The sequence below is a fragment of the Papio anubis genome, chromosome 14, assembly GCF_008728515.1.
Source record: "Papio anubis isolate 15944 chromosome 14, Panubis1.0, whole genome shotgun sequence".
Classification (NCBI taxonomy): domain Eukaryota; kingdom Metazoa; phylum Chordata; class Mammalia; order Primates; family Cercopithecidae; genus Papio; species Papio anubis.
In genome coordinates, this window is record NC_044989.1 from 19,819,121 (window position 1) to 19,880,068 (window position 60,948).

General features: G+C 53.3%; 1 protein-coding gene and 1 pseudogene across 1 annotated transcript; both read right to left on the bottom strand.

The window, feature by feature from the left end:
* Positions 1 to 17,753: 17,753 nt before the first annotated feature.
* On the bottom strand, positions 17,754 to 42,426 carry SDC1 (syndecan 1). The gene is given in 6 exon segments (XM_031655496.1): positions 17,754 to 19,971; positions 20,123 to 20,258; positions 20,840 to 21,136; positions 21,138 to 21,199; positions 22,662 to 22,803; positions 42,060 to 42,426. Coding segments are annotated over 6 exon segments (873 nt in total). The 5' UTR covers positions 42,126 to 42,426; the 3' UTR covers positions 17,754 to 19,801.
* Positions 42,427 to 58,657: 16,231 nt separating this feature from the next.
* On the bottom strand, positions 58,658 to 60,551 carry LOC101025785 (annotated as a pseudogene).
* Between the last annotated feature and the right edge of the window lie 397 nt (positions 60,552 to 60,948).

The window sequence follows — 60,948 nt, forward strand, 5'->3', positions numbered from 1 at the left end:
CCATTCCTTCCCTTTCTCACCCACAGAATACCCTGTGGCCAGTCCCCAGAGGGCATGGGCCAGGTGCGGCCTTACAAGCTTATCTTATACTCATGCCTCTGAGGGGGTGGCAGTTTGCACAATGCGTCTGTCCATCTACCCATGGTGACTTACCATGACTCTCTCTCCTGAGAGGGCGATTTGCCTTTGAGCCACCCACTCCCACCACCTCTATCCCCAGTCCACGGGCCTGGTATTCATTAGTGTCTGTCGAGGCCTGATCCGGCCACGTTGCTTCACAGGCAGCCCCGCGGGCAGACAGCGAATGCTGTGGGCAGCCCAGGTCTGAGCAACTGGTTGGTTACATGAGATGTCATGCAGGTAACAGGGGCGGCTGAGTGGACGTTAACCTTGGTGGGCTGAGACAGTGTCAGGGCCCATGGAACAGTGCTCTGACCTGCCCCACTTTGCCAGGTCATGCTGAGACCTTGAAAAGCTCAAGAAGGCTTTTTTCCCAGGGAGCTTCTGGGCTCCGGCACTGGCCCGGGGTCCCTCTTCAGTGTCCCCGCAATCACTCCTGTTCCCTGTGCGCAGAGCACCTAGTGCAGGAGTGGCTGAGCGTGGCCATCTGGATCTTTCTTCTTGGGCACACTGGCAGCCGCCGAGGACTAGGGCCTCCCAGAGGATCATCAGGGGTTCAACCGTGGAACCCACAGCATGCTGGGCATGAAGAAATTGAAATACAATTCAAGGATTTCAGTTGTGTGAATCAGGATGAAAGGTGGAATTTAATGTTGCTACACAAGAAATTAGGGTAACTGTGCTTCTTCCAAAGCATTTTCTTCTCAGATTCCATGCAGGAAACAGGTCTCCCCATCACAGAATTCCCCATAAACACTGAGAGGGTCAATGATCCCCACAGACTGCACCCTCAGCGCTCAGATAAAAGCTAGGGGCCCGCATCTTGTATTGGAACGGCCAGGCTATCACAGCATTGGAGGGCTGCACAGTCTCCATAGACACCAACAGGTACAGACTTTCTTGAAGCAAGGCATGGACGGCCCAGCTCAGAGAAGATGGTGTTGAACAAGACTGCTCAGGGCAAGAATTGGCCAACCTGGTTTTGCAAAGGCCCCTGGTATGGACGGGGTGGGAGTAGAGAGTGGGCTGAGCCCACTGCCCATCCTTCAATGTAAGTAAGGTCAATGACAGCCATGGTCCTTACTAGAGAAGGGCCTTGCTCAGTCATTCTCAGGGAATCTTCCGAGGCCCCCAATAAACCCTGAGTAGGGGCCCAGGGCAGATTTACACACGAGAGGTTCAGGGCCCGAGGGCTCAGCACTGGGTTCCCAAGGCCCTTTTTAAGATCCAATTTCCCTAGTGCTTTGAGGAGGGTGGGGGACATCAGAAGACCCTCTTGCTGGGAAGATCCACTTCCCGTTGGCTCCTCCTTTGACGTCGTGAGCCACAGGCCACCAAGCAGGTTCTGCGGCAGCAACTCAGAAGAGCCCTCTGGAGTAGGAGAGCCGGATCCTGGTGCTCAGGGTGGGCACAGCCTGCAAGCAGCTCTGCTCGAAGTCCCGCTTCCTAGGACTCATTTCAACTGTGCACGTGACACTTTCGAGAGTAGGTCAAGAGCCCCAGGGGTCATTTGAACAGGAAGTTCACAGGTCACATCAAATGTTCCATGTTGCAAACCCTCCATGTAACCCCTTTTCAGGAAGTCATCAGTCTCACTGGCAGGTGGGGGGAGGGCCTGGCTGTGTAACTGTCATGAGTCCCGTCTGCAGTGTCCCTCTGTTCAGTGCATTTGGCTAAACCCCCAGCTGTATGCACTGGGCCCCCAGGGCTGCCTCCCCCCACATCCCCCACAGCAGCCCAGCATGGGGAGAAAACATCCTAAAATCACCAGGGGCTCCAGGGAAAAGCCAAGAGGGGGCACCTGGCTGGTATGAGAGTCAGGAATGCCCATGTGTTCAGGATGGTGGAGGCAATGAGGAAAGAGTGGCCCATTCTTCCCTCTGTCCCCTGCCTGTCCGTGTTATCCCCACTGGGTTCTAACCCCACCTAGCATGTTGAGAGGTAGCTTGCTGCACCTGGAGACCCCATCAGGCAGATAAACTTCTTTGTCCCACAGACAGAATCCCTCGACTTAGTCCTGCCTTCTTCCCTCTGCTGTCGTCCTCACCCCACTTCCAGCTGTGCCTGGAGAGAATCTGAGGGTCAGAATGGAGGGCGGGGAAGGAGAGGCCAAGCTCCCCATTGACAGCCTTCAGGACTGTCTCTGCACCAGGTTTCCTGACTCCTGGAAGCTTCTGGAGTCCTAGACAGGTCCTCCTGGCACTTTAGGAACCAGTTCCGGGCCTGCCTCTTTCTGGAAGTCGTTCCTGTGGGTGCGGATGGTCTTGGAATCAAAGCGCAGCTGCTGAGGAAGTAACTGGGAAAAGCAAAGGCCAGAACTACAGGATTGAGGAGGAGGAGGAGGAGAAAAAGGAGGAGGAGGAGGAGGAGGAGGAAGAGGAGGAGGAAGAGACGGTGAGGAGAAGCCCACAGTTCATCTCCGGGGCTCCTCCAGGTGGCTGGCTGAGCGGGTGAGTGACCCGAGGACTTCCTTTCCCAGAAGGCTGCCTCACAGACTTGGAGCTGTGGGGTGGGGTGGCAGGTGACAGGGCAGGCTCTCTCCTGGACAGCACAAAGGAAGCGTCCAGGGGGCCCAAGACAGCTGTCTCACTGTGCTGTCTGAGCACCCGCAGCCGGGCATGTGAGCAGAGCTGACTAACTCTTGCAGGAAGTGGCCTCAAGCTGGGAGGCAATGGTGGGAAGGCCGCCTGGGAAGTAGGGCTCAGAGGGTGCTCCCCAGCCTGGCCCCTGACTCATGAGAGCCCACTGTGCCCTTTGAGGGTGGCCTGCTCTAGCCGTCCCTGTGGGTGCTGCAGGGGAACAGGGAAACGGGGAACCAGCATCTGCCAGCAGCCTCCCTTCTCCCACAGAGGCAGGCTCCAGGCCTCAGCTCCCACCCTCCCACCAACTCACTTCCCTGCCTGACCTGGTTTTCCTATTTTTTCTGTTCTCCAGACTTTTCCCATGGGAAAATCCCACCCACCCTTCCAGGCCAGCCAGAAAGCCTCTCCCTGACCCCTGACCAAGCGTTCCCCGCTGGCGCACAGGTAGCCAAGCCCCCGAGGTCTGATAATGTGTCTTCCCGGCAGGATGCTGGGATCTCCAAGGGCGAGGTCCCTGGAGGGAGCTGGGGCTGTACAATGTTGGCGCTCAGCGGGGTCTCCAGGCAGGACTGTTTCCTCAGGACAGCCCGTGGTTCCTCCGCTCTGGCTCCCACTCTCCATCCCCCCTGGCTTCAGGGAGCTGACCAGGCCAGAGGCCCCTGAATTCCTGCCCGAGGGCTCACCCCTGCCCTAGGTTTCACAGACCACCTTTGTGTAGGTCGCTGTTGCTGAGCTCTTTCTAGCCCAGCAAAAACCTGGGGCCCGGTCTTAGTGACTGACCCACCAGAGAGCTCCCAGTAACTCCCAGTAACTTCTCTCTGCCAGGCTGCTGCTCCTGTCCCTTTGAGGAACTAACGACTGTTCTGTGAGTCAGTAACTAGGGGCAGAGGGAGGGGGGACAGACTCATTGCAGATATCAGGTGATCAGTGCAGATATCATGTGATTGCTGCAGCCATGGAGCCAGAGGCGTCCCTGTTTCTGCTTCCCCAAGAGAACATTCTCCTCCCGTGGGGAAGGCCCCCACTCACTATACATTTGTGACATCTAACCTAGATGGGCTGGAGAAAGTCACTCCGCACAGCAGAAAGAGCCCTGGCTGGGAGCAAGGGAGTCTGGGCTCCCCATGACTGGCAAGTGACTCCCCTTCTCTGAACCTCAACTTCAAGGGGGTGGCCCTCAGAAACCCGAAGAATGCTCACAGCTTTGTGACCTCTTGAAGTCCAAGTACGTGAAGCAACTGCAGGCTCAGCCACATCCGAAGGATCCCATGAGGGATGAGTCCTCGTTAGCCTCTGTCTGTTCTGGCTCCTAGAAGAACTTGTGATGCTGTGACGAAGCTTTGAAGTCAGGCAGTCCTGGGTTCAAGGACCAGCTCTGCCTCTTACCAGTATATTTTGTACCTTTCTGAACTTGATTTCCAGAGGAGGAGATCTGAGGCCCCAGGAGGGAAGGAAAGCACCCAAGATACCAGGCGGGACCCTGGGCCTGCTGATCTGCAGCTCTGCGCTGCTTCTCCAGAGGCTTGCCCTAGAGGGCCAGTGATCAGAAGAAGGGCCAGCGTGCTGGGAAGGCTGTTCTACTTTCAAGGGCTGAAATGAAGGTGGTTGTGTCTCACAGCCTGGCTGGCAAGGCCAGTTCCTCTACCCTGGAGCATCTGTAGATACACCACAGAAACAGTGAGGGGAGCAGACAGGCTGGGACCACCTGGCTCTGGAGGGAAGCCCTGGGAAGGCTGGCTGGGCTGCCTCCTGGGTTGCCTCCTGGGGCTGCAGCGGGTCCTGTGCCTTTCCTCTGCAGATACCCGGCCTCGCTCCCCACATGGTGCCCAGAAGGCCTGTGGGGGCTTCCCCTGCTGAGAGCAGCTGTCAGCAGGGGCCACGCCTCCCATAGTCCTTGAAGTGTGAACATTTCTGCTTTCATAGCACACCCACCCCAGGCCCCAGTCCCTCACGTCCCTTTAAGAAATGTCCATTACCTGAAGGATGGGGAATGGAGTGGCCCGTGGGTGGAGGAAGGGCAGATAGGGTGTAGAAGCAACAGTTGTGTTTGTACAAATGGAGCCCTCCCCGCCAGTCACTGGAGGATGAGCTCAAGGGTACAGGTGCGTCTGTGCAGATTGGTCACTGCACCTGTGCTTTGTCTGCTTGAAGCTGTGTCCTCTTTTCTAATTTCAGTAAAGGCCATGCCCACTCACCAAGCCAGGTGCCTGCCCAGAGGGGATCTTCCCCAAGGGAGTGCTGTTTCTAACATGCACAGAGGTGCTCCCTGTGCCCCTGCCTGCCCGTTGACTGTGCCTGGGCAGAATTTAGGTGGGGAGGAGGGCTCGGAAGGTGCACAACAGGTGGGAACTGAGTTCACAAATGAGCATCTCCCCAGGACAGAACATTCTTTTTCTAATGCCAACCCAGTTGTTTGATGACCGCTAGCACTTCCAGCCAGGAGCCTGAGTCCGATGCCAGCCAGCACAGCGCCCAGGAGCCCGTGACTGCCTCCAGGCCAGCCCTGAGCCATCTTGAGAAGCCAAAGAGCAATGCTGCCTGGCTAAGGCAGGTCCTGCCTCTTCAGTGCCTCCTTCCAGGGAAGGGTGGGGCAGAGGTCCTGGAGCCCAGCCCCCTCCCACAGCCATCCCAACTCTCCAGGCATCAAAGACTCACAGGTCATTTCTGACCCAGAGGCCAGCCTGGACTAGGCCAAGCCCCAGTGGGCTGTGGATCCGCCAACTCTCTTTTTTGGGATCTCACATGCTCCATCTGCAATATGTCTTGGGCAGGAAGGATGAAGGCTGAGTTCCACCACTCCAGCGGGTGGACCTCAGCCTCCACCCTTCCTATATTCTTACTAATCAACACCCCCCTCACTACAATCCTGTGTGTGTACTTGCACACACACATACACACAGAGAGAGAGAGACAGAGAGAGGATTCTGCGGGGAAGACATGGGAGACCCAGGACCTAGCCCAGTCGTGACTCTGATGCACGGTGATCTGTCCTGGAAGCTTCCATAGAGTAAGCATCAGTACATGAGGCAGGCACCGTGGCTCAGAGATCCCTCTGGCCCCTGTGCAGTGCTTCCATGGCTTCCTTAGCCCCTCTTTCTTCCGCTCTGCCTTCTCCCAGGGCCAGGCACAGGGAGCTGGGTGAAACAAGAGTTCATGAATGAACAAATGAATGGATGGAGCGGGGTCCCTCTCCACCCTCACTTCCGATCCCCTAATCCCCTTCCCATCCCCATCTCTAGGCCTGGCTCGGGGGCAGAGCCCCAGGTGTTCTTCATTAAGGGTTTTACTGGGATTCTCAGGCTCTAGCTGAGGAAGGCTGAAAGAGTCACCTAATCCTCTGCCCCACCCCCAGGCTGAGCCCGACACAGTGGGAGTCAGGTTACACAGCGGGAGGCAGGGGCCTATCCTCTCCCACTACCCAGACCCTTCTTGGGCAGCCTGTGGCCGTCTCCAGGAGGTCACCCAGGGCCCAGCTCCAGTCTCCAAGCCCATTCCCCTCCACCTGTTCTTTATACTGCAACAGTCAGGACACCCTTCTAAGGAACAAAGCTAATTATCCTATGCCCTTACTTTAGAATCCACCCAGGTTGTCCCCCCCGCCCTTTTTTTTAACAACTGGCTCTGATTTGTGGCACTTGCCAATGTCCATGGTATAAATATTTCCATCATGGCCAATTTCAAACTACCTTGTGAGGTCACTGAACTCATGAGCACAGTCAGCTCTCAAAAGCCAGTAGAGCCGGCTCCCTCACCATCAGCCACACCCCTGTGCCTTTGACCTAGAAAACCATCCCTCCTTTACTGGCTCCAGTTGTCCCTCCAGCCTCACTTCTCACTGCTTTTCCACCCCCAATACAGATACTGCACACTGGGGCGATCCTGTGGGTCCTTGGGTGCACCTAGCACTTTCCAAGAACACCTCTCTCCTCCTCTTTTGCCGGGCCAGCCCCTTTGACAAGACCCCATTCAGATGCCTCCTCTTCCAGGCAGTCTTCTCTAACTCCTCAAGCTGGATGGGGTGTCCTTCATCTGTTTCTACAGCCCTGCCCTTGGACATCTGTATTGTTTAATAAAGCGTGTGTATCCTTGCCACAAAACCGTGGGCTCTTCAAAGGCCAGGGCAGGGCTCCCGATATCTCTGGGTCCCCAGGCCCTGACCCGGAGGAGGCCTCAGTGACTGTGTTGAAGGAGTGAGACACACGTAGGGACGTGCTCAGGGCACAGGGCTCCAAGGGAAGAGCCACTTTGGGGGGCTGGAGCTATTCCCTTGGGCTTCCCCGGCAGAGGCCAGCGCCACCTATGTAGCCAGTTTCCTGGGAGACAGAGGGGCAGTGCCCATGCTCCTCCCACCATGGGAGAAGGGAGTTGCTCCCCAATTTCTGGATCTGACATATTCCAAGTGGCATCCCACCACCTGCCCACTGGTTCATAGGGACACAGAGCTGCCCCTGGGGCTGGGCAGAAATGAGCTGCCATCTGCCCCCTAGTTGTTTGTGTACTCATGACCATGGTTCCCTGCAGGGCACATCATTATTAACTGTGGTGCCAGCACCCAGGCGTGTCAGGGAGGCCACCCTTTCCCATGCCTGGGAACCGCTCTGGGGCTTGCTGGGGCAGCTCCAGCCTGGAAGAGCCTCTCCCATGCCTGTCCAGGTGTCCTCTGGGACAGAACAGATGAACAGGAAGCAGCCGCGGCACAGGAGCAGCACAGACCTGGGTCTGCACGTCCGCTTGGCCACTAAGGAGCTGCATGAAGAATCAGTTTGGATCTCAGTTTCCTCATTTGCAAAAAGAGGGTGGTGATTCCTGCCTGTGAGGGATTTTGTGACCATCAGAGTCATAGCCACTATTCATGCAATGCTTGCAAAGTGCCCACACCAAAATGCTAAAGAGTTTACTCCCATTACTTTATTTAATGCCCGTAGGAGATGAGTTCATTTCACAGATGAGAGAGCTGAGGTTCTAAGGAGTTTATGGTCACACAGCCCGTAAAGTAGGGTCTAACCCCAAAGCCCCTGCTCCTGCCACTATATTACTCTGTGTCCCTGATATTGGAGGGTAGGCATGGATAGAGCCTGGCACATTCTAAGCACGTTGGAAATGGTAGTCCTTATTCATAATTAACCAGAATCTTGGTGCCTGACATTTAGTGGCTGGCTGCGTTTTCTTAAATCTCTTTCCAAGTCTCATCTGCATCTGAAGGTGGGCACCGGCCCTCCTGCTTTCCCTATAAGGAAACGGAGGGGTAAGGAGATGCAACAACTTCACGCAGCCCCTCAGCCAGGGCGGGCAGAGCCTGCTGAGCGCCAGCTCTGGGCTCCCAGCCTGGCCTCTGGCTCCTGGGAGAAACTTCCTTTGTCTGGGGTGCAGGCAAGGAGGGAGTTGAACAGACAGGGCTGGGAAGAAGGGCTGCCTGTCAGGTTCGGACGCAGAGTGTCTGAGTAGCAAGACCAGCCTCCTCAAGCAGTCTCCACTCAGTCTCCACCACCAGGGTCCACAAAATCAAGTCCAGCAGGTCCCGAAGATCCAGGCCTGCCACCTTGAGCAAACCCTTATCCTCTCCAGACCTGTTTCCTCGCCTGCAAAACAAGAGTGGTAATAATGCCCGCACCACCACACAGCTCCAGAGTTTGTATGAGAATACGATGCGGGAAGGATGGTGATGACCCCGAGCACTGTGGGTGTGAGTGCTCTCTGGGGAGGGGCCGGCCCTGGCTGGTCAGCCTGTGTGGCACTGTACCGGAGAGGCACATCTCAGGGACAGCTAAGCTCACCCTGGGGAGCAGGGACTGTGCCCCGTTTCATGCACAAAGCATGCTTAAGTTCCCTCTGCGAGAAGCCCTGCTGTGCTTCTGGATTCTTAGGCCTGAAAGGCCTTACCTTTCACACTAAGCGACCAGTCTTTTCTAATGGGTGCAAGTGGTAGCACATCTGATGGGGCAAAACAGCTTCATTTAAAAAGGGAAAAATAAATAAAAATGTTTTATAGCCTTGAGAATAAGGCCAGACAGTCAGCCCAAGGTCCCTGGAGCAAGACATAGAGAAAAGGAGTTGGTAAAAGTCTTTCTTCTTCTGTGGACTCTGTCCAGGCAGCCACGAGCTGGAACTCAGCCCAGACCTCGTGCCGTGGGATCTTTTCCACCCTCAGGAGTAGCCAGGCTGGACCCAGAGGGGAGGCCAGGCTGCTCCTGCACTGGGGACGCAGGGGCCCAGTGTGGACCCTCGTCCCTGGTCGTCAGGCTGCAGGGAGCACCTCTCAGGAGGATGGGGCTGGGGTCTGCATCCTTGAGGCCCCCCAGCCTGGTTCTCACTAGACCTGGTCACCCTGGCCTGGCAGAATCCTGGGAAGTACGAGAAGTCATCTCACCTGGGGCCACATTTGATGGGTGAGGGGAAGATGAGAATCAGAAGGAGGCAGCCCTGGTTAAGGGATGTCACCCTGGGGCTCCACACTGTCTCAGTCTGTGGCCCTGTCACTGGTCCAACAACAATATCTATCAGGTGCTGAGAGGCTGCAGTAGCCCACGTGCGGCCACGTCATACTTCTCCCAGGCTTGCAACAGACACCCTGCGCACTAGTCACGAGGCTGGAAAATGGCAGGACCAGGATTTTGAGCCCAGGCATCTGGCTACAGTCTTTCTCTGAACCACCATGCCTTCCTGCCTCCTCCGTGAGTTCTGAAGGGGTGACCATGTCTCCTGCTCCCCAACAGCCACCTTCACTTTAAGGGCTAACATGGGGGTTAAAAACCCCACAGAGGGAAGCCGTTCGCCCTTAGATTAAGTATCCCAGCCGATTGCCTGGGCTCTGTCCTAGAAAGGGCTCTGCAGATTTGGGATTGAAGATGCTGCCCTGGGCTGGGGTCGGTTGCTCTCACCTATAATCCCTATTTGGGAGGCTAAGTCAGGACGATTGCTTGAGGCCAGGAGTTTGAGGCCAGCCTGGGCAACATAGACCCTGTCTCTAATTTAAAAAAGAAAGATGCTGCCCTGGAAAGGTCTTTCTGAGGTCCAAATTGCCCACAGGGGGCTCTGAGGCAGCCCAGGGGAACCCCAGCAGGCTTCCCCTGAGGCTCTGAGGGCAGCCAGCCCATCTGCTGCCTCCTGGGTCTGCAGGTCTCAGGACTTTTCAATCTTAAATCTAGTCCAAACTTAGACTATCCACGTGACAGCACAGGCTTTGCCGAGGCCAAGGAGCAAGTGGGGGACTGAAATCCTGCTGTCCAGGTGCAAGGCTCACGGGCCTGGAGGACAGAGTGACTTTCTCTTACTGGTCAGATGCACCATCTGCTAACTGAGCTGCACCCCACCCGAATGCGGATGCACAGAGTCACCATGTGGACTGGGGCTAGGCCTGCCCAAAAAAAGGCCAGACAGTCAGCCCAAGGTCCCTGGAGCAAGTGTCCTCCTGCCCTCTGGCCCTGGGCCTGTTCACCTCTGCGGTTTCTCCAAGGTTACTTCTCAGCCTCAGGCAAACAGACCATGCTTTCTGGATTCTAAATCAAGATTTGTAGATGGACAAAGGAAGTGTTTCGATATATAAATCTAGAAATAAGGAAATGCTCATAGTTGAAGAGCACTTGCATTTTTCTAGTTTTGAGTGGTTACAAAGTCATCATTTCCACACCATGGAACACTACTCAGCCATGAAAAGGACACACAGCTTGGATGGAGCTCAGATGCAGTCTCCTAAATGAAAGCAGCCAGACTCAAAAGGCTTCCTACTGGATGATTCCACTCATAGGACATCTGGAAAAGGCAACACTTACAGAGACAGAAAACAGATGACTGGCTGCCAGGAGCCAGGGGTGGGGAAGGGGTTGACTACAAAGGGCCAGGGAAGTTTTGGGGATGATTAAACTGTGCTAGATCCTAACTGTAGTGGTGGTTATACAATTGCATGCATTTGAAAAAACACTGTATAACAATAAGGGCAAATTTTACTGTGTGTAAAATATACCTTAGTTGTTTTTTTTTTTTTAAGAAAGGAAAAAATTACATTGCCTTTTTAACATTACATGCCCCCTTTTTTCCACTCATTTTGATCATAATATAAATTTGAATTATTAAAAAATTTCAGACCAGGCACAGTGGCTCACACCTATAATCCCAGTATGTTGGGAGGCCGAGGCAGGCGGATCACCTGAGATCAGGAGTTTGAGATCAGCCTAGCCAACATGGTGAAACCCCATCTCTACTGAAAATACAAAAAACTTAGCTGGGCATAGTGGCACATGCTTGTAATTCTAGCTACTCGGGAGGCTGAGGCAGGAGAATTGCTTGAACCCAGGAGGTGAAGGTTGCAGTGACCTGAGATTGTGCCATTGCACTCCAGCCTGAGCAAAAAGAGCAAAACTCCATCTCACACACACACACAAAAAAAAAAAAAAAAGAAAGAAAAGAAAAGTATTTCACCTAGTGGATATCTGTGAAGCACTCCCTGTAAATCTATGTGCTCTGCACGGAGCAGGGAGCTGGACCCAGAAAGTCCTCCTCACACCTCCTGACCCTGTGCACTCAGGCCCTGTATGCCCCTGTTTCCCTTCCCGGGGCATCTGTATGGCTTCTTGCCTAATGGTGACCCATGTGGCTCAGCCAGTTACTGTGTGCTAAAATACTGGAATTTCTGAGATGTTTCCATGGCTTGTGGGACCATAATATTTGAAGTGGGAACCTGGGAACCAGCCTCCTCCTTGTCACCCCACCCCTTCTCCAACAGGGAAGAGGAGAAGCAGGAGAGAAGCAGTGCAAGCTGTCAGGCCATGGTCCAGCGGGGACTGTGGCCCACTGTGTGACTTACCGAGAATCCTTTGTCAAGATATCTTAGCTGATGTGCCACTGCCGCGGAAGGGCCATTGGCAATGTTTCGCTTTATGTTTTCTTTCATTGAACCAAAGTGCTCTGGACTATTGTGCATAAAATCAACCCACTGGTTGTTCCTTTCAGTCTTCTTTCCTGAGTATCTTCAGAATCAGGTCATGGCTCCCTTCCTGCAGCCACCTCTTGTTCCAGGCCACAGCCCCTCTCACAGGGAGCCCTGCACAGGCCTCCCAGCTGACTTGCCCCCAGGCTCCTCCCACAGCAGCCAGTGGGATCATTTGGAGACCAAAGCCTGCTATGCTCCTCCCTCAAAGTCATGAGTACATGAGGAACCCACATCCATGAGCAAGAAAAAGAACAAAAACCCCTAAGGAAGAAGGGCCAGAAAACAGGACAATGCAATTCCTCTAAGAAAAAAGCAATACAAATGGCAAAACCATATGAAATGGGGTGATGCAGTGGCTCATGCCCGTCATCCCAACACTTTGGGAGGCTGAGGCAGGTGGATCACCTGACGTCAGGAGTTCGAGACCAGCTTGGCCAACATGGCAAAACCCCACCTCTACTAAAACTACAAAAACTAGCCGGGAATGGTGGTGTGCTCCTGTGGTCCCAGCTACTTAGGAGGCTGAGCACGAGTATTGCTTGAACCCATGAGGTGGAGGTTGCAGTGAGCTGAGATCGTGCCACTGCACTCCAGCCTGGGCAACAGAGCAAGACTCTGTCTCAAACCAAAACAAAATAAAACAAAAAAATATGAAATGATTCCTAATCTTATTTGCAATTAAATAAAAGAAAATCAGAACAACTGTGTGATATCATCTCTATCCCCCGCTCCAGTGGAAAAAAGGAAATGGAACCATTTGAAGGGGTGGTCTCTGGGACTCCCACCCGAAGTTTGGGCATGGTGACAGGTGTGGCCAATGGGGGAAGTTTTTGGAGGTCAATTGTAAAGAGCACTCCTTTCCATCCAGAGCCCACTGCTAGAAAAGCCTCTGAGGTGTTTGCTGATAATGGTTTACTAAAATATCCGCCCAAGACCTTCAGTTCTGCACTGTGTACAATAGCAGAAGCCTGGAAATAAGGTGCTCACCAACAGGGAAGAACTGGGTCAGTTACAGTCGGTCCGCACAACTGAATGTTCCGCAGTCCTTATACGAATGGGATAGAACTGTCTCCACGTGCCGAAATGAAACTGGGTCAGAAAAAGGAGCTGTCAGTCCCCGTGGATAGGCCCATCCCTTTGGTGTAACTTTTTAAAAGCATAGATTTATCCTCACAGGTATGTGCACGGAAAAAGTTTCTGGAAACAGCAACCCAAAACCTATTAAATGAAATTGCCTTTGGCAAGAGACAGGTGGGGAGAAGGAGGATTTCACTTTTCGTTTTGGACTTTTCTGTTCTGCTTGGATTTCTAATCATGTGCACATGCATATTTTAATTTTTTAAAGGTCATCGGGAAATATCTAGGTGGTGAGATTTGAGGTCAACTTAATTTTCATTTTGTACTTCTCTATTTAAAAAAGAATCAAAATCAATGTGTTTAAATGTTTCAAAACAAATAAAAACCTCCACTGCTCTGGGGATAAAGTCCACAGTCCTGAGCATTACACCCAGGAGGGAGGTTCTTCCGGCATAACCTCCAACCTCCTCGTGCTGAACTCCCGGCACCAACCCCAGCCAACCCCTTCAACTCTCTACACCACAAAGCTCTGTGCTGTCTTACCTCTGGGTCTTTGCCTATGCTGTTCCATCTGCCTGGAATGCTCCTTCCCCTCTGGGTCATCCCTTCATTTGACCTTACGTTTCCTTTGGCTTGACGCTAGGTGCCTGCCAAGTGCTTGGTGGTATCGGCCTGCCTGGTGGCTCCCCCTGGCCTCACCTCCATACCTTCAATGCTCCTGCTATGCTGCCAGCCTCCCTCACTACCTTGCAACAGCCTTGAAGGTAAGGATGGGGCCCGGGTCACTGACAATGTCCAGGGCCCAGCACTGTGCCTGGCACATAATAGGTTTCATAAACATTTGTGAACGGCACTGACAGATGACTGACTGAATGAATGAATAAATAGTGGCACCCCAGGCTTATCCCTAAGCAGGCCTGTTTGTGGGGTGGGGTTCCTGGCCAGGCCCCAGACGCCGGGCCTGGGCACCTGCAGAGGCAACCTGGAGGGGCAGACACAGCCGCCGGCAGCAGAGCCGCCCGCTCGACTCCAAGGTGGCTTTTATTTCCTCTTATTCGGGTGCCAAGTCCCTGAACAAATATTTTCCTGGAGTGGAAGAACAGCTTAGCTCCCAGCCCTAAGTGCTGGAAACACCGGCTGGGTAGGGCAGGTTCCAGGAACCAGAGGAAGCTGGGGTCTGGCTGGAGCTGGGGGAAGGGGTCCTGAGGGCCGCCCTCCAGGCAGTGCCCACCCTCCCGCTGTCTGGAGAGGGCCTGCCCCGCCTTCCCCATCAGGCTCAGGGAAGCCGCCACTTACTTGCTCTGCTCAGCACACAGCTGTGAGAGGCTTTTGCCCTGGGCCTCTCTGCCCATAAATCAGAATCCTCTGGGATTCTGAAGAAAACGTACACCATGTGGGCCTCCCTCGTTTTTGCTGAAAAAGCTGCAGTGAGATTTGAAGGAACTAATTAGAAACTCAGAAGCCCTTTTATAAGCATTTTTCTTCCCTTTAACTTTCTTATTGAGGAATAACATACACAGTGTGCACTCATCTAAGTGCATAGCTTGATGATTTATTTACATATATGTTCACCCTTCTAATCACCACCCACATCAATCCAGAGAACATTTCCACATCCCAGGTTTTTTGTGTCCATGCCTCGTCAATATCACACCCTCAGCCCGAGGAACCCACTGGCTTTCTATTATCGTCAATTAGTTTTGCCTGTTCCTGAACTTCCTACAAATGGAATCATGCAATGTTGGCTTCATCGTGTCTGGCTTCTTGTGCTTCATATATATGCCCATGATGTTCATCTCTGTTATACCTGTGTCCGTAGCTCGTCCTTTTTTGTTGCTGAGTAGTGTTTCACTGTGTGAATATACCACACCACAATTCATTTACCTATTCTCACGGCGAAGGACATTTGGGCAGTTTCTGTGTTTGAGCTCTGATGAATAAAGCTGTTACATGCATTCTTATACACACCATTCAGCAGATATATGCTCTCATTCTCCTTGGATCATAGCATAGGTATATGTTTAGTGTTAGTAGGTATTTCCAAGTAAGTTTCCAAAGAGCTCCTATCAATGCTCACTCCCTCCAACAGCCTAGGGACATCTCCCCACAACACGACGTTGCCCATCCCTAAATGCAGCCGTTCTGGTGGTGGGAGGTGTGTGTAGTGGTGACTTGCACTGTTAAAAATCTTCTAAATGTTGCTTGACTTCCAGAGCAGGGTAGCAGTACTAGCCAGCCTCAATGAGCACCCCAAAAGCAGAGTCCTCCTACTTGCAGTGAGCCCCTGAATGCCATGCCTCCTGCCAGACTGCACAAGGAAACATCTGCCCTCCAGGAGCACCCAGGGTGGCAGGAAGCCAGACAGATACCTGCTGTCATGTGGCAGGAGGTGCCCGAGAGGCATGACCTGAAGTTATGAGAACACAACGGACTCAAGTGCCTCCCTCAGCCTTGAAGGAGAGCAGGTGTGGGGCGGACCTGCCGAGGACCTGCACTGGGGCAAATCCATCCTTGCACATGTGCACGCCACGAGTGGGCGTGACTAATGTACTGGGGAGGCGCAGTGGTGTTGGGGGTGGGAGGAAGGGAGAAAGCCAGGTGAGGGCTGGTCCCATGGCCAGGCAGAGTCTGCAGAATGGGAGCCTCCAGCTCCAACAGCTTTAGGGCCTGTGGGCCCAAAGCCGTTTCTAAGCCCCTCTAGGCTCCTCACTCATTCAGCTCCAGGTGCCAGGGGCTCACCACCTCCTGAGGCAGCCCAGCCTCCTTTCTCTTCTGCCAGGCTGGAGAGAAGGGGCAGAGGATGAGGGTGATAGGGGTGAGGGAGAGGGCGCCTCAGCAGAGGGAGCATGGTCCTGGTCCCGGGGCTCCTCTGTGCGGTCGGTACCTGCAGACCCATTTAAAAAACCCTTTCTCCCAGATGCTGTAGGGCGCCCGTGCACCAGCAGTGCCTGACCTGGGAGGGAGCCTGAGATGGCCCACCTCAAGGCCCAACTCTGGGACTACTGTCCCTTCCGCCATAGATGGCCCACCCAGAGTACAGTCTCATCCCCAGGCTCCCCTGTAGGAGAGCAAGGTGAGGCAGGGGCATGCCGCCCAGGTGCTGCTAGTTCTGCCTCTTACCAGCCCCTCCTCCCCACCCATCCTACACAGTCATCAACCCTCACCTCTGCTCCGTGGTCAGGCCTCAGAACCCCAGCCCTCTGCATCTTCGTCTTTTCTGCAGTCCCTCAGAGGCACCCTCTCCCTTGTGGGCAGCCCTGCCGCTCCGCATTTCAGCCCCTCCCTCCTGCACCTGCTGGCACTTCACATCCTCCACTGACATCCCTTCCCCGCATGAGAGACTGACTTGAATTTGTCCTTCCAGACCCAGATCGACCACCCTCCGGCACCTCCATGACCCAGACACTGCGCAGCTTAGGTGCCGTGTTGCCGCACAGCCCACACAGTTCTCTGTCATTGATACCACTCTGTCATTTGTCTGCTCCCTCTGGCCACAACCTCCCTGAGAGCAGAGAGCAGAATAGAAGGCAGGGTCTTTATTCTGGCTATGAAAACATATCCCAAGCACAACCCCGAGGCAAGCGAGGCAAAAAATGCTATTTAAAACAGAAGCTGGCTGCACATTGAGAGTGCGGCACAATCTGAGAGAAGATGGCTCATACGTTTAGAAAATAACTTGGCAGAGGTCTTAGTAGGAGATGCAGTGAGTCGTGCATGCAATGTACACACACGCTCTCCCCACACCCAGGCCAGACCGTGGGCATGATGTAAAGGGGACGGAAAAAGGAAATAGTGCCCACTGCTCCCCTCCCAGGCAGGGCAAGTGGGAAAGTGAAGAAATGGATATAGGCTTTGCGACACAGGACAGCAGGCTGAGGCCCAAGGGGAGGTGGGCAGTCATTGCTTGAGGAAGGGGTGCCCAAAGACGACATTTAAACACCTCCACCTTTTTTACTGTTCTTCTCAAATATGCGGCGAAGTCTGTTTGATGGCACATCCCTGTCCTGGGGGTGCCCTGGGGTGGGGGACTCAGAATGGAAGCGCAGAATTGAGAGAGGGCATTAAGAACGAGCAGGGCCAAGAGGTGGGATGGGGTGCAGTTTAATTGATTTGGATATATGGGGACAGGCAGCCCAGGGAGCTGGGGTCTTGGAAACTTGCAGGTCCCATGTGGAGGGTTATTAATACATTATTAATAAAAGTATTACTATCTGATAGTCAGTTCTACAACTCGACCCTCCTATTCCAGTCCAGGAACTGGCAGGAAACAGGCACTGGTGTTTTCAGTGTTTGTTGAATGAATAAATGACCTAGGGAACTTTATCTCAGCCTCCAAACCCTTTGGAACACAATGTGTCAGGGAAGAATAGAATTCTCCATCCTGCAAAGCCACTTGGAGCCGGCGGTCTCTGCTCCATCAGCAGGTGCAGGGGCGGGGAAGAAATGGTCCCTCCCACTCTGCACGGCCCAGGCCCTGCCTGGAGTCTAGGGTCAGGGGCTGACCTGCACCAGGGACAGAATGGACCAGCAGCCTGGACAAGACTGGGAAGCCAACTATAATAGATGCTGTAGGACACTGAGGACCCCTGCAGTGCACTGTGCTGCCTCAACGTCCAGGTCTTTCACTGTCGTTTTTCCCTACTCTGCACATGATTTGTTCAGACCTCTGGCACTTAAGACTGTTGCTAGTAAGTGTACAGAAATCACAATGAGCAAACAATCAATAGCAAACTTTGAGAATCAGTAGGGAGCCCATCATGTCCTTGAGGAAGGAAATGATCCAGTTGGAGCCTTAAGGAACAAGGAGCGCTGGGCAGGAGGAGGACCGAGAGCCCCAGGAGAAGGAAGGCGAGATACTGAATGCCTGCACAGGGGTTTGGGGAAGGAGGGCAGAGATGGATTCTGTCTTCTGCGACAGGAGGGACCAGCATCAATTCTGCTGTTCTGTACCAAGCCAGAGCATTGCCCAGAACCAGGCTCCCACCCCTAGTAAGTGACACGGCAGGACATCGCCAGGCCAAGAGACTCAACCACCACCACAGCAGCTGTTGCCCGAAATGAGAAGTACCGTTTATTGCTGTTACACAAATGGACCCAGCCTCTGGCTTGGGCACCGTCCCACGGACCAGCAGATGAACATGATCAGCTGGCCCCTTTCCCCACCCCCGAGTCATGTGCAGTCATACACTCCAGGCAGAAAGTCGCAGTATCGAATACTGGGCACAGGTTCCCTTGGCTTGGCGGTGCATCTCTGATACACAGACTGGCCCACCTTTCAGAGTGGCCAACAGAGCCACTGAAATGTTGTCAAATAAGCAAGTGCAGGAGCCCTGGGCTGGGGGCCTCTGGCCTCTGCAACCAGGTGGGAGGCGGACGTCCTAGGTGTCTGCGGGGCAGGCCTCGGCTCCACATGTCCGCCGGGACCACAGCCTCAGGTCAAGCTGTGCTGGGGCCATCCACCTTCCTTTGCCATTTAGAAGATGGGGCTTGGAGCTTGGCAACACAGAAATTGACATCAGCCTTATAAAACCTTGGCTGAACCTACCGACCTCCAGAAGAATTTCAGCCAAAACAAAAAAGTAAATACACAGAGGGACCCTGGAACCAGAATCCCTCCCCATGGGAAAGACAAAGGCACAGAGATTTGAGCCAAGTTTCCCAACATGTTAGTATTTGCAGAAAAGTCCAGTCACGTCACACACAGCACAGAGGCAAGAAGCGAAGGCAGTGGCATTCACAGGTCTACTTTATATTAAAGTTTATTACATTTGGAAAATCTACTGTACAGGGAAAAACCCATTGGATTAAGTACAGTTTTGCCAAAAGCAAAAGACTATCACTCTTTGGAAAATATTCCTGATTCCAGCCCAGGGCCCAGGGCGGGGCCGCAGGAGCTAACGGAGAACCTGGCCTTGGATGGAGGCACTCAGAGCCAGCTCTGCCCAAGATGCCCCTTGTCAATTTCCAGGAGGAAGACGCCCCTTGTCAATTTCCAGGAGGATGCGCCCCTTGTCAATTTCCAGGAGGATGCCGCCCCTTGTCAATTTCCAGGAGGAAGCAGCTCCCAGAGACTGCGCCACAGGCGGGACAGGCCTGGTCTGCAGGAGGATCTCCAGGCCCCTGCCGCCCTCCCTACAGTCCTCTCTCAGTCTGAAGGCTGAGTCGCCAGCATTCACTTCTCACATGGGCTTCTCCAATGTGGCAGTGGCCCAGGCCTCAGCAAAGCCCTGAGCTCATGGACACAGGCACAACTGCTTGAAAGAGGCGGCGGCCCCACGGCAGCCTGGACTGGCCAGCCCGCCAACAGACCACCAGAAACGGGGCCACCAGACAGATAGTCCATACCCTGTTGCACACATGAGCGACAAACTCAGAGACAACACACAAACTAAGCCTACATTTTGGCTTCCAGATTTGGTTCTCCTAGTTTAAAAAAAAAAAAAAAAGGTCTTAACCCTGATGCTGTCTCCTGACCATAGATTAGGGAAGCAAGATGGGGAATACCGAATCAACTTACTTAACTTACCTCAGAAGTAACAAGGTCTACTGGGCTATGAACAAAGAACTAGAGGAAACATGTGCAAAAACAAGTCGATATCTAGATCAGACCTCCCCACGACACAAAGTGGACCCCTGTCCCCTGCCACTCAGTGGCCACGCCCCCAAGATGCTTGGTCCTACCAGTAAGTGCTATAGATGTGTGAGCCCCAAGCCCCACCCGCAGAATCTTCCAGCCACATGAGGCCACTTAGGTCCAAAGCAGTCAGATCCCCCCTCCCCTCCAGAGCTGGGCCTGGGGAGAGGCTGCTTCAGTTTGGAGAAACTGAGTCAGAATGGTGTGATGCCAGGTGCTGGCTGTGGTGGAAAGGTCCTATTCGAGAAAACCCTGGTGCCCCAAGTCTCCAGGCAGAAGTCAGAGAAGCAGAGTGGAGCTCCCAGCACGCCCCAGGACTCCGTGGGCAGGAGCGGCCAGAGGGGCTGGAGTGCTGGGGGAGGTGGCCTGGTGGCAGGGGAGGTCAGGGCCTGCAGTTCTTCAAGGAAGAGGCAAGTGGGGGCCTAGTGAGTGGCAGGGTGGAGGGGGTGCATGGCTCCCGCGTCAGGCGTAGAATTCCTCCTGTTTGGTGGGCTTCTGGTAGGCCCCTCCGTTGGCTTGTTTCGGCTCCTCCAAGGAGTAGCTGCCTTCGTCCTTCTTCTTCATACGGTACAGCATGAAACCCACCAGGCACACAGCAAAGATGAGCCCCACGAGGCCTCCAGCAATGATCCCTAGGGCAGGTAGACGGGGCCAGCTCAGTTCAGCGGCTCCCTGGGCTCCACTGCAGACCCTCCCCCAAGTGGTGGCCTTGGCTGTGGTCAGCCCCACCCCGACCCCACAGCAGCAGTTCACCCCGAACTACCCCCCTGAGAGAAAACTCACCTCCCAGCACCTCCTTCCTGTCCAGGAGACCCTGCGAGGCCCCTGTGGCCCCTGGATCCACTGGGGACTGGTTCCGGTGGTCAGGCTCTACAGCCACTATAGCTGTGTTCTCCCCAGAGGTTTCAAAGGTGAAGTCCTATGGGAGGGCAGGGGCAGATTGGGTTGGCTAGGTCACCGCCAGCAGCAGCAACCAGCTCCAGAAGCAGCTCCTGCCTCCCTGATCTTTGCCACCACCCACTCAGATGCACCCAAACCAGGATCGCAGGGGGCCCGAAAGCCAGGCCTTCTTGTCACATCAACTCTGGACCCTGGCTGGCCCATGGCATGGATATCACAAAAAGTGATACAACGCATACATTTCTGTATGGAAACAAGCAGGCTTATTTTAGTGTAAAGTGTAAAAATCCCACGAAGCTGCAAGATAAAAAATAGGAGGACTTGGTATAACGTTCACTCTTACAGCAGGGGCTTCAAGTTTGGATTGTAAGTTTGGGGAGCCCTCTCTTGGGTGATCTTTAAGGGCGCTTTTGCTCTGATCTCATAATTAGTCTGTCCTGCTCTGGGCGAGGCCCTGGGGGTAGGGGAAGGTGGGTCCCTGTGTCCTGTCCTCCTGGTGAGGAATACGAGACACCTGCAGGGTACAGGTGTAGGGCGTGCCGGGTGCCAGGCATTAGGGCTAACCCACCCAATGTCCCAAGGAATGCAGAGGCCACTCACCTGCTCCCCAGAGCCCTCTGCTGCTGGGAGCTGACTGGAGGCTCCATCCTCAGCAGCCCTCTCGGTGGCAGAAGGACCTCCATCCTCTGTGCGGGGAGTGTGAAGGTCAGCTTGGCCGGGTCCTGCAGGGGCCGAGGTCTCATGGTAGCCAGGCTGCATGTCCCTGTGGGGGTGGGAGGTGGCGGGCTCCTGGGCTGTGGTGGCTCTGGCCGTTGGGGCCTGATGAGTGGTTGGGAGCTGTGTGGTCTCCGTGGGTTGGGGGGTGGCCTCCTGCTCCTGGGCAGTGAGGTCAGGCTCCCACTTCTAACAGGACTACAGCCTCTCCCTCCTTGGGGCCCTCTCCAGCCGGCAAGTCGTCGGCTAAAATAATCGGTTCAAGAGAAACGTCCGGGAATGCTCAAATCAGGAACCAATGCTTAAGTCACGAGGTCAACAAAGTGAAACAAAGTGTATTATAATGGAAGGACAAAGCAAATTAGAGGTAAAGAGACAAAGCAGAAATGAAACACAAAGAGACAACTCATCTCGAAGTCGAAGGACAAAATCCGGGGTCGAGGATCGAAAAGTATAAAGTGGATCAACAAAAGGCTCAAAAGGAATCAAAATCGGGGAACCATCGAAATCAAAATTTCGGCGAAAAGTCGAAAGACACTTTCGAAAATCCGGAAAGTTTTCAAAAATCAAAAATCGAGATCTTTCCAGCGAATCAGCAAAGAGAAAGGATCATGGAATATCCGAGAGTCAAAGGGAAGGATCAACAAAGTATTAATAAATCCGGGCTCGGACAAAATCGAAACAAAGAACCGAAAATTAATAAAGTAAAGTCGCTTCAAAATAAAGACAAAGGAAATCATCGTCGATCGAAAACATCGGCGAAATCAAAGATCGCTTAATCGTTGAGGGGAGGACCTGAACCAGTGTGCTGGGTGGGTCAGGGAGGCCCCAGAGCACCTGGGCCGGTCAAGCTCAGGCTGAGGCTAATTGCCTGGGCAAGGCAACTGAGGCTAAGCTCCTTGGAAAATGGACAAGGAGAGCTGTCCCTTCTCATTGTGTGTGTCCAGGGCAGCCTGGTCTCTGGAGCCACAAGACAGGTGCCTAGGCCACCTTGGAAAGCTTTCCTGTGACCACAGGTGTGGGGTGGGCATCTCTTAGGGGTATAACTACTTCAGTTATCCTACCTATCCCAGGGTACACACCTCTCCGGCCCCACCCTCCCTGAAGGCCCCCGCTTCCAACAACAGATACTTCCAACTACAGATACCCTAGCTTGCAGCTCTCAGGCCTCTGCTGGGTCACTTCCCCAGGGATGACCTCAGCCTCCTTCCTTAGCTCTCACCCCTCTTCTGAGGTCCACTCAAGAGCCACCTCCTCTGAGAAGCCTCCCTGACCACCTCCAGCTCAGGGACTTCTCTCCCCCAGGGAAAGAGGAAGTAGGGAAGGGAGCTTGGATGGAAGAGCTACACCCCAGCAGGCTCTGTGCTGCCTTACAGCTCCACAAGCTTATCAGGTCAAGGTATTATTCCCATTTTACAGATGAGAAAACAGAGGCTCAGGGGTCAAATAACCTTCTGAAGGGGGTTCCAGAGGTTTCCTAGTGAGTAAAGGTATTCCCAGTGAATATGAGCCTATGTGCAGCAGGCAGCCCTGCGGCCCTCTGGAGCTCACAGCCTTCACCTCACCTCCGAGCATGAGCTCTCCTTAACCAGGCAGCTCATGGACCCCATTCCTCTGCTCAGCATTGCCCTTTGGAGGCAGCTGGGTGGAGATGGGGCGGGCAGGGTGCACTCAGTACATGCTCAATAAACACAGGAGACTGTCTGACCACTGCCCCCAGGCATGACCTGTTGCCGTCTTGGGTGGGGGGCCCCCATGACAACCTCACCTGCACCTGAGCCGGAGAAGTTGTCAGAGTCATCCCCAGAGCCATCTTGATCTTCAGGGGGCAAATTAGTAGCCACAATTTGCTGGAAAAGGATCAGAATATGGTATGAGTAGAGGCTTGGCCGGGGCTCTGCTGCTCCTGGGTCCTCTCCTAGACAGCTGAGTGGACTCGCCCTACCTACCCTGTGCTGCACAGGTACACAGGGAGACGCCTCTCATGTGGCTCCAGGCCCCTCAGCTCTGGGCAGCACTTTGGTTCCCCTGCCCCAACCCCTGATGCTACAACACAGCCTGGTGCCGGGCACAGGGCACAGGGCACAGGAGCACAAGAGAGTGGGCAGGGCCCTCACCCTGAGAAGCTCAGTCTGGTGAGGGAGCTCCAGACCTCTCAGAAGGGCAGACAGGGAGTTGCTATTGGGAATATAGGCTGTGGCCCCCATGGGACCCCATCAGCCCACCCTACCCTACTCTTGGGGGTCATCAGCCAGGGAGCTTTGGGGCCGAAGATTGCCGACCCAGCCCCACTGAGGGGCTTTCGAAAACCCCCAAGAACAATCTCAGGACAACCTGGATGCAGAGGCAGCCTCCAGGCATGCTGGCCCCCAGGTGTGCACACCGAGGGCGGCACAAGGGGCAGGGGCACCGCTGGGCACAGGAACTGTCTGTTCTGAGGCAGGTCTGCCCACGCAGGGCAACCCCAGGCCTGGCCCCGACACACCTTCCCACACTCGGCCCAGTTCCCATCTACAGTAAAGACTGGGTTCAGGCTCTCTGGTCAGAGTATCGTCCTCCTTGGGGAAGGAAGGACAGGGTGCCCATCGGGCTGGGGACATATAAGGCTAATCTGTTAGGGGCCCTGCACGGAGAAGGCTCCAGGAAGTGGGCTGTGGACCTGGGACGGGTCCTGCTGGCAAACAGCAGCCCCAGGAATGCTGCCCGCCTGCCCAGCTCCAAAAGGCAAAGGGGCCAGAGGGCAAACATATACACATCTCTGCAGTTCCTGAGGCCGGGGCTGACGGGCAGGACCGGGGGCGGGGGTGGGGAGGCAGGATCACACCACACACGGCAGGCCTGTGCAGAACCCTGGTCGGCAGCGAGGGCAGAAAGTCAGGACTGCCTTTGCCCTTCACACTGGCCCCAGGACCTCAGGTAAAGAACGGAGAACCCAGCAGCCAGGTGGCAAGAAGTGTGGCTTTGAGAACCCTATTCAGCTTCAAGGCTCAGACCCAAGGACCCCACTCACTACACAGTCTATCTTGAGAGGGCCCCAATGTCTGGGACCAGAACAAAGAATGAAAAAATATGCAGAACAGCACAGTCCAGTGCACTAGCTTTAGGAACTCCGGACCCTGCCGCTCACTAGATGCGTGGTCCTGGGATATCATTAAACCGCTTATGGCTTCAGTCTCTCCATCTGTAAAATGGGGAAATAATAACATCTACATTCCAGGACTGCTGCCAAAATTCAATGAAGCTATGCCTAACACAGCCTGGCACGCAGTAGGCACCCACAAACAGTGACCATTGTCTAACTAGGGGAGCCTCAAATGCCAGCAGGCCTGTCTAGAAAGAGGGTAAAAGGGAGGCAGATAAAGTTTCATGAGAAGAGGGGGACAGGAAGAAGTCAGTTCACCAGAAGCCTCTGCACTGACTTGTCACCCACCTGAGGCTGGGCTCCAAAGGGAAAGGGCCTCCTCAGCCCAAGAGGCCTTGTCAGGCCCTGGCCATAGGCCCATGGGTCTCACTCCTGGGAGTGCAAAGCAGAGAGGGACAGACACCTCCTGCCTCCTGAGGCAGCCCTGGGGCAGAGCCGGACCAGGTGGAGGCTCTACATCCAGGGGCCTGGGTTAGAGGAAAGCATCAGACACGTGTAGAAACCACAAGGTCAGAAATAACACTGAACTTCCTTTGAAAGGACAAAAGCAAAACTGTACCTTCCTTCCCCCAAGAGAAAGGTTTTGACCCTATAAGGGCCATCCATAGCCCATCTACAGTAAACAGCCACATTCCACCAAGGCTCACCTACAGTGAACAGTCACTGTCCACCATGGCCCATCTACAATCAACAGCCATTGGCTGGTGCAGTGGCTCACGCCTGTAATCCCAGCACTGTGGGAGGATCACTTGAGCTCAGGAGTTCGAGACCAGCCTGGCCAACATGGTGAAACCCCCATCTCTACTAAAAACACAAAAATTAGCCAGGCATGGTTGCGCACGCCTATAGTCCCAGCTACTTGGGAGGCTGAGGCAGGAGAATCCCTGGAATCCGGGAGGCAGAGGTTGCAGTGAGCCAAGATTGCACCACTGCACTCCAGCCTGGGTGACACAGCAAGACTCCGTCTCAAGCAATCAATAAAAACCAACAGTCATAGTTCATGCTCCCCCTGCCTCCACACAAGACCACATCTGATCTATACCATCTCTATGTGGTGCTTCAAACACCTGTGCTGCCTCCACAGCGCTCTGAAGCTGCCCTGGCCTCCCTCAAGCCTGTCCCCTTCACCAACAAAGAATACTGCCCACCGGGGGGAGGGCACAGAGTGGGCACCCCCACCCATACTCACTGAAATCATGGCTTCACTCTCACCCAAGGACTCTGCCCTGCCCTCTCCTGCTGCACCGCCTCCCTGAAGAGAAAGCTCGAGATGGGGCAAGGACAGAGCAAGGCATTGACACTTCGACCCCACAAGCCTCCACTGCATTGTAGAGTGCCCAACCGTTGAGCAGAAGCCAGAGCCATTAGATCCATGCTCCACTCAACAGATGAGGCCACCAAAGCCCACACGAAAGACACACACACTGGGGCCCATGTGTAGCCCGGGAGGCACCGCCCAGTGAGACCCAGGAACGCCAGGGAGGCCCCAGCAGGTTAGCAGTTTCCCAAGAGCAGGGCTTTCCTCCTGACTAGATAGGCATTTCAGTCTGCCCGGTCCCTAAAACAATTTGTTCCCTCAGCTCTGCTGGCTTATCCCTCTGCAATCTTGTTTACACAACAAGCTCTTAAGCAAATGTTTTCTCCACTGAAACCAGCTCCCTGCCCTCAGGGGCCTCTCCCCTCCCTGGGCCTAAGGGGATGGGCTAGAGAGACCTCCCAAATCTCCTCCAGCTTGAACCTTCTGTGACAGCCCCTCAAATGAGGAGAAGGTGAGATTTCAGCCTCCTGGGGAGGAAATTAGCAGAAACTGCTGAGTTTGAACTTGGATTACCAAGGTGCCGGCCGACTCCCAGAAAGGAGTTTCCGGTGAGACTTCCGATTTCCTTTAGCAGGCCTGCCGTGCTGACGTGCTGACGGCCTGCAGCACACTGCCTCTAGGCCTCCTGGGCAGCTCTCCTCAGCATCATCTCCAACCTGGGTGCTTCCGAGGCTGCTTGGCCACTGTTCAAGGTTGCTCAGGAACAGGTCGCCTCAGCTTGGAGCCCACCTCATGCCCTGCCCAGGAAGGCAACAGGCCAACCAGCCTTTAACCTCTGTAAGTCCCAGGAAAACCAACTGTTCATAGAACGAATCAACAACTTTGTGCTAGGTAAGATCTAGGCTTCCACTCATTCTGTTTGTTCAAAGCAAGGGATGCCTTGCCCCTTCCCCACCCACAGTGCAGACACTAGAAGCTCACTGAATAGAAAGCCCAGGGTTTGGCTCGCCTGGGGGCTGGGGGATCAAGAGGCAGCTGCCAGGAGTCTGGGGACAGGGAGTTAGGGAGTAATGGTCAGGTCAGCCCATCTCTGTCTCAGCCATGCTGGTCTCCTGGCCATACCCTGGGGACCCTGGAGAGAATCCTGGGGTCAGGGCTCTGACCCAGCAAGAAAGAAGGTGTGAAGGAGTGTGGCCTTCTCTAAGGCTGGAAACACTTTCCACCCATTCCTCTTTCACCCCTACAACTCCCCTGCAGATGAGGCAGCAGGGCTGAGAAGGATCTCTCTCCCTAGCAGATAAGGACTAGAGCCTCTAAAAGGCAAGGGACTTGCCCAGGGCTGCCCAGACACTACAACTTCCTGTGCAGCAGCACTGCTCTCCTCACCTGCCATCCCCTTCTCTCTCCCCAGCCCCACCAGCTGAGCCCATCAGTTTTAAGGAAAACCTGTCTAAGGCTCCTCAATGGGACAGAGTTTCACTGAGTTGGAATTGCTGAGCCTGCCCCAGCAGTGAAGCTACCCAGGGACCAGCCCACATTTGAGAGGTGGAGAGGAAACGGCATGGACCGGAAAGGGACCTGTGCCATGAGGGATGGGGAGTCATCATCACCCGCTGCCAGCCACTACAGAGCACATCTGAAGTCTGTGGGCAGAGAGCTGGCAGAGAAGCTTCCAGAAAGCAGCCTCAAGCCAACTGCCAGCTTTTGCTCCCACACCAGAGGTAAAGAGGGCCACTCTCCTTGGCAACCTCTGTCTCAGCAGAGCCCCTTGCCCTGGCCAGCCCTGGGGCTAAGGGGCAGCTGTGCTGCAGCTCCTCTACAAGACACCTCAAAAGTGCCTTGGCGGCCTCAGAAGCTAGGATGTCCAGTGGGCATCTCAGACAGGTTCGAGGGAGGGCGGCAGGCCCAGTCGCTAACCTGAGAGGTTGCCCATCTAACCCTACCCCATCAGCCTGAGGCCATCAGGTCAGAAGGCCTTTGGTTTCCAGCCCGCACCCTCAATCACTAACATTGGTCACTTGCTGCTTGAAGTGAGTGATGGGTAAAACACAAACCCCTTAAAAATCATTACTGACAGCCAGGCGCAGTGGCTCACGCCTGTAATCCCAGCGCTTTGGGAGGCCGAGGTAGGCGGATCACCTGAGGTCAGGAATTCAAAACCAGCCTGACCAACATGGTGAAACCCCGTCTCTACTAAAAATATAAAATTAGCTGGGCGTGGTGGTGTGCGCCTATAGTCCCAGCTACTTGGGAGGCTGAGGCAGGAGAACCACTTGAACCCAGGAGGTGGAGGTTGCAGTGAGCCAAGATCACGCCAGGAGCTTTGGAAGAAAAGAGGGAAGAAATAGTCTGGTCCTGGCCCGGCAGAGCTCCCAGCCCCCCAGAACGTATGGCCAGGTGTCCAGCTCCAGGGGGATTTAAAAACGGGGAGCTTCAGAGGCTGGAGTACAGAGGGCTGCCCTAAGGGGACTACTAGGGCCAGGCCTTGAAGCCCACAACCCAACCCAGGAGAGGATAAGACAATGCTCACCCCAGGCACTAACTTGGGTGGCGCAGGGGGCCTCTGATTCGCAGTCATCCATGGTGGAGCAGGAAAGGGAAGCTGATCTGTCAGCTGTACCTGCCCCGTGTGGCCACGAAATCCCCGGCTTCTGTGGGAGCCGAGTCACTAAATCAACAAGCCCCAACAAACCAGGGGGAAAGAGCCGCCTCTTATCAAAGGAGCTAGGTCATTGCCTTTCTCAAGCAGCCTGGACCAGGGGCCATGGTGCTGGTTCTGGGGCCAGTGGACAGGAGAGACCCAGACCTGTTCTAGGAGCCCAGGTTGCAAAGTCAAGAGGCAGGAGGGCCCATGGTCATGGCAGGCTGGACACCCACCCTCCCCATCCCGAGATTCCACACAATGGCAGATGTCCTCGGGAGGCTTGAAATAGGGTCACAGTTGTTTGGAAATCTTTTTTACCCCCTCGGTTTCTCAGTCAGATCTACAAATATAAGGAAAACAGGCTGACCCTCGCCTCCCCTAGACTTCAGGACTCCCGGGGGCTGAGGTCTCTGAACCGCAGAGCCCCAGCCTTTACCCCCACTTCTGCATCAAGACACCACACTGGCTGAGAGTGATATCCAAACCATCACCTGCATCCAGACTGGGGGCTCTCAGCTTCAGGGTCCCCAAGAATCACCAGGAGACCACTGCAAATGAAGTCTTCCGAGCTCCCCGTCCAGAGGCTGAGTCTGTCATTCACAAGCCCCAGGTCCTGTAGGGGGTCTTCAGACTGCACTTTGAAAACAATGAGAAGAGGAAAAGGCATCCCCCAGAGTGGCCCAGCCTGGAGGAGGCAAAAGCTCACTTCACTTGAGTCCAGTGTTCAAAGTCAAGGCACTGAGTAGCAACAGAGCCCTGTGAACAAGTTCTAGTGGCAAAGGGACCAGGGAAAGCTCAGCAATGTCCTATACCTTTGCGACACGTCCACTCGCACAGATAGCACACCATGGTGGCGGCCCAGCCTCCCTCCCCCAGGGGCTGAAGACTCACTGAACATCCAGAAGCACCTACATGACTGGGAAAGTGTCTACTTGAAGCTGGGCTGAGGCTCCTTCGTGCCTGGGGCTGAGCCCACTGGCTTCCTACCAGCCAGCTTGGCTGGACCCAGCAGGGATAAGCAGAAGACAGCTGCTGGAGCTGAGAGGCAGGTGGGCCCCAGGGACGAAGGCTGGGCCTGGAGGGCAGCACAGGCTGCAGGGCCTGGTCCTGCTCTTCCAGGAGTATCAGTGGGAGGGCGGGGGAGAAAAAGCTGCAACACCCTCTCCCAGTCCTACCGCCTTCCGAATGCCTCAGTGCCCTGCAGAGTGGATGTGCAGCTGCCTTCCCTCTGTGGGGAGCCCTGTGACCCTCTCCTTCAGCCTGGACTGAAATGGCCTAAGCACTGAGCAGGCAGGTCAGACCCGAGCACGCAGGAGCAAGGGTCTCTGGGAAAGGGTTGGAATCCACCACGCGGCTCCCATGCTGGGGACCTAGGCAGCTTTCAGCCTCTCTCTAGACCTGTTCCCCACCTAGACGCCAGAAGGGGCTTGGTGGATAATGCTAAAGTGCCTTATGGCTGACAGGCTGGCCCCGCTGACTTTAGCGCCTGGTGCTGCTCTGGGAACTAGACAGGGGTTCTGTCCCCTGAAACTCTCCAAATGCCCCCTCCTCAGGGACCCACAGCACTGACCACAAAAGGGTGGCCCAGGGAAAATGATCAGGTCCAACATGGGGACAGTCTGGTGATAGTCTGGCCTCTGTCCCTAAATTACTGGGTGGTGCTAGAAATATCGTACCTCAGGTTGCCCGTCTGTACAATGGGGGTTTGGCCAAAACGGTGGGACTCGTGGCAGTAGGCAGCAGGGCAGGGCCACAGGCCAGGAGACAGTGGGCTCCCCCAGCCTCAGGGTTGTGGAGGAAGTGCTAGACACATCACTCCTGTCCTAAGGCTGGTTTCCAAACTCAGGAGCCGGGAAAACACCGCCCGCCCGGGAGGCAGGCTGAGGCCGCAGATGGGGTCTGGGCCTCCAGACCCGAAATCTCCCCCACTGAAGCCATTCCCAGGAGGAGGGGCCTCACCGGTGCCTCAAGGCAGCATGAGCATTTCCGGTGACAGGCACAGTAATTTATCAGCTCACTGGCTCTCTACTGAGAACAAGGCAAGCCGGGGCCTGCTGAGGGTATGACAGGCAGGGAGTGATGGGCCCGGTCCAGGGCAGGAGGGAGACAGAAATGGGCAGGAAGAGGAGGCTGTCCCCAGCAGCACTTCCGAGGGGAGGAGCGCATTTCGGGGACACTCTGGACGGCACCCCCACACACAGCCCCACCCTGCCACTCGAGACGGACCCCTCATTGTCCTGGGGGCTTCAGGACAGGGCCAGGGTGGAGGGACGGCATTCACACTTGGCCTTCAAGACCACTTTCGGGTAATATTTTCCATTTAGTGTGAGGTCAGGGCTTTACAGATGGGAAGCCTGAGGTCAAGGTCACAGAGCCGAGCCTCCCAGCCCTGGGCCCTTTGCCCTGCACCGCATTGCATTGCCTGCTCACAGTACACCGGGGGCGTTTATTGAAAGAGGAGGGATCTTGGCAACCTCATGCCAGCTCCGATGCCCAAGCCAAGCCAGTGCTGCCCCCAGCACCCCCATACCTACCCTTTCACAGAGCTGGCGCCTGCCTCGGCAGCTCACATGCCAGGACTGGTCTCAGAACAGGCTCAGCTGACGGCTGGGTGTGGAGCCTCAGAGCTGGAAGACCAGTTCCTCTGCTTTTCCCCACCTGGCAAAACCCAGGCCAGGCCAGGCAGGGCAAGGTTTCACCCAGGCAGGCGTTGAGCAAAGCAGCCCAGCCCAGGCCCTGCAGCCTCAGTGCCTGGTACTGCTCTGGGAGCCAGACAGGGGATCTGTCTCCCAAGACTCACCAAACACCCCCCACTTAGGGACCCACAAGGACACTTGATCACACTGACTTGGTATCATCACCCTCAGCTTCCCAAGGGGAGTCATGGCTTAGGCAGGATGCCAGAGATATCCTAAATCAAGGTGACTGTGGGGCAACTGCCACCCTATGGGGACAGAGGGGGCAGCCAAGCCTCCAAAGCGCTGTCCCTCCCCCAGCCCTGACTGCCCTAAAGAGCCCACCAAGGCCAGAATCTCAGCCAAGATTTCCCCAGTCGGCCCCTACTGAGAAGCCCAGCCCTGTCAGTCCCGAGGGGGTCCCCTGGAACGGGTATCCACCAGACCTGGGGACCAGGGCACCTCTGCCATATGGACTTCTAGGAACATCCTCCCCTTGTACTTGCTAAATAAAGTATCCTCAAGTTTCACAGAGGCAGAAACTGTGCTTTTGACACACCTGCAGCCAGCCAGGGCTCCAGCTGTGTGTGAAGGTGGGGGAGGGGAACAAGCTCCAAGGTATTACCAAAATCTCTATCAGTGTCCCTGTCATTGCACAATATCCCCTTGAAAACAAGTCCTCTGGGAGGGCTAAAGGGTGCCAGCACTCACACTACAGCATAAATCACTTCCAGGTGGGGAGGGGCTAACTCCGGAACTAGGGCACTGAGGGTAGGTAGATGGGAGCTCTGGGAGACGGAACAGGATTACAAAAGAGCGGCTGGAAGATGTCAAGGGCAAATTTTTTAACCTTTCTCAAAATGTGCATGCCAGCAACGCCATACCCAGGAAAGGAGGAAGGAATTCTCTTTGCTCTTCCTGGAGTCACAGATGTACACGGTTTCTCCTCCTGTGTACAGAACAATGGGCTAGCCTGGGAACCTGCCTTTCAGATAAAGAACAATTCAGACTGAGTAGGCACTGAGGCTGCTGGGAAGCCCAGAGACACGGGAAGGCAAAGTGTCCTTGCAGGAGTCCCAGGAGAGGGTGGGGCTGGTACCTTCTGGTTTGGGTGATGGAAGACAGAATTTTCTGTGAAGGCTCTCTCTGAAGGGGCTAGGTGGATCCTCCAGATTACTGGTGGGTCCCCAGGTCCGGCAGCTTGCCCTCCCTCTGATGGGCTGGCAGATCTGCAAAGCCTCGAACCCCCAGCACAGAGCTCCTAGCCCTCGCAGCTTCTGCACACGGTTAGTGCTGAGATGGCTGAAAGGGAGGCTGTGAATACAGCTCCAGTTTGAAAAGCTCAGTGTGACCCTGGGAAAGGGAAGTAGCCATATATGCCTTGCCCAGAGCTCAGGGACCACCAGGGCGGTCGGGGGGCGGGGTGTGTGGTAGAAAAACAGTCTAAGCCTGTGACCTGGGCTAGAGATTACTTGAAGAATAGAAACAACTGAATTAGGCTCTGGGGAGAAAAAGTGATCACAGCTGTTTATTGAGCCCCCTGGGCCAGAGGAGCTGGCAATCAGTTTTTTTTAATCTGAATTAATTAATTGGATCTTCACAATCACCTTAGGTTCTAGTACCATGCACATTTTACAGATGAGAAAATTGAGGCAAAGGAGCTATGTCATCTGTCCCAAGGCACACAGCCACTGAAGCCAGCAGTCTTGCTCTGGTGGGCATGCCATGAACTGCCCATCACAGTGAAGCCCACTCTGTCACTCTCAGGAGGACAACAGCCCTCGTTTCCACTGGCGGCACCCTGCAATCTGGCCCAGCATTGTCAGCCTCCATAGAGAACCCAGCTCCCTCTCCAGGACAGCCACCAGTCTGAAGTTCTGGGGACAGGCCACTGTGCCCCACTGCTGGGGGCCCTGCCCAGCAGGCCTGAGCCCCTACGAGGGTGCCCCAATGTCTGGCTTTGCCTGGCCTCCTCTCCCACCTGCCAGCCCAGCCCGTACCTTCTCAGGTCAGGAGGCAGCCCCTGGCAGAGGCTCAGGTGGAAGAGAGCAAAGTCTGGCCTGCTAGTGAAGGCTCGTGTTTCTGAGAAGGGCAAAAGCCATGTTTGCAGGCCCTGTTAACGTCAGCAGCACTGGGGTCAGACCAGCAGGCCATTCACACAGAGTGACTCCAGGCTTAGGCTGGGTCAGACTGCACCCCTTCCCACAGGTCAGCCTCAGTGCTCCCCTAGACTTGCTTCTCTGTGCTCCAGACAAGGAAGGGGCCCCAATCACATCACATATGGTATTTCATGGAATCTCTGCAAAAGCCCTCTGGGACAGGATATGAGAAACTCCATTTCACAGACGGGGAAACTGAGGTGGGGGTAGGTGAAGAATCGTGCTCATGATGACACAGGGAGGAAGCGATGAAGTCCGGATGTGATCCAGGTGGGCTAAACTTGTGAGCTGTGCTCCTCCTGGCCTCCACAACACCTCTCCGCTCCAGCCCGAGCCGGGACTAACCAAGCCAGCTAGTTCTCGGTCTCACCTCGCCTGTCAAGCCCCAAGGTCTCAGGACTCAATATTGGGCCCCCCCAAAGGTAGGAAGGCCCAGGCCTTCAGGCTCAGGTGACTGCCTTACACACAGGGAAGACAGGCAGGCCAGAGTGCCCACTGCACACCCAGCCTCCACAAGATCTGTAAGAATGAACCTCATTCACCGGGGGTGGGGAGGAAGGCAGGGGGCTCTATGTCCTTCCTACAATTCCCTGAGCCCAAGACAACCAGTCACTGCTGCAGATTCACCCAAGGACACTCAGGGGTGAGCTTCCTGGACTTTCCAGGCCTGACCCCAGGGAAACTCATCCTGTGCTCTTTCCCCAGGCCCCAGGTCCCTTTCAGGGAGGGAGGTGGGGGGCAGGGCCTGAAGATCTCATGCAGCCCAAGCAGGGCACATGCTTCTAGCCTGGCCCTCAGCCCCGCAGGCCCTGGCCAGCCTTGAGGTCTGCTGCCCAGACCCTCCCCAACACCCCATCCTGGAAGAGATATGGTCACCACCACAGCAGCACTGCACCCTGTGGTTTTCTCTGGGAGAAGCTAGAGTGACATCAGCCTCTAGGAAAGTCTCAGAGGTTCCTGAAACGTCCCACAGCCTCGGGCCCTACAGGCCCAAACCTGACCACCATATTCGTCTGGAACACTCCAGAGAGATGGGCCCTCCAAGGCCTCAGACAGTTTCCTGGGCAGCAGGGATGACAGGAAGCTACAGGAGGCAGAGTCAATGCCACTCTGACACAATCAAGTCCCCAGCCAGGTAAGGCCTCTGGAGGATCAGCGGCCACCACTGGTATTGGTAGCATGGGAACAGCAGGGTCAGGGCCCAAGTCCTAAAGGGCTTTCTGGGACCCAGCTTGTGACAAATGCCATAGGTGGCCACGAGCTCCTCGGCCCTCCAGAAGTTCCTCCAACTTCCCCACATCCCACCCTGGCAGACATGCAATGCTCACAATACGCATCCCAGGCCAGGAGCCAGAGTTCTGTCTCCCAGCCTGCTGAGTAGCACAGAAGAACCACAGAGAGAGCCAGGCAGCCCCACGTGGAAATGACCATGAACTCAGGTTCACGCCACTGTGGGGAAGTTCCCTGAACACCTTTGGAGATCCATGGTGCACACGAGTGGTCCTGGAGGAGGGCTGACAGCCTCTGCAGCTCCCTCAGGGAGACCCCGTGCCCTGACACTACCCATGGCCAGAAGGCAGCCCCGCAGGTTTGGAGCTCCATAAAACATCCCACCTTGCCGCCCAGGCTCCTAGTTCGATACTGCTGTATCATGGGACTCTGGGACAAAACCCTTCCTGTGGGGAGACGTGACAGGTGCTGAATCGCGAACCCCGTTCATTGTCACTGCAGAGACCACCTCTCTCATCTGGTTCCAGTAGCAGCCACCCTCTCTTACAGGAATCCCCTGGACCAGATATGGAACTCTCAGCACTGCACCGGGCTACGCACACAGCAGGTGCCCAGACTCTGGGCTTTAGATCTGATCAAGCCAGATAGGGCTCATGAAGCCCTCAGAACTTGAGGCAGCAGAGCACGGGCAGGCCCCCAGATACCCACCAGTCACACGACACAGCCACAAGAGGCCACGCACACCCAAAAGCATTGCCTCACCTCTGCTTCTCAGCCCCTTCCCCCCATGTCACAGATGGGTTCACTGAGGCCAAGAGAGGCCTCTGGACACAGCCACTCGAGAGTAAGGAGGCAGGGCCAGGACAGAAAGCCAGGCCCCTGAGCTCCGGCCTGTGTCTTGCTGTACTCCCCGCCTCGTCCCGGCCCCCAGAGGGCTTGCAGTGGATCAAGGTTGGTTGGGTGAGTCTCAGGGGAGGACCCGTGGGCCTGGCACCATGACTCAGCTGATGAGTGGACTGATCAACATGCCCGCCTTCCCCACTGCCCCAACCTGCCCGCCATGGCTTTCATTCCTGCTGCTGAGCGGACCTCGGGCAGGTGCCAGGACTCTTGGGTGTGTGTGCAGAGCACATCATGCAGCCCCAGTCCCGGCCCAACCTCACCCAGACGCCTTTGTCCACTCCAGCTCCCACAAGGAGCTCGAATCCACCCCTCAAGCAGCCTGCTCTGCCCTCCACTGGCCCAGCCCATCCCACCATTGAACCCTTGGGCAACCAACTCTCCTTCGAGTTCCCAGAAGGAACACTGGCAGAGGAAGGTGAGCCCCCAACAAGTCCTTCAGTGTCACCTCCGCCCTTCCCAGGATAAGGTGTCTCTGTAACCATGTGGCTCTCAGAACTGAGGACGGGAAAAAGGACCCTTCGGCAGAGGAGGAAACTGGGGCCCAGAAGGGCAATGGCCTGCCACAGCCACATAGTCGGGGCTCAGCTGAACCAGAAAGGCCAGCTGACCTGACTGCCCGCCTCTGCAGGAATAACTTCCACAGACTTCCAAGGCCAAGGCCATGATGAATGTCAGAGCCACAGTGAAAAAGAGAAAAGGCCACTAGCAGAGGTGGGAGGCAGAAAGGAAGCTGGTGTCTGAAAAGGAAGCTGCAGCCAGGTAGTGACAGGGCCCCCAAAACTGAGACAGCAGCCTGACAGGGAAGGCAAGTGAAGAGTGCCCAGGCAAGGCCCACATGCAGTGGCAAGCTGTGCAGTAGGCACCCCCCCCACACACACGGACACACGTACACACACGAACACACACACACAGATACACATATACACGGACACAGACACACACAGACACATAAACACACAGACACACACAGAGACACACATACACACGGACACACACGGACAGACACAAACACACACGACGCACACAAACACACAGAGACAGACACACAGAGGGGCATACGCAGACACATGGACGTGGACAGAGACACACACAGACACACGGACACACACATGTACACATGGAGACACGCAGACACACATACACACACGGCATCTCACAGGGCTGCAACTCTCAGGTGAATCACTAGGCAGAGAGTTTTTCCCAGGGCTGATGGCCAGAGGAGGCACATCCTCTACATAGAATTAGGCAGCCACGAAGCCATAAAAGCCAGGAGGTCAGAGACCTTTGAGGGGCTCCCAGTGGGGAGCGGAACCGGTGGCAGCCTCGGGAAGCCTCAAGCACAGCAGGAGAGGTCACTCGGCAAGTCCAGCCACCGCCTGTTCTGCTCTCCTGACTCAATGGCCCCAAGACCCAAGATTTCCCATGACACGCCCCCCTTGCCCCATAAGCTTGCCCCCACCCTTACAGGCCCTGCCAAAAAGCAGGACACTTTCCAGGGGAGGCTCAGACCACCCCTCCCCGAGATCCCCACAGTTCTGACCACAGGCAAGCTGACCCAGTGCACCTGTCTCAGGAATGCCAGGGACCTTCTCATACTGTCTTTCCACCCAAATGAAAGCTTCCTGAGGGCGGGCAGAAGCAGTAACACCAACCTGCAGCTGGACATGACAGTTGCTGAAGTCGCCCCCAAACCCAGGGTCTCGCCTCTGTGGCCTCACCTCTACAACCTGCACCCTAAACATACCTCTTTGTGGTGAGGGGCATACACCTATCAGCCCTCCCGTGGAGCCTGTCGGGGTACTCATGTCCCACTCAGTGGAAGGTTCCAGAATGCATGCTCCCATCCAAAACTCAAACTCTGCTGGAATAGCTGAGAGAGAAGTGACAGGGTACAGGATCCCGGCACCAAAAGCCCTCTTTCCACAAACTCCCTGAATCCCATTCTTCTCTAGACACACTTAGGCAGGGCCGCAGGGCCCCTTTCAACCCAAAACTCCAAAACTGGTTGGTGAAAAGAAGGCAATCGGGCAAGAGTCGAAGCATAGCAATCACTTAATGACCATTTCCTCACCGGCTGTCCCCGCCCCCAGCGGGACCTGCTGTTGAAGGGGACCAGGAGGTGACTGACTGCGGCACCAGAGCTAGGAGTCCTGGGTTCTGGCCACCACCTGCGTCATGCTGCCCACCTCCCAGGCTTACAAAAGAACCTGCTAATTCCACGAATGTTTCCCCAGAGCCCAAGGTAAAAGATGGTGCAAGCTGGGTACCACCTGGGGTCCGGCCTGAGGGCATCATCCAAACAGGCCCCTCCACACCCAGTCCACATGGTTCCCACCCTGCTCTCTCAGGTCCCTGTTTACTTCCTGTGAGGAGCTCTCGCCTGTCCCTGAGCGGCTATCAGTTGAACCCAACACAACTCCTGAATGTTACCTGGTGCTCAGTTTGCCTGATGGCACTGTTCAGGCCAGCTCAGCCCGGCCTGGGCCCCTCCGCCCAAAACGCTCACACCCATGACTCTTCAGGACGGACCAGCAAATGCCCAGCAGAGCCTTGCAGGGTTCAGCCAGCCCCCAAATGCCAGGCTTCTCAGGGGAGACTTGACAGCCTTGCGATGTATTCACACCATATCCATACACATGCGCGCACACACACACTGCACACACACACACACACACACAAATCCTGGCTCAGCCATTGGAGGGGCCCGCCACCCTAGGTCTCAGCTTCCTCATCCACAAAATGGGGCAATGATATATATTGTAAAGGTTTGGGGTAAAGTTCAAATAAGAATGAAGGAAAAGTACTGAGCACTGAACAGCAGGCGCTCAAAAAAAAAGGTAACCTTAATTGTATCGACAGCTTACTTTCTTCACGCAGTTTCGTCACAGAGTACTTTCACATATCCATTATGAAATGAATACGCAAATGACAGAATGAGGACAGGGAGAACAGGTATCGTGATGTCCGCTTTACAGATAAGGACAACAAGACTTAGAAGGAAAGTGACTCACCCCAGATTACGGAGTAAATTAGTGGCAGAGCTGAGACTCAGTCCTGGGGCTCTACTTAATCCAAAGCCACTTCTGGTCTGTCACACAGTATGGATGCATATTATATAGAAACAGGAACTAAAATCCAAATCAAATGTGGTAAAGAGATGGGGGCATGACCAAGGCTGAGAGTAGCAGTCAAGGCTAAAGAATAATGGCCCTCAGCTGGTCAGTCCAGCTACCTGTGACCAGCAAGTCACTTACATGTAAAACCAGGTCGAGGAACTTGAAACATGGGGGTCAGCAAGCACTTCCCCCCAAGAGATGACTCATTTTTCTCCATTGAGAGAAGTCGCTAAAGACCTCACCTGGGCAGCACCTCTTTGTTACTCTAGGTGGGGTGCAGGGAGGTAGAAGGGAGACTGCAGCAGGTCCCAGCTGAAGTTCATAAATGGCACAAAATCCACGTATCACAGATCATTAGTCTCACTCACAGGCAAGGCCCTTACCCAGAGCCTAAAACTCTCAGCTTGGAAATAAGCCTAACCCATCTGATTAGTTTCTTAGTGCCACTGGAGAAAAGTAACAAATTAGAACTGATCAGAAAGGCTGCTGGCAACACTCAGGCACATAAATGTCACTTCTGGCTGTTCTCTGGAAAAAGAAGAAAGACCAGAATTCAAAACAGAGCAACCTGAGGCACCAGGCAGAGGGGCAAAGTGCTCTTCAGAGCACAGTAAATCCAGGAGACAATGTCCTAACCCAGCACAATGATGAGGACGACGACCCTGGCATGCAAAGATTAAATCATGCCTAGCATTTTTTGGTTGATAAAGGAAGGGAAATAAATATTTCAGAGAGTCCTGCCCAGAGTAAGAATACTTGAGGGTAACAGGGATTCTTAGCTTGATGAAAAAACACGAATACACAGGACACCTCATTCCCAAGGGATTTCAGGAATCCAAAATTCTGCTGCAGCAGAAAAGATTCCTCTAAAAAACTGTAGAAGTCAAGCTTTTCATTAATTCTTTCCAGGCTCTCTCCTTTCTTACTGTCTCCCTACCAATGTGTGTTAATGAGGTTTTACTGGAACCCATCAGGAGCCACAGGTAGAGACTTAAACAGGCTCCACCCTCCCTGTGGAGCTGAAGCCAGGGGTGACATCACTTCTAGAAGGCTCTGAGCCTGAGCGGAGGCAGCTAGTGCCTCCCCCCATACCCTCTCTGCCAGGCTGTGGGAAAGTGTCTCTGCTAGCCCCCGTAATTAGGGCAAAAGGGATTTCATGCCTTTCAAGAAAGAGAAGACAGAAAGAAAGAAAAACAGCAAATAACTATTCCAGAACAAGCCATTTTTTTTACACGGCAGAAACAAAAGACCACAGGAAACACACACACACAGAGGCAGAGAGAGAGAGAGAGACAGAGAGAGCGAGAAAGAAAGAGAGAGAGAAACCTTTTTAGACAAACCTGTTTTAGTCTCTTGGGAGTGGTTTTGAGCAACCTCCTCTCCTAGCAGCCTCCCCTCACCCATTCAGTCACTCCCTGCCTCCCTGGTCCCCAGGGCGTTTCTGACCTGCTTCCCACTGGGGCCACAGTTAACTTTCAGAGAGGGTCAGATCTCTGCCACTTGCGGATATCTTCTCCCATCTTAAGCAAATCCCAGCTGCCTGATTTATTTTAGCAAAGGGGTATCAGAGCTCTGGGAAGGCACCGCATGTCCCCACCTTTAACCTAACATGGACACTCACTGTAAGAGGGAGAGGGCAGAACTGGGAAAGAGAAAACAAACTAAACTTTGTAAGATCAGAAAAAGCAGAAAGAACACCTAAGCTTCAAGCCAGAGTCTGACCCCAAAGCGGGTGAAGCTCTCAGGCTCAGCTCAAGCACCTCCTCCAGGAAGCCTTCCTTCCCTATAGCTCCAGGGAGTCTCCCTCCTTTCCCCTTTTGAGACTCTCCTGCCTACTGGGCCCTATGTCCAAGTTTCTGGGCAAGAAATAATGTCTCACACTGCAGCATCTGCCCCAGCCCACAGAAAACTCCAGGAAAGGTAGTCCACAGGGAATCCCAAACTCCACCTGCCTCCCCAGCGTTAACGGGTGCGGTGGGATCCCAGGGTTCTGGAATGTCTGCTTTACCCCAGGCAGGCAAGGGAACCAGCAGCCCTCCTAAATCCAGCCGGAAATAGGTGGAGGCCCCATCATGTGCGAGAATGGGGCAGTGAGGTGATGCCCGGCGGTCCAGGGAGGTAAGCTACGCAGCTCCATTCTCTTCTCCAAAGTCGGAGCGAAGACTCCAAGCACAGTCTCAGCTCCACAGAAACCACCACCCTAGAGAGCACCTTCTTGGACCTGAAAGCCAGGAGTGCATGAGACCCAGCTCGGAAATCACGGCTCTCCTCGCGCTCCCAAATACCCCTCACAGTCCAGCCCATTCACAGTTCAATAGGCACAGGGACCTCTCCTGGACCGGAAAATGTTTGGAAGCACGAGTCACCTGGGAAGCAGGGAGGTCGCTTTACACATCAGCCTCAAAAACGACTGTCCCTACCTCATCTCCCATGAGACAGACTCTTAAAAAAAAAAAAACAAACAAAAACCAAAGCTCTCAATAACTGGCAGCTATTACAAGAGGAAACGCTTACAGAGGGTCAGCGCTGCTGAGACTTATCCAGATGTCACATTAGCAGGGGAGGACCCGAGTGCCCACCCCGCCCCCGCCCCTTGCCTGCCCACGTGCCTCCCTTTGCCAGAGCTGGGGAAGTCGAGCTGTCCAGATGTGGTGGTGAGAGACCGCCACTTCCGGAAGGGGAAGTGCCCCTGGCTCCGCACCTCCCCTCTGCAGCCCGGGGGATGGCCGAGCCGGCCCGCAGAAGGGACCCCGGGACGCCAGCACAGGGCCCGGGGGCTGGGGAGGCGGACTCGGGTGGCGGACTCGGGCACCGGGCGGCCCGCGCTGACACCTGGCTGCGGCCCAGGTCCCAGCCCCCGTCAAGGCCGGCGTTACGGGGCGGTTCCCAGGAAAGGGTTACAGGGGCCGAGAACAAAGCGCCCCCGTTGGGGAAGGCGGGCTGGCGGCCGGCGGCTGGGACGGGAGAGCCACTTTCTGGGGACCCTCAGGCTGCTCTTTGTCGGTCACGTCCCTCTTTGGTGGAGCCTCAGCCTCGCTGAAGGTGGATGCTGCATCCCACCCAAAGGCCTCTTCCAGCCTTGAGCTCCACATCTGCCCCTATTTTCCCCCAGCTGCACTGGGCGGGCCAAGGGACCCGCCTTCCCTCCGCGCGGCTTCAGCACAAAGCCGAGCCGGGAAGCGGGAGGCCATTCCCGGGTCCCCTCGCGTGGAAGGCGACCGCGCCTCGGCCGTGCCCCGCACGGGAACGCGCCCTCCGGGGCCAGCTCAACTTCAGCAGCCCAGAAGTTGGGCTCTTCCAGGTCTCCAGCGTTCCGAGGCCAACTTCCCGGAACCTCCCGCTGCCGGGCCGGCTCGACTCACCTCGAGCCGCCCACTGCAAGCCCGAGGGCCCGGCAGACGCTCGCCCGCGCCCCCCACGCAGCCCTGGCCCGGCTCCTCGGGCCAACGCGGCCGCCCGCCCGCCCGCTCCTGCGCCGGCTGCGCTGCGCCCAAACTTGCCCCGGCGCAAGGGGCCGGGCGCCCGGGCTCGGCGGCGCTGGGGCGCAAGCCCGCGGGTCTGGCTTGAATTAGGGCCTGCGGGAGGGGCGTTGTGGCCGCGGTCACTGCATCCCCCCGGGTCACCGACGGGGACCCACCCGCCGCGGTGGCCGGGGTGAGGGGGCTGGGAGCGGGCGACCCCCGGGCGCCGCTGTGGGCTGGCGGGCTCCGACGCATGTGGAGACGTTTCACAAAATTGAGCGCGGGGCCCCGGCCCCCCACCCTCCCCAGCGCGGGACCGGTGAGGCGCCCACCGACAGCGGAGGAAACTAGGGCTGGAGCCCTCGTCTCGGGGCTCACCGTCCCGGGACCCGCTGGGCTAGCGCGGGAAGAAGGGAAGTCCCCGCTCCCCCTCCCCCTCCACGTGCACCCGCCGGCATCAGCGGGTGACCAGTCCCGGCTTCCCGCCGCCTCCCTGCCTGGCCGCCGGCCGCACTCACCGGCATGGCCGGCTGCAGGCTCAGCGCCAGCGCGCACAGCCAGAGCCAGAGCGCCGCGCGCCTCATGCTGCCCGGACCGGCGGCGAGAGCGCGGCAGGCTGCGCGGGTCGCGGCTGCGGGCCGGCTTCGCGGGTTGCGCTGCTCGATGCTCTCTTGGGCGCCTGCCCAGCGCGCCACTGTCCCAGGCGAGGGCTGCAGGGTCCGCCGGCTGGAGTCCGCTCCCTACTGCCGGATTCCTCTCTGCTCGGCTCGGATTCGGCCCGCACCTCTCCCGCCGAGCTCCGCCTTATAATAAACCCAGAGGCCCTTCCTTAGCCGTTGCAAAAACTAGCCCCCCACCCCCAGCTCCGCCAGGTCTCCCGGCCAGCCCTAGTCCACACCCCCCAGGACCCCGCCCCCCGAGCCACCCCTCTCGGCCCCTTCGGAACCACCCACCCCCGGCCCTAGCCCCGCCCCCGCCCCGCCCACTAGGGTCCTTGCCCGCCCGGCTCCTGCTCCTCTGGTGGCCGAACCTCGCCTTCGGGAGCTGTGGTTCCCGCAAGTCGTGGTTCCTGGCCTTTCAGCTCGGCTGATCCCTGGGTAGTGGGGCCGAGGCGCACCCCCTTCTGCCCGGGCCCTGGGTGCGGAGGCGCTGCCCGGGAGAGGGACTGAAGGGGCCGCAGTCAGTCCTCGAGCGCGAGTTTGCAGCGCCCTCTGGGCGTGGACGCGGAGCGCGCTCCAGGTGCGCAGGACTCCCAGCTCTCTTGGGGAACGCTTTCTGGGGCAGGGCGGCGGCCCGGGGGCGATGGGGCCTTCAACCGACGGGCAAACACACACAGACACACCCCGAGTCTCCTCCAGTTGCGATGGGGCTCGCTGCGCCCCGCCGGCCCAGATTGTCCCGTACGCTCACGTTCTTCCAGCACTCCACAAAGTGCTGGAAACTTGGGGCCTTAAACAGCTGCACCCGCACGGAAGGGCTGTAAGAAAACGGGGGACTGGGGCGGAGTTCGCAGCGTCTTTCTGTGGAAGACAACGCCCTCTCTCTTCAGCTGAGCTAAAAGGAAAAATAAGTAACTTCTTTGTTCCCCGGTGACCTCGGGCACGCGGATCTGAAGACACCGTGCAGTTTCTGCTCCTTCGTGATTCCCTGCGAGGCCCTGGGCCTCAGTCCAAAAAGCTATGGAAGGCCTGCGGGTGGAGGGGAAAAGGCCGAGAGAGCAAAGGGGAAGAACCGGACGGCCCCTGCCCACATCTGGCAGGCAGGAGAGATGGTGCCAAACGACCTTCGCACCTGGGCCGGGAGACCAAAGATGGCGTCCTCCTCACCTGTCTTCCCGAGGCGGAAGGCAAGAACTTGGGTCGGCCTGAGCTGGCGACCACGAAAATATCAGGAAGTGTCCAGTGTTTCTCCTTAAAAGAATTAAACCTTCCTGGGCCATGCAGGGACTGACCATGGGACCCTGGACTCTCCTCCACCTTCCACCATGGAGCAGGCTCTGGAGCCGAGCAGCCTCCTGCGTCTCCAGCTCATCCCTCTGCTCCGCCTCACACCAAAAGATGATGGCCTGCCTGTGTCCCTGCTCCTGAACACCTGTTTGACCTCAAGGAGCTCTCGCTTTTGGGGTCTCCGTCTCCCGAAGTCTGTCTGTGGAGCAGGAAAACCTTCATCAGGGTTCTTGGGGGCCGATGTGGGCTCGCTGAGTGCCTGAGTGATAGATGGTCTCACCGCACGGCACCACGGAGGTCCAGCCAAGCTCGAGAAGTCCCCGTGGATTAAAAATGCCCTTTTCAAAGGCTCTGACTGCCTCTACCAGAGGGTGGCTCCACAGGTCCCTTCAACCCAGTATGGTAGAAAAATAGGAATTTTGGAATCTTACTTTTCTCGACTGCTCAAAACAGAGAAAACTGGGGTCAGGGAGGATTTGATGGAGTCTTTTAATTTTTTAAAAGTCACTCATGGCCAGGCGCGATGGCTCACGCCTGTAACTCCAGCACTTTGGGAGGCCGAAGCAGGCAGATCACCTGAGGTCAGGAGTTCACAACCAGCCTGACCAACATGCTGAAACCCTATCTCTACTAAAAATACAAAAATTAGGGCCGGGCGCGGTGGCTCAAGCCTGTAATCCCAGCACTTTGGGAGGCCGAGGCGGGCGGATCCCGAGGTTAGGAGATCGAGACCATCCTGGCTAACACGGTGAAACCCTGTCTCTACTAAAAAATACAAAAAACTAGCCGGGCGAGGTGGCGGGCGCCTGTAGTCCCAGCTACTCGGGAGGCTGAGGCAGGAGAATGGCGTAAACCCGGGAGGCGGAGCTTGCAGTGAGCTGAGATCTGGCCACTGCACTCCAGCCTGGGCGGCAGAGCGAGACTCCGTCTCAAAAAAAAAAACACACACAAAAAACACAAAAATTAGCCGGACATGGTGGCGGGTGCCTATAATCCCAGCTACTCGGGAGGCTGAGGCAGGGAGAATCGCCTCGACCTCTCAGAATCAAGCAATTCTCCCGCCTCAGCCTCCTAAGTAGCTGGGATTACAGTCCCACGCCACCACAGGCCGGCTATTTATTTATTTTATATTTTTAGTAGAGACGAGGTTTCACCATATATGTCAGGCTGGTCTTGAACTCCCAACCTCAGGTGATCCACCTGCCTCAGCCTCCCAAAGTGCTGGGATCACAGGCGTGAGCCACCGCGCCTGGCCCTTATACTTGTCTTCTTGAGTGTATGTGTGAGGCTTTCTCTAGAAGTAGAGCTTTGGATTATAGGTATGAATATCTTCAACTTTCTCAGGAATTGTTGTAAGCAATTGCTCCAAGCAAATTGCTCTCTAAAGGGCTTATAGTAATTTACACTCCCAACAGCAGTTAAGAGCATTTCCATTTTTCTACATTCTCCTATGACTTGATGTTGTTGGACCTTTTATACTTTGCCAGCCGATGCAAGTAAAACTATATCTTATTGCTGTTTGATTTTGAACATCCCTCCCATTAGGAAATGTTTTGCCGAAGCCTTTAGTTGCCAACTGGGCAGACACTTCTGTTTACTTATCACATCTGTTTTCCTCTTTCTCAGTAAGAGATTCCTTAAATTTCAGTTGGGCTTATGGCTATTTAAAATAAAGATTACCTTTCCCTGCCTCCCTTACAGCCAGTGCATAGCCACATGATTAGGGTTTTGCCAGTGGCACATGAGCAGAAGTGGTACATGTACTTTCAGAAAGGTGTCAAGAGAAGGAGGCATGCTCTCCTTCCCTTTTCTGTTTTCTCCTGGCTGGAATACAGATCTGATGGCTGCCTCTGGAGCAGCCTTCTTGGACCATGAAGTGAACATGGGAACAGAAGCCATCCACAGCAGAGGAACGAGTTAAAGGAAGCATGGGTCCCTGCCCCATGGAGTATAGCGTCGTCCCTGGACTGCCCAGACAGACTTACACATTATGGAAAAATGTCTTTGTTTGTTTAGGACAATGTTTCTCTGAATTTTCTCTCACTTGCCAGCAATTCTAAGCCTAAAAGTACACTGTTGAATTCATTCTTCTGTATAGGACTAAGTGGATCATCCCAAGAGAGTATGGGGAGGACAACTGGAAAAGGGAGGAAGAGGTGACTGAGGAGGAGGGTGAGAGGAATAGCTTTGAAGATGCTGCTACAAAGAGCCTCTAGGAGGCAGCCCAGCCGGTTTCCCAGCCCCACACTGTATGTTAAGTCTGGGGACAATTCCTGCCCAAAAAGAGGTGTAGGCTAGAAGGAGCTGTGTTGGAGAGGTGTTTTCAGAGAACTGTCTGAAGGCCACACCAGTGTATGTCTCCTCTGATGCATCGTGGGATGGCTCTCGCTGGGTCCCAGTGCAGAGGCATGACCCTGAGTGCCATCGGGGGCCTCCAGAGGAAGCCCCTCACCCACCACTACTGCAGAGCTGTCCTTGAGTCTGTTGTGAGACATGAAGACCTAGAGGCAGTGGAAAGTTTTGGTTTCTTCTAAGGAACGAATGTGTTCATTCTTTTTTTTTTTTTTTTGAGATGGAGTCTCGCTCTGTACCCCAGGTTGGAGTGCAATGGCACAATCTCAGCTCACTGCAACCTCCACCTCCTGGGTTCAAGTGACTCTCCTGCCTCAACCTCCCAAGTAGCTGGGATTACAGGCACCTGCCAGCACGCCTGGGTAACTTCTGTATTTTCAGTGGAGATGGTTTTCACCATGTTGGCCAGGCTGGTCTCGAACTCCTGACCTCAGGTGATCCACCCTCCTCTGCGTCTAAAAGTGCTGGTGTTACCAGCGTGAGCCACCGTGCCTGGCCATATATTCATTCTTAGATATTGAGAAATATGTAACCAAGTGTGTCTGCACTTTCTTGCTTGGGTAGCTCCAAATCATCTGGGGATTCGGTGTGCAGCAAGTGGATTGGACTTTATGTCCTGCTTCTCTGTTCTCAACCTCAAACCTGCCTCACCCCTGTGTGACTCTCACTTTCTAACTTATAATCTCCCTTGCCTTCTAAGTTGCCTCTAATATTTGGTGGCAAGAAAGAGAGAGAATAATACACCTTTTGTAGATATCATTGGAATTTACACATCCAAATCAGAGTATCTGCTTCCCCAAATCGATCCCCTCAAGGGACCACCTTTATCACCTCATGGTGCCCATCATCCTAGGGAGGCCTAGGAACCCTTTGTCTATGGGAATAACTTTTATATTTTTTTGGAAGAGGAGAGTGGAGTATAGTTTATTTATTTGATAAATATGTCTAGAGATGGAGCATTACCCAGTTCCAGGAAGCATGATTCAGTGTCTTCCATGAAAATGGTATCCTGGCCAGGTGCGGTGGCTCATGCATGTAATCCCAGCACTTTGGGAAGCCGAAGTGGATGGATCACTTGAGGCCAGGAGTTCGAGACCAGCCTGGCCAACATGGTGAAACCCTGCCTCTACTAAAAATACAAAATTAGCCTGGCGTGGTGGCACATATCCAAAATCCCAGCTACTCGGGAGGCTGAGTCACAAGAATCGCTTGAACCTGGGAGACAGAGGTTGCAGTTAGCCGAGATTGCACCACTGCACTTGAGGGAAAGAGAGAAAGAGACAAAGAGAGAGAAAGAGAAGAGAAAGAAAGGAAGGAAGGGAAGGAAGGAGAGAATGAGAGAAAGAAGGAAGGGAGGGAGGGAGAGAAAGAGAGAGAGAGAAAGAAAAAGAAGGAAGGAAGGGAAAGAGAAAAGAAAGAGAGAAAAGAAAGGAAGAAGGAAGGAAGGGAAAGAGAAAGAAAGGAAAGAAAGAAAAGAGAAAGAAAAAGAGAAAAAGAAAAGAAAGGGAAACAAAGAAAAAGGGAAGGAAGAAAGAGAAAAAGAGAGGGAAGGAAGGGAGGGAGGGAGGGAAGGAAGGAAGGGTGGGTCCTGTGGAATTGTGCTCTAGGGATTCACAGTCCATAGCATCGGGCATGAATGGTGCCCGTGGAGTTGTTGTGCAATGCAGCAGTGCTATGCTGCAGAGATTCTACTGGGAGCCAGGCCCGGGGCTGAGTGCCGGAGATACCAAAGTGAAAACATAAGGTTTTCATTTTCTGAGAGTTCACAGTCTTTGGGGGAAAACTGAACTAAACAATCATTATGAAACAAAGAAGTGTGTGCAATACTAACCTGTTCATCAGCAGCAGTAAGGAAATGATGGATTCCGGATGCAGGGATAAAGTTTCCAAAGGTTTCAATGATGAGGGAAGGTTGAGGGTGGGTGGGAAGCCATTAGAGCCTGTCCTTGGATCAAGAAACAGGATTTGGGCAGTGTATTAGATTCCTGTGGCTGCTGTAATACATTTCTACAAATTTGGTGGCTTAAAATAGCACCCACTTAGGCTGGGCGAGGTGGCTCATACCTGTAATCCCAGCACTTTGGGATGCCAAGGTGGGTGAATTTCTTGAGCTCGGGAGTTTGAGACCAGGCTGGGCAATATAATGAGCAATATTGGGCAATATAAAATCATCTCTGCAAAAAAATAAACAAAAAAATTAGCTGGATGTGGTGGCATGCACCTGTAGTCCCAGCTACTTGGGAGGCTAAGGTGAAAGGTTTGCTTGAGCCTGGGAGGTTAAGGCTGCAGTGAGCCAAGATCATGCCACTGCACCCCAGCCTGGGCAACAGAGCAAGACCCTGTCTCTAAATAAATAAATAAACACTCACTTATTCTTTTACAGTTCTGGAAGCCAGAAGTCCAAAGTCAGTTTCGCTGGGCTGAAATCAAGGTGTGGGCAGGTTTGTGCTCCCTCCCAAGGCTCTAGGGAGAATCCATCTCTTGCCCCTTTCAGCGTCTGGTGGCTGCTGGTATTCATTGGCTTGTGGTTCCATCACTCCAGTCATCAAAGCTGGCATCTTCAAAGCTCTCTCTTCTCCATCTTCACATTGCCGCCTTCTCTGTGTATGGTGAAATCTCCCTCTGCCTGTCTCTTGTAAGAATACAGGACTGCATGCAGGGCCCACTGGAATAATTCCCAATAATCACCCGCATCTCAAAATTCTTCATTTAATCACATCTGCACATCTGCGAAGACCCGCCACCACCACCACCTTGTATTGGTTGTTGTGCTATAAGTTAACATTCACAGGCTCCAGGGGCTGGGATATAGCTATCTTTTAAGGGTAATTATTCAGCCTACCGCAGGCAGATAGAGCAGGGAAAGGACATTCCGAACAGGAAACCCAGCAAACAGCAGGGAAAGAAGCAAGACAGAGCTTCAGGATGTTCAGGAACTGGAAGGAGTCTGAGGTGGGCTGGACTGGCCGGGGCACAGGACCTCTGGCAAGGGCTGGGTCAGGCGGGGAGAGCCTGAGCAGCCTGTGCCAGTAACAGGCCATGCCTAGGCTGGAGGAGCCAGTGGATCAGATTTGCATTTTGGAAAGATCTTCTGGCCACTGTGCGAAGGGCAGGCTGCAGGGAGGGAGACTGTGGGCTGGGACACCGTATGCAGGGGCCACGAAGGTACAATGTGGGGAGCGAGGATTGAATAATATGGAGGAGGCAGGATGCAATGAGGCTTGGAGGTGGATGAAGGAGAGGAACAGTGCAATATGGAAAATTCTTGGTGGGGGCACATTTCCACCTGGTTTATGTAAACAGCTAGCATCAGAGGGGCCGAATCAGTGTGTAAAGTGGCTGCCTGGGCTGGGGCAGCGCTGGGTGCTGAAGTCCTGTAGTAGATGCCACCCCGGGGCACATGACTCAGTTCTAGATTGCCTCAAGGACTAGCCGTTGTTGCCTTTGTTGGAGGCTTGGACAGGAAGCTCTCCAGCAGGGAGGAGTGCCAACACCAGCCACACCCTCCCAGGTGCAGCTAGGCCGAGTCACCCTGAGCCATTTCCTGGGGTGAGGCCACTGGCCACTGGCTCACACTAGTCCCTGCCCTGCAGGGCATCATCAAGGATCTGGAGTCTGAGCAGCACCAGGTTCCCTGTGACTCAGCCCCTGTGGGGAAGCGGAGCCCATGCTGTTCTTCGGGCTGGAGCAGAGACGTAGGTCCTGCCTGTCCCACCCCACCTGCTCAGTTAGGGACAGACTTTTTTTTTTTTTTGAGATGGAGTCTTGCTCTGTTGCCCAGACTGGAGTGCAGTGGCATGATCTCGGCTCACTGCAACCTTCGCCACCCAGGTTCAAGCGATTCTCCTGCCTCAGCCTCCTGGGTAGATGGGATTACAGGCGCCCGCCACCACACCCAGCTAATTTTTGTATTTTTAGTAGAGTTGGGGTTTCACCACGTTGGCCAGGCTGCTCTTGAACTCCTGACCTCAGGTGATCCACCCACCTCAGCCGCCCAGGGACAGACTCTACAGAGCCCCTGCTAATTGCTGTATGCAACATGCTGTTTGTGTTTGGGAGTAGGGGCAGCCGGAGGGTGCGGTGGGGGCGGGGGAGTTGTTGTTGTTGTTGTTTGGATTTTTTTGAGACAGGGTCTCACTCTGTCACCCATGCTGGAGTAGTGCAGTGACGTACATAATCACAGCTCATTGCAACCTCTGCCTCCTGGGCTCAAGCGATCCTCCCCCCTCAGACTCCATAGGTACACACCACCATGCCTGGCTAATTTTTGTATCTTTTGTAGAGATGGGGTTTTGTCATGTTGCCCAGGCAGTCCTTCTACACATTCTTTGAGCTACTTTAGCTGTGTGACTTCAGGCAAGCAGTAACCTCTTTGCTCTTTAATTTGTTCCTCTATGAATTGGAGAAATACCAGTACCTACCTCAGAGTCCTAAGGATTGAATAGGCTAAGCCCTCCATAGGGCCTGGCACACACATGTAAGTGCCCCCCGCATGCTAGTGATGCCATGGATGCCCACAGTGGAATTCACTGGGAGAGGCAGATAGACTCATTTTAGGCAAGTTCCTAAGCATTCTGACATAATACATATAAAACACTTAGCACTTTACCTGGCCCAAGGCAGGACCCTAGAAATCAGAGAGGTTGGAGATTCTAAAGCCCCCAGGGAAGAATCTGGGCTGGGCTCCGAAGAGGTTCCTGAGCTCACTGCAGCCAGGATGTATAAGTCATAGTGTTACGTCGGCGCTCATACCTGTGTGTAGCACATGTGCACGCACCTTCACGCACACAGGTGTGCCTCACCTCCAGCCCCAGGATGCATATGCAAATTCACGTAACAGAGGAGTAACTCAGTTCACTCAACAGAAGGTGAGAAGGTGACTTTGCATTCCCTAAGAATGGGACAGAGGTTGCAAACAGATGGCCCCTTGGGCTACATTTGGCCTGTAGAAGTGTTTTGCCTTTACAGTATTTTGTTTTTGTTTTCCCCTTATGCTATTTTTTTTTTGACACTGAGTCTCACTCTCTCAGAGTGAGACTGGAGTGCAGTGGCACAATCTCAGCTCACTGCAACCTCCGCCCCCTGGGTTCAAGTGATTCTCCCACCTCAGCCTCCCGAGTAGCTGGGATTACAGGTACCCACCATCACACCTGGTTAATTTTTGTATTTTTGTAGAGATGGGGTTTTACCATGTTGGCCAGGCTGGTCTTGAACTCCTAACCTCAGGTGATCTGCCTGCCTTGGCCTCCTAAAGTGCTGGCACCCAGCCTACACTATTTTAAAAAGGAGATTTCCATTGGAGAATTGCATGTAAGAATCAAGATTTGTGACTTTTCGGCCAGGCGTGGTGGCTCACGCCTGTAATCCCAGCACTTTGGGAGGTCAATGCAGATGGATCACCTAAGGTCAAAAGTTTGACACCAGCCTAGCCAACATGGTAAAACCCCGTCTCTACTAAAAATGCAAAAATTAGCCGGGCGTAGTGGCAGGAGATTGTAATCCCAACTACCTGGGAGGCTGAGGCAGGAGAACCACCTGAACCCAGGAGGCAGAGGTCACAGTGAGCCGAGATTGCACCATTGCACGCCAGCCCGGGCGACAAGAGCGAAACTCCATCTCAAAAAAAAAAAAACAACAAAAAAAAGATTTCTGACTTTTCTAGCTGAATCAGAAGAGCTGGTATATGCTGGACCCACATCCAGTCAAAGCAATGACCAGCAGAAGCCACGGTCACAGTGTGTATGTTTCCAACTCGTCCACTACTTGCTGGGCCCTGCAGGGATCTGAGTTCCAGAGCCCTAGCACAGCGGTTGAGTGTGTCCACTCTAACATCAAACCATCTGGATTTGGATTTGAACTCTGGACAAGTCATATAACCTCTCTAAGCCTCAGTTCCTTCCTTCCTTCCTTCCTTCCTTCCTTCCTTCCTTCCTTCCTTCCTTCCTTCCTTCCTCCCTCCATCCCTCCCTCCCTCCCTCCCTCCCTCCCTTCCCTCCCTCCTTCTCTCCCTCCCTCCCTCCCTCCCTCCATGTCTCTCTCTCTCTCTCTCTCTCTCTCTCTCTCTTTCTTTCTTGTTTTGCTGTTGTTGCCCAGGCTGGAGAGGAAGGGCATGATCTCAGCTCACTGCAACCTCTACCTCCCAGGTTCAAGCGATTCTCCTGCCTCAGCCTCCTGAGTAGCTGGAATTACAGCCACCTGCCACCACGCCTGGCTAATTTTTGTGCTTTTAGTAGAGATGGGGTTTCACCATGTTGGTCAGGCTGGTCTTGACCTCCTGACCTCAGGCGATCTGCTCGCCTCGGCTTCCCAAAATGCTGGGATTACAGGTGTGAGCCACCGCTCCCAGCCATGCCTCAGTTTCTTTACCTGTAAAATAGGTATAATCTCAGTACATTCCTCACAGAGTTGTTACAGGGGTGAAATGAGATAACGTGTAAAGGGCTTATTAGTGCCTGGCACTCAGTATTTCGTAAATTTTCAGCTATTGCTGCTATTACTGCTTCTGGAATCAGCCCCCGGTTTCAAGATCGTAGCCAACCTCTACAGAGATTGGAAGGGACCTTCTTTAACGGACACAGCTTGTTTTCCCCAGACCTCACCTTGCCATCTGATCATCTCTGAAGACCACCCTGTGGTACCTGGAGCTCTCTCCTGGGACCTCAGTGTTCCTGTGTGTCTGCGTGCTGGCCACCAGTCCCCTGGCACAGACACTGTTCCCTAATTGGGAAAAACACTTGTTGACACAGAGCCCTGTGAGCTGCCATGGAGTACCGGATTTCCCATCTTTCTTCTGAAATCCCACAGTGTGAAGTGTTGGTAGAGCTGAAAAGGAAGCTCTTTCAATGGGGATGCTGGGTAAGGTGACCTTTGCACTAAGGATTCCACTTCCTGTCTGAGATGGAAGACAGACCCTCATTCAAGAGACTGAGCACTAGAGGAGCCAGGTGAGTTCAGGGGAGGGCACCCGAGAAGGCAGATGCCTCTGAGGACAAGCATGGCTTATCCAGGTAGAAGAAATGGAAGGGTGCGCCCCAGCAGAGGGCACAGAGCGTGGACAAGGCAGGAGAGGCTTTTCCTGTTCTGGCCAGGAGGGCCTGGGCCACTGTCCTCTCCTCTGCACAAGCCCTCTTTGCTGAGGAGACAAGCTAGGGGTGAAAGCCTGAGCTGCCCGCCAGTCTCTTAATTTCCTCATCTCATTCATCCATTCAGCTATCCATTTATTCATTCATCCAAACTTTCCTTAAAAAATAGGTTTTATTGTTTTAAGAATAAAATTAGGCCAGGCGTGGTGTCTCATGCCTGTAATCCCAGCATTTTGGGAGGCCGAGGCGGGTGGATCACCTGAGTTCAGGGGTTTGAGACGAGCCTGGCCAACATAGTGAAACCCCATCTCTACTAAAAATACAAAAAATTAGCCAGGTGTGGTGGCAGGCACTTGTAATCCCAGCTACTGGGGAGGCTGAGGCAGGAGAATCGCTTGAACCCAGTAGGGAGAGGTTGCAGTGAGCCAAGATCTCGCCACTGCACTCCAGCTCAGTGACAGTGCGAGACTCCATCTCAAAAAAAAAAAAAAAAAAAAAAAAATTAGTATTTGCTTGTCATAACAAATCCAAACAGCACCAAAGCATGTAACATAAATCTTGAAAGTTCCCGTCCCTTCCCTGCTCCTCAGGAGTAACCCCTGTTAAAATTTTTTTACAGATTCTTCCAGATTGTTTTCCATGTATACACAATTGCATGTGTGTTAACATTTATGTTAACAATGTATATGGGGTATATTTCCAAATCAACATATATAGATTTATCTCATTTAAAAAAAATACAACAAATACATGAACACATTCAGGCTATAAAAATTTAACAATACAGAGGCATATGGAGGAGAAAGTAACCCCTCCCCACTTCTCTTCTCCTTATTTTCCTCTCCACTCCTCTCCACAGTTTGGTGTGGGTGTATTCAGACCTTTTCCTATGCATTTGCATGAATAAATGATACTTATACAGATACACGATTGTGTGTATGTGTTGTTTAGAATCTTCTGCCACTTGCCTTTTGACCTAACAATATATCTTAGAAATGTCAGTATCTGGTGGCTCATGCCTATAATCCCAGCACTTTGGGAGGCTGAGGTCGGTGAGTCACCTGAGGTCAGGAGTTCAAGACCAGCCTGACCCAAATGGTGAGACCCTGCCTCTACTGAAAATATAAAAATTTGCCTGGACACGGTGGCTCATGCCTGTAATCCCAGCACTTTGGGAGGCCAAGGTGGGTGGATCACTTGAGGTCAGGAGTTCGAGACCAGCCTGACCAATATGGTGAAACCCTGTCTCTACTAAAAATACAAAAATAGCCAGGCGTCATGGCAGGCACCTGAAATCCCAGCTACTTGGGAGGCTGAGGCATGAGAATCACTCAAACCAGGAGGCGGAGGTTGCCGTGAGCTGAGATTGCACCACGCACTCCATCCTGGGTGACAGAGAGAGACCCTGTCTCAAAAAAAAATTAGCCAGATGTGGGGGCACATGCCTGTCATCCCAGCTACTCAGGAGGCTGAGGCAGGAGAATCGCTTGAACCTAGGAAGCGGAGGTTGCAGTGAGCTGAGATCATGCCACTGCACTCCAGCCTAGGCAATGGAGCAAGACTCCATCTCAAAAAAAGAAGAAAAAGGGCCGGGCGCGGTGGCTCAAGCCTGTAATCTCAGCACTTTGGGAGGCCGAGACGGGTGGATCACGAGGTCAGGAGATCGAGACCATCCTGGCTAACACGGTGAAACCCCGTCTCTACTAAAAAATACAAAAAGCTAGCCGGGCGAGGTGGCGGGCGCCTGTAGTCCCAGCTACTCGGGAGGCTGAGGCAGGAGAATGGCGGGAACCCGGGAAGCGGAGCTTGCAGTGAGCTGAGATCTGGCCACTGCACTCCAGCCTGGGCAACAGAGCAAGACTCCGTCTCAAAAAAAAAAAAAAAAAAAAAGAAAAAGAAAAAAAAAGGAAAAAAAAGAAATGTCAGTATCTATAGATAAGACTCAATCTTGTTAGTGGCTGCTTGGGATTCTCTGGTTTGGCCATACCTTGATTTATTTAAGCATTCCCTTTCTGATGGGTGCCACTTTTAAAGGCTTTGCTGTCACAAACGACACTGTTGAACATCGTCACGTGGACTCCGTCCCACAGCTGACAAACCTTTCTTAGGACAGAAGTGGCCTGGCTGCCTTGGAGGAGATTCTGAGACTTCTGATACACTGCTCCTCCCAAACGCTGTGTTTCCGTGTTCCTTTGGATGCTTTTAAATTGCAGCGAGCGCCCACCCGCAGCCAGGGCCTGGGAGTGCATGGTGTCCAAGGCAGGGCCCTGCCCTGGGGCAACTGCAATCTTTGAGTCCTATGATGAGATGGTTCAGAAGCCAGGGGCCCCAGTCCTGGGTTGCAGGGAGGAGTTCAGGGAAGGCTTCCTGGAGGAGTTGATGTCCAGGCAGAAACCTGCCTGCTGAGTAGCAGTTTGTCAGTCAGAGGAGCAAGTGGGAGGGGCTGCTCCAGCTGGAAGAGGACTTGGCCAGCTGAGGCCCTGAAAGGGCCAGAGCCATCTGTGCACCGCTGAGTAATGGTGTTCCCTAGATGCTCAGGGCAGGGGCTGAAGGGAGTGGCAGTGGGTGAGGCTGACAGGAAGCTGGGGCAGCCGGTGAAGGCCTCAACCGCCAAGCTAAGGAGTGGGAATGTTGCCCGAGGCAAGCGAGAGGCCTGATTACACACCTGAGGAAGTGAGCATAGGCCGGAGGGGAGAAAGGACCAGTGTCCGGGAGGGAGGCTGGGTGGGAATTCACACCTGGCAAGAGCCCACCAGGAGCCAGGCCCTGTGTAAGGAGAGGCTCCCTCTTCCTTTCTTCCTGTCTTCTTTCTCTCTTTCCTCCCTCCCTCCCTCCTTCCCTTCTTTCCCTTCCTTCCTTCCCACCCTCTCTTTCCACCCTCTTTCCTCCCTCCCTCCCTTCCTCCCTTCCTTCCTTTCTTCTTTCCTTCCTTCCCTCCTTCCTTCCTAAATTAACAGACTTTTTTTAAAGAGCAATTTTAGTTTTACAGAAAAACTGAGTCATAAGTACAGGGAGTTCCCATTGACCTCTCCGCACCCGCCACACAGGGTTTCTCCTGTGGTTAACCTGTTGCATCGATGTGATACATCTGTTACAACTGACAAACCAATACTGACATACTGTCATTCACTAAGGTCCCTCGTTCACATCAGACTTCACTCTTGATGGTGTACACTCTATGGGTTTTAACAAATGCATAATGACATGTCTCCACCATTACAGTAGCCTACAGAGTCTTTTTCACAGCCCAAAACATTCCTTGTGCTCCTCCTACTCATTCCTCCCTCCTCTCAACCCCTGGCAATGCCACTGATCTTTTTACTGACTTTATAGTTTTGCCTTTTCCAGAGTGTTGAACAGCTGCAAACACACAGTATGCAGCCTTCTTTCACCTAGTAATGTGGAGTTAGGGTTCCTCCAGGTCTTTTCATGGCTTGATAGCACATTCCTTTTTCTTGCTGAACAATATTGTGTTGCATGGATGTACCAGTTCATCTATTTCTGAAGGATATCTTGGTTTGTTCTGAATGTTTAACAATTATGAATAAAGCTGATATAAACATTCTTACACAATTTCTTTATGGACATAGTTTTCAACTCATTTGGGGAAATACAGTATTTGTCTTTTTGTGGCTGGCTTATTTCATTTAGTGCAACGTCCTGAAGTTTCCTCCATGCTGTGGCATGTACCCTTTCTTTTCAAGGCTGATTAAAATTTCATTGTATGTAAACACACACCACTAGCTATTGACTATTTTAATATGATCCTGCTTTCAATTCCTTTGGACGTATTTCAAGAAGTAGGATTGCTGAATCACATGGTAATTCTATTTTTAATTTTTCAAGGATGCACCATACTGTTTTTTCCACAGAGGCTTCACCAACATTTGTTATTTTCTGTTTTTTTTTTTTTCTTTTAGTGGCTGTCTCAATGGGTGTGAAATGATATCTCATTGTGGTTTTGGTTTGCATTTCCGTGATGATGAATGATGACATTGAGCATCTTTTCACATTCTTCTTGGCCATTTATATATCATCTTTGGAGAAACGTCTATTTAGGTCCTTTGTCCATTTTTTGTTGTTATTTTGTGTTGTTGTTGAGTTGTTGGGGTCTATGTATTCTGAATATTAACCCTTTATTATTTACATATTTGCAAATATTTTCTCCCAGTTTGTAGATTGCCTTTCCACTTTGTTGGTTGTTTCCTTTGGTGCACAGACATTTTAAAGTTTGATGTAGTCTCATTTATTTAGTTTTGCTTTTGCATGTGTTTTTGCTGTCATAGCCAAAAATCACTGCCAAATCCAACATCATGAAGCTTTCCCCCTACATTTTCTTATAGAGTTTCACGGTTTTTGGTCTTACGTTTAGATCTTCATCCATTTTTAGTTACTTTTGTATATGATGTAAGGTAAGGGACCAGCTTTTGCATCATTTGTTGCAACGACTGTTGTTTCCTCATCAAACGGTCTTGGCACCCTTGTGGAAGATCACTTGACCATATATCTGAGGGTTTATCCCTGGGCTGTCTATTCTTTTCCTTCGGTTTGTGTGTCTGTCTTTATGCCAGTACCACACTGTTTGGATTACTGTAGCTTTCTAATAAGTTTTGAAATCAGGAAACATGATACCTCTGGTTTTGTTTGTTTGTTTACTACTTCCTTAATTTCTTTAATGGTTATTGATCCAGTCAAGTTTTCTAGTCTTCTTGAATCAATTTTGGAACTATATATTTCCCTAGAAAATTATTTATTTTAGACTGGGTGCAGAGGCTTACACCTGTAATCCCAGCACTTTGAAAGGCAGAGGCAGGAGGATCGCTTGAGCTCAGAGATTTGAGACCACCCTGGGCAATGTGGTGAAAACTCATCTCTACAAAAAAATACTAAAAATTAGCTGGGTGTGGTGGGGCACACCTGTGGTCCTAGCTACTTGGGAGACTGAGGTGGGAGGATAACTTGAGCCTGGGAGGCTGAGTTTGCAGTGAACTGTGATGGTGATCATACCACTGCACTCCAGCTTGGGTGACAGAGTGAGACTCTGTCTCAAAAAAAAAAAAAAAAAAAAAGGAAAGAAAATTATTTATTTCATTTGATTTTTAGTGTGTAAGTAGACTTTTAATATAAATTCTCATAATTAAAAATCACAATTTTAAATCCTCTTACTGTTTGTGTCTTTCATCTTTTTTGTTAAATTCAAATTTTCCAAAAGCATGTCTAATTCATTATTTTTAACTGATCAAGTTTTTGTGACTGTGTGTGTGAGTTTGTTATTAATTCCTTCCTTCTGCTTTCTTTGTAATTTTTTTTTTGTTATTATTTTACTAGCTTCTTGAGTTCATTTATCTCCAGATTTTCTTGACTAAACATTTTCTTTAAATAACCTTTGGCCTGAATCCCCAGGTTTTTATATATAAGTCTGTCATTGCTATTAATTTGGAAATTAACCCATAGTAGTTTGTTCCAGATTAGATTAGCTCTTTAAACGAGGAGTTATTAAGAAGAGTATTTTTAAAAATTTCTAGACTGGGCATGATGGCTCATGCCTGTAATTCCAATACTTTGGAAGGCCTAGGTAGGAGGATTGTTTGAGGCCAGGAGTTCAAGACCAGCCTGGAAACATAGCAAGACTTTGTCTCAAAAAATTTTTTTTCTAAGATATATTTCTAGTAACAAATATATTTCTATGGTGAAGATATATGCTTTATTAATAAATATATTTCTGTTTCTAAGATAGTTTTTGCCCTCCCTTTCTAATTAATTGCATTCTATTCAGCGAATGTGTCCTATATGATTTCAGCTTTTTGCGTTTATTAGGCTTTTCATTATGGCCTAATACAAAGAAAAATATTTGGAATTGCGTACTTGACCGTTAACAACGATTAACTCTTGGGACGGGAATGAAATTGAAGGGCAGAGACAAAGAGGGGAAGCTTGTTGTTTGGTTTTATTTTGTTTGCTTTTGATTGTTGGGAAATTTTTTTACTATAAGAATTAGCTCAAGTATAATGGTGTTTTGTTTGTTTGTTTGTTTTTTTTGCATGTAGCTGACCAGTCTACCAGGTCTTTTATGCAGTTCGACATCCAAGGTGACACCAAGGTAAGACAAATGAAGTTCCAGTTTGGGTGCCTCCATCTCCCTCCCCTGGATTCTGATCCAGTGTCTGCCAAACCCAGAAAGAACCGGGGTAGGGCGCTTGATCATGGGGAAGGCTGTTGTGGTTCGCCCGGCAGATGGGAAAAGGGGAAGGTTTCCCTTCTTCGCGATTTGAATCACATCCTCGTCCTCCAACGCATGGTCCTCCAACGCATGGTCCTCCAACGCATGGTCCTCCAACGCATGGTCCTTACCTGCTTTCTGAGGACTGTGTTTCACAGAGAGACCCCAGACCAGAGCATATTTAAATTCTTTGATAAGATTTTTGTGAATCTTCATGCAGAAATCCTCCACTGTGGTCCTGGAGCAAGGAAGCACCACTGGGGATGTGTAATCTGGTCATTGGCCTTTGGGTTTGGTGTAAATTCTCACTAGTTTCAGATAGTCCCAGATCTTTTCCAATAGGTCATCAAAATTCCAGCAGTGATGGGCAGAGATGGGTACACAGTGAGGCACCTTATAGATGCTATCCAATTCCTTAATAGAGATTCGGTCAATCTTATTTAACACATAGATACAGGGGATATAAACTTTGTTTCCTTCCACCACATCAATGAGGTCATCAGCTGTAGCATCAGTACGTAGAGTCACATCGGCATTATGAATCTTGTATTCGGCCATAATGCTCTTCACAGCTTCAGCATCAACTCACTCTGCAGGCAAGTGGCTGTGAGATTAATGCCTCCCTTGTCCTTCTTCTTAAAGCCGATGTTGAAGGGTTTGCTGTTCAAGCGAATGCCAAAGCCTTCCAGCTCATTTTCATTTATCTTCTTATGTCCCAAAGGTTTCAGGACATCCAGAACAATCAGGATCAAGTTACAGGTTCGGGCCACTGCAATGACTTGACCTCTACCTTTCCCATCCTTGGCACCTTTAATGATACCTGGAAGATCCAGGAGCTGGATCTTGGCACCTTTGTGTCTGATGACACCAGGCACAGTGGTCAGAGTAGTGAATTCATAGGTTGCCACCTCAGAATATACCCCTGCCAGGTTACTAAGCAGTGTCAACTTCCCCGCAGATGGAAACCAGCAAATCCAGTTCGAGCATCACCTGTCTTGGCCACATCAAAACCTTCTCCTGGACCTCCACCACCACCACCACCACCCTTTGGAGTAATGAGTTCTCGATGAAGCTTAGCAAGATGAGCCTTAAGCAGCACTAGGTGGTGTGCTGTGGCCTTGTTCTTTTGAGTCCAAGTCATCTTGGCTTCTATCTCCACGATCTTAGCTAAGGTGCTGCTCATCGTGGCGTGGCGAGTACCCTGTGGCCTCCACACTGACTGTCTCCCTTCACACACCCACGGGCAAACTAGCTCAAGTATAATGGTTTTCAAAAGTAACTCAGAGAACTTGGGAGTGTAGGCCTCTGGGTACAGCGGCCCACAGATCCCTGAGAGCACCATTGTATGACAGCTCTTCACCGAGAGACACCGCCTTTAAAAATGCGCTTAGAGGCCGGGCACGGTGGTTCACGCCTGTAATCCCAGCACTTTGGGAGGCCGAGGTGGGCGGATCACAAGGCCAGGAGTTCGAGACCAGCCTGGCCAACATGACGACACCCCGTCTCTACTAAAAACACAAAAATTAGCCAGGCGTGGTGGCATGTGCGTGTAATCCCAGCTACTCAGGAGGCTGAAGCAGGAGAATCGCTCGAACCCGGGATGCGGAGGTTGCAGCGAGCTGAGATCACACCACTATACTCCAGCCTGGGCAACAGAGCGAGACTCCATCTCTAAAATAACAACAACAAACAACAAGCAAAACAAAACAGAAAAACGCGGTTACTTCCTACTGGCTTTACAATGGTAAGCATTTCCTAAGCACCTAACTTCAGGCTTTGGGGTAAAGAGAGAGAAACACACAGTCTG